Source organism: Solanum dulcamara, chromosome 1, assembly GCF_947179165.1.
Source record: "Solanum dulcamara chromosome 1, daSolDulc1.2, whole genome shotgun sequence".
Lineage (NCBI taxonomy): Eukaryota > Viridiplantae > Streptophyta > Magnoliopsida > Solanales > Solanaceae > Solanum > Solanum dulcamara.
Genome location: NC_077237.1, coordinates 60,975,430 through 61,047,518, shown reverse-complemented (window position 1 = coordinate 61,047,518; position 72,089 = coordinate 60,975,430).

Genomic DNA, 72,089 nt, shown 5'->3' with positions numbered 1-72,089 from the left:
GGTAAGATTCTAATGGTTCAAAGCATGTGAGAAGAAATTTCAAGAGTTGAAAGATCGACTTACTTTCACTCTGCTGTTGACCTTAAGAGAAAGGTTTGATGGATTCATTGTGTATTCTGATGCTTCAGAGATTGGGCTTGGTTGTGTTTTGATGAAAAGTGGTAAAGTAATAGCCTATGCTTCTAGGAAACTTAAGGTACATGAAAGAAATTATCCAATTCATGACTTGGAGTTAGCGGCGATTGTGTTTGCTTTGAAGATATGAAAACACTATCTTTATGGTGTTCATATTGATGTATTCACCGACCATAAGAGTGCTCAATATGTGTTTAAGCAAAAGAATTTAAACCTTCGATAAGGAAATGGCTTGAGTATTTGAAGGATTGTGACATAAGTGTGTTGTACCATCCTAGAAAGGCATATGTGGTTACCGATGCTCTAAGTAGGATGTCCATGAATAGTGTTTTCCATATTGAGAATAAAAAGGAGGTCATTCTGATGTTCATTGACTAGCTTGTTTGGGTGTTTGCTTGGTTGATTCCAAGGATGGTGGAGTGGTTGTGCAAAATGTTTTTAAATTATCCCTTGTGTCGGATGTGAAGGCAAAGCAAGATAATGATCCAACTTTGGTTGAGTTGAACAAAACAATTTCTAAAAAATCCATTGAGGATTTCTCCTAAGGGGGAGATGGTGTGCTTCGTTATCAAGGTTATTTGTGTGTTCCCAATGTTGATGGCTTGAGGGAATTGATATTTTCTAAAGCTCATAGTTTGGGTTTTACATTCATCCAGGATCCACAAAGACGTATCATGATTTGAGGGAAGTGTATTGGTGGAATGGCACGAAAAAGGATATTGCAAAATTTATGGCTAAGTAATCCAAATTATCAACAAGTGAAGATTGAGCATAGAAAACTGGGAGGTTTAACTCAAGATATTGAGATTCCTACTTGGAAGTGGGAAGATTTGAATTTGGACTTCATCACGGGTTTGCCTCATATTCATAGGCAACATTATTCGATTTGGGTTGTTGTGGACCGAATGACTTAATCTGTACATTTTCTTCCCGTTAAGATTTCTTATTCATCTGAGGATTATGATAGACTTTACATTCGAGAGTTGGTTAAACTTCATGGGGTTCTTTTGTGTATCACTTTAGACCAGGTATTCAGTTTACATCTCAGTTTCAGAGGTCTTTCCAAAAGGTCTGAGTAGTCTATTATCTATTTAAAGGTTCTTGAAATTCATGGTGGGTTGTTTAAAGCATAATTTTTAATTAATGGATTTCAAAGTATTTATGTATATTTATTTACATACATATTTGCAAGTTGAAGTGATTTGAACCGACCTAATTTTACTATGTTTTTAATAAAGTTTGACTCCAAATGAATGTTTATGAAAGCAATATCTATGATCAAAAGGGAGTCTTATGAAATGAAAGAATGATGAAATGATATGAATGATGGATTTTTTATGCAATAAGGACAATTCTTGCATATTTGAACTATCAAATATTTTAATGAGCTATTCTACCGAATATGATATTTGAATTCTCAAGTTATATGCTATGAATATTTTGAAGTATTAAACTATTCCGTGGGATTGACTTAGCACTGAATGGGGCATTGAGGTGGAATTCGGTAAGGGAATTCTAGTAGCAACCCCTTGTCTCATTAACTATGTTCCAACATAGGAGCCCTTGTAGGCTTAGCCTAATGGATCCATAAAAGCCCTTAAAGTTAAAGTTAAAGAAATGAATGAAGTTGACGGAGTTCTACCTGGCAAGTAGTCTCTCCAGCCAACGTAGGGGGTTATGTTGGATTCTATGTAATATCTCGCATGGTCTTAAATGTCGATTATGGTCATTTTGCCACAAAATGAATATTTTAAAGGATATTTATATGATTTATTATGCATGCATTACATTATGTTCCATATTACATAAATGTTATAATGTTTCCTCAATGTTTATGCATCCTTACATACTTAGTACATTCAAAGTACTAACACATACTATTTTGCCTACATGATATCACCATGTAGGGATCAGTGCTCCTCCTCGTTTTCCTCCACGTGGCTAGTTGAGACTTCATTTGAAGACTACTTTTGGTGAGTTCCTATGTTCCGGGAATAATACTCCTTTATATTTCTTGCTTATGATATGTTAAGATACTTTACTATGGTATTTCTTCTATTATGATTGAGGGTGAACTAGGGACTTGTCTTAGCCCCGTTAAATCTAACAGTTAGAGGTATTTTTGGACATATGTAAGTTAAAGATTTACTATTATGATTTTTTCTTATTTATTTATCATCATTACCTATGAAAGGCTAAAAGAATGCTAAGAGGCTAGTTTGAGGTACTTTCGAGTTCCTCATTCGCCACATCACGTCTAGACCCTAGGCTTGGGTCGTGACATAAGGTAGCCTTGATAGGGCCCGAGATGGTTTGTGAAGATATGGAAAAGGTTTGACTCATTAGGGAGAGGTTGAAGACTGCCCAAAGCCGACAAAAGTCATATTTAGATGTAAGAAGAAGAGCGCTTGAATTTGAGGTTGATGATGGGTTTACTTGAAATATCTCCTATGAAGGGTGTGATGCATTTTGGTAAGAAAGGAAATATTAGTACTTGTTAGGTAGGCTTATATCAAATTTTGAGGTGTTCTAGCTGGTAGCTTATGAGTTGGATTTGCCTTCGGAGTTGGCATTGGCTCATCCGGTGTTTCATGTCTCTTAATTGAATAAGTGTATTGGTTATCCTACTTCTATATTGCCATTGGACAATGCGTATGTGAAAGAGAGTCTATCTTATGAAGGGTTTTTTTTTGAGATTTTAGATCGTCAAGTTTCATGTCTCTTTTCTTTTGGGCATGTCTTAGATTTAAGTGACAAATGATATATGTATGAAGCCTGGGTTAATTATATTCATGAGCTCTGAACATGATTTATGATTCAAAATTCGTGTTCACTTCTGAATATTAAGACTCTTAAAGTAGTTAAGCTCCCATTCCTCAAGTCTTCTATCTGCTGAAAAGTAGTGTATGTAAAGTTTATTCCTTATCTTGGCATGTCTTAGTCTTAAGTATGATGTGGATATGAAATGTGGGGGTAATTCTATTTATAGAACCCCGAGTATGGTTCGTCAATCTTATTTACTTCTCGATATTAGAACTCCTGCGATAGTTGAGTTATGGACTTGTAAGTCTTCTACATGACGAAAAGTAGTACACGTGAAACCTATTCCTTCCTTCTTTTGAAACAGTTAAGGTAAGTGAAGTGATATATGATATGAGTTAGAGGTGATTCCATTATAGGTTTCGAGTATAACTCATGACTTGTACTCACTTCTTGAGGTTAGGCTTCTCAAAGTGGTTAAACTCCTATTCCTCGAGCCTTTTATATGATGAATAATGATTGGAGGCGTAAGCTCCTATACCTAGAGACTCTTTGACACATCTTATGATGATTTTTGGGAGATGTCTAACATATTACCAAGGTTTATGTGCACATATATGCATTATTATATTATATAGGGATTGAGCCGTACGTTCCTCGATACTAACGTATTATATGTATAGGGATCGAGCCGTACGTTTCTTGGCACTAACGTATTATATGTATAGGGATCGGGCCGTACATTTCTTGTCACTAACGTATTATATGTATAGGGATCGGGCCGTACGTTCCTCGCCACTGACATATTATATGTATGGATCGGTCCGAACGCTCCTCGACACTAACAATATGCATATGCCTATCATGATAAATAATGTATTTATAACATCGAGTTCCTGAGCGGGCCAGATATGATACATAATAATGGTATACATGACTTTATTTTATGAGGTGCAGGTATAGTACCCTACTAAATGCTATACTTGATTTCCTGCATCCCTATTTCAGTTATTATCTTAGTTATGTTTTACATACTCAGTACATATGTCGTACTAACCCCCTTTTCTCAAGGGGCTACGTTTCATGCATGCAGGTATAGATACAGGTGTTGGGAGTCCGTCAGCTTAGGATTCCATTCATCTCAGCTAGAAGAGGCTCCATTGTATCATAGCCTAGATTTTGCACTGACTGCTAATGTATATCATTGTTTTTGTTTATTTAGGGGTATGGCGGGGGCCCTGTCCCGCCATATGTTGTTGTTAATATTTTTAGAGGTCTGAAGACATGTATGTTGACACCCAATTTTGACCGACCTATAATTATTTTTTGAATCACTATCTTAATAGATAAACATTTTTTTTAAAATTATATATATATATATATATATATATATTTTAATTTTATTTTTACAAATAATAATAATAATAATAATGATAAAAATTATATATTTTGGCGTTCATAGCTCATAATATATTTTTTCTATTTGTTAATATTATTAACATCTTTTTTTTTCCTTACCGTTTATGAAAATAACAAGCTTTGTACATTCAAATATATATATTTTTTTCTCCTGCATTGTTTAGTATATATTATATGTGTGTGTATTTTCTTCATATAAAATATTACTGAACTAAGTATATTTTATCAATTTACTTATTCATATTTATTTGTGCATATCGCATACCTAATTTAATACGACTTATATACATATGCATATAAAGTTTACTTATTTAAGTTTATTGTAGATTTTAGTTAGTACGTATGTCATACATCTATTTTAGTGTGCATACGTTGCAATATATATATATATATATATTTGTATAGTATATACATGAGTATTTTCTTTATATAAAAAATATACTATTTACTAAGTTTATTTTATAATTTTATTCATATTAATATATACGTATTACATATCTATTTTAATATGTTTTATGTGTATATGTATATAAAAGGATTATTATTTAAGTTTATTATATATTCTTACTTGTTTATGTTAATATATATTACACATCTATTTTTAGTACATATTATATACATGTGGTATATATATATATATATATATACACGTTATTAATTAGATGACTATCTATTCAATTTTCCTCTATTTTATTTTAAGCATAGTCTTTTTTATCCAATTTAGTACATCTCTAATTAGTCCACTTCCAATTTATTTCAATTCTAGCCTAATCAAATTTAATGTAGTCTACTTTTATATTCAATTTTAATCTCAACCGTACATTACATTTTTGATCCATGGCCATAATTAATTCTATCATTTTTTATTATTATTACCCAAATCCTAAACCTAAACTAATTTTTCCTTTTCATTTTATTTTTTTGGGGGTTATCTTCTCCAAATGAGAAGAAGGAGAACACCGCCTCCCTCCCCCTGACTCTCTCTCTCCGCCGCTTCTCTCCGTCACTCTGTCTTCCCTCTTCTCCGTCACTCTGCTACACGTAGCCAGCGAATCTGCCAGCGACAACAACCATCGACGAACATCAACACTAGCAGCCATCGACGAACAACGGCAACAACGCAGCAGCGGCAATGACGTAGCAGCCATGGCGAGCTTCTGTCCAGCACCTCCAATGGCTGCAGCAGCTCCTCAACCTGCAGCAACAGTTGCAACGACGAGCAGCAACACGAGCAGAAGCACCACCTGCTACAACTCCTCTAGCTAGCCACCGACAACAACAACAACAATAAACAGCCACTGCGTCACCCAACTCCGGCGAGAGGAGTTGCTCCAGTGAACTCCGACGATGAAGACGAGATGCCGCAAAAATGAGAGATCAGATCGTTCTGTTGAAGACGGATCTTTACAGATCCTTTCCGGTATCATCGTTTTAAATTTTTTGTTTAAACTTTATTTATTGAAGATCGACTTGGCTACGGATCTAATATGATTTTTTACGATATTGATCGCTAAGTCAAGATAATGAGATGTTAAGTTTAATTTGCCTAAGAATTTGATATGAGATTTATGATGTTGTTTGTTATGTGGAAATCACAGATTGATAATTTTGTCTTAAGTGAGTTCAATAATTTTGTTTCAACTGTGGCGTAGATCTATTAGAATTCGATACTAATTCTGTTTTGAACGCCTATGTTGAAAGTTTAAATATTTTTGTTATATCTTTGTTCAGATCCATACATTGAATTTGTTTACATGTTGAAATCTGGAATATTATACACTGATGAAAGTTTAAATTTGTTTATAAATTTGATTGAATAATTTCTTTACAATTATTGTTAGTGGTCCCCTTGGCATGACCTTATTGACTTTTGAAATATGTTTTTGAATGAATTTCTGATCAAATTTTGAAAAAAAACAGATCTTGTTTGATTTTTGTTGACAACTTTAAAAATCTTGATATTCTTTGGAAATTAATGGTCTTTCATTGACTTGTCTGACAAAGTTTGAAATACAATCTTTTTCATTGAATTTTTGAACACTATCACTGTTTTCTTTCTTTTCTTCGGTATTATAAATTAAGAGCTCCATCTTCATTTTAAGAGGACAGACATAGACACAGACAGAGACAAGAGACATAAAAACAAAAAGAAACAAGAGCAAAAATAACAACAAAAAAAAAGGGATTGAAAGAGAAGGAAAATATCTTACTTCACATTCTTAACACTCAAACAAACAAAAAAAAAACACAAAAAGAAAGAGTTGTTTGCACACTTCAATATTTTATTTCTAGTGTTTAGTATTGAGGTTTAGATTTCTATTTACCTATCTAGCTGAAGTATCCGGGTTAGTCCATTTTCCTCAATATATTAGTTTATTATTTTGAAATATGTTCTTGCTTTGTTTGTTTGCTTTGTTGTAGTAAGATTGTATAATCATGATATATCGCTACATATTTGTATATTGCTTGTATTTTCCTTATGCTTTAGCAGGATTTGAACTTTAAAGTTCAAGACAAGAAGAGTTCGCCTGGACCGGGGATCCGAAATTTTATTATTCTACTTCGAATTTTTATTTGTAATTTATGTTACTTTATTTGTTTGTTTCTCTATGCGGTTTTTGTAATAATTTTGTAAGTAATTCTCTATATAAATAATGAAAATTGGGGAAAATATATAGGGAGGGGATATACTTGCTACTTGCTTTATTTATTTATTTTTTAGTTCATCATAAATTTATATGTGTTTGAATGCATGTGATCTAGTTATACTACTCATTTCCACATGTTTAGGTCCATTTATTCACGATGTAAAATTTTATATTTTTTTAAAGATGTTTACTTTATATATTAAAAATAATAATAAAAATGATCTAAGAGTAGTTCGTTAAATATCGTTTATCATCATGCATGTTAAGAAAAAAATAATTTATTTATTTTATGTGTTATTTTTGTTTATGAAAAATCTCATTTAATAATTACTTTGATGATATTTCCACATTATAACCTGTACTTTAAAACTAAAACCATGAATATAGTTTCAAATAATAGCTTTATCATATTAATTATCTAGACATTATATATGTAGGATTTACTAAATAATTTTGAATGTAGTAATAATCATATTTAGATTTAAATGCCATTTTGTGTAGACATCATGTTCATTGGATTTACAATTTTAATTATGTCATGTTTAAATATTTTAATTAATATTTTTAACATGCTAGTCATTTGGAAATCACGTGCATGAGATCTTATGTTGAATATCATATAGCAAATCATGTCTATAGGAGTTAATGAATATTTTAGTATTTTATAGAAATTAAATTATGCTTGTAAGATTATAAATATTTTCATCATATTGATTCATAAGGAAATTATACCTATAGGATTAAATAAATATTCCAGTGTATACTTTATCTAGAAATTATGGTTACGGGATTTTATAATTTTAATATATCATGCTTATATTATTGTTAATTAATATTTTTTAATATGTTAATCACTTAGATATCATGTTTATAAGATTTAATATTATTTCAAATATATAAAATCATGTCGGTAAGAATATTTCGAGCCTATTAGGTCAATGGGACCTAACAATATCTTTTAACATATTTTATCGTATAAAAAATCATTTATATATGTATTATAATTCTAACATACCAATTAAATAAATATCATGTTTGTAGGTTTTCATAAATATTTTTTATAATACTATGCGTAAAAGTCATGCCCATAGGCTTCTAATAAATGTTTTATCATGTTATTCCATTTTTTGAAATCATATCTATAGTATTTTAATAAATCTTCAACATGTTATTAACTAAAATCATATTATAGGATTTATAAATATTATTAGTTAATAATTAAAAAATTATCAAGAATGTCGTTATTTTATCATGTTTGAATTTTTGCATTAAATCTCGTATATTTGATTGTATGTACACACACATAATTATTTCAACTTTCACTATTTATCTGTGTTTTCAAGCATGCTAATTAATTAATCTAGAGGCTTATTTGAGATTTTATGTGCTAATTGCTCGTCCCATCAGTTTTGTTTGGCGATGTGTCTAATTAAGAAACCTACATTTTCTTTAGTCTAACACCTACCCTAATAGTACATCCAATGCCTCTTGGATATTAAGTTGGGACGTTAGACACCCTTAGGACGTTAGTTTTTATTATTTCTTTTAGATCGCTTTAGGATTATAATAATAAATAAACTTAAGAGGGGTAGGGGTAATTAGGCCCTTCGGAAATGATGAAAGTTGACCCGAGCAGAAAAATGACAAAAACTTTATATATTTTGTCTTCCGATTAATGAGCCGGCGCTGATCCGAAGAAAATAAGAACGTAGATAATTTTATTTCCTGTCGACCTTTAAATATTTTTGTTTGTATATATATTTGGGATAATTTAATATTTTAAAACTCAATGATTGTTGGCATCCTTAATCTTATTAGAGATTTCACCCAAATTAGATTTACAACATATTATATATCCATATATCTACACTTGTCTATTATCTTGTTCACTTTTTTATTTATTTTCTTTTATCATGATTACAAATAAAATAACTATTGCTAATATTAGACATTCATTTTAGTTATCATAAATTAGGTAAGTTTATTTATTTAAATGATTTTAAAGTATACATTTGCATTTTCATATATAAATTTTTTATATATTTTAAGTATATTATTTATTATTTATTTTTACTATTCAATAAAATATTTATTATTAAATTTGGTTCATTCATATATAAGACGTATATATATGACATACCTTATATTTTTACCTTTTTTCTCAAATTTAATGAAAACCCTTTTTCTTAATATTTCTAAAATAAACAAAAATGAATAAATATCCCTAATCATTTTTCTAAAACTAAATTTAAGGACTATTTTCGGATAGGCTCTGAAGGATGCCTAATACCTTCCCCTCGAGTAACTAAAACCCTTACTTAGAATCTCACAGGTTTCGCAAATCAAAACAGAGTTTACATTTACAATGGTTTTTCTAATATTTTCCTTAAAATTAGGTGACGACTCTAAACAAACAATTTCAAAAATTAGAGGCATAGCCATTTTTTTATGTTGTGAACTATTTCGATCCGTTCGAAAATAGGGTGCGACAATGTATATGTGGGTTAAGTATATAAGTTTGGTTTAGTTGGGTCTACATGATGTATGGTAGGTGTTATTATGTTATGGCAGCCTTTTCGGCTTGCATGCCCTTTCATGATGTGACACAAATGAAAGAGGCTACTAGTTTATGAAAATGTTATCACCCAATAGGGTTTTATTGCATGGTATTATGTTATTTATAGTTTGACTCGACCACAACTGATAGACATATATATGGGGGTTCAGATCAGACCCAGTCATGGCCTACGGGGTTGGATCGTGACAGAAGTGGTATCAGAGCAGTTCGTCCTTAGAGTGTCTATAGACCGTATCTAGTAGAGTCTTGATTATCAATGTGTTGCATGAAACATCTATAAACAGGAGGCTACAAGACATTTAGGATGCTACTTTTCTTTCACATCTGAGATTGTGCTATAAATCTGAGTCATAGGAAAAATTCCTTATACTAACCTTGGACTTTAGTATGAGGACGACATCAACAGGAGGAGGTAAGTGACGACATGGGGAGTTACAAAGTACGCAGGTAAGTAAAGGCACGAAAGAGATCTGTTGGGTAAGGTATTGATATGTGATTGAAAGGTAAAGTTAAAAATTGAAGGGAAAAGTAGACAGGAAAGTGCAACAGATGCGGTTCGAAGTTGGATATACGAGGTTAGTCCATTGTTTACACATTATTATGGTTGATATTGAAAGCCCTATATGGCTTTGATATGAGAGGATATTGAAAGCCCTGTGTGGCTGTGAGATGATATGAATATACATATATGTTGGCCCTGTGATGCATTGTTGGTATTTTCTGCGTGCAGGTTGTGGGATAGTAAAGGGTATAGGGGAAACTCTGCCAAAATTTTCCCAGAACTAGGAAAGGGAATGAAACATAGATTCCTAGTATGTCTTGGAAGTTGATACCGAGTACCCCTATTATGTTTAACTAAAGTTGTAGGAGGTACTCTCCATGTCGTCGATAAGGGGCACCCTTTTTACTTGGGGAATTTTATTTCAAAGAAACAAAAGCCTATCTGGGCAGTAAAGTTCAGACCACGGTATCTCCAACCGTATTTGCGCCGTAGGAAACAAAAAAAATGAAGAGGGGTTCAGGTTGAAGGGTAAGACGTCAAGCAATTAAGTTTCACTTTTCTTTAAAAGTGACAAGCCCCAACTCTTAGTTGTAAATTAGAAAAGTTGTTCATGACTCGAGGATAAACTCAGAGGAAGACCATGTGGGTCAAATGTTAAGAAGTACTGTGATGGCTTAAGGGATTCTAGTTTTTCTAACGGTGGTTGGAAAGTGCTCTAGGATAACAGTTTATTATTTCTCCACCAACTAATTGGAGAGAGAAATTCTCATAGAAGCACCCCAGAGAGATGTCATGAACTGAATATGAGTACGAACTAAAGGGGGGAAGTCAAGGAGAAAATTTCAAAGATAAGGTGAAGGCAATTGATAGGGTAAAATATTTGAGATGGACGTTTAAGTTTCAATAAGAATCCAGACTGAACCAAGTTAGGATGGTCTGGAAGACACCAATAATTAGATAGAAGTCAGAATGGTAAGTAAGGCAATGTTAAGAAGGTTTAACAAGACCTCAAATGACATAACGCTAGAAGGTAGGTGCGTATGAAAAGAAAGGGGTATAGCAATGAAAGGATATTGAATAACTCAAGAGATACTACGAAGGATAATGATATCAGGCTAGACCAAAAGCCAAAATGTTGGCTATGGAGTTGGTCGCAAAGGATGTAGCGATAGATAAATAACCAAGGAAAAGGAATAAAAAGCCTCCTTTGGTAGGAGATGAAAAGAACGAAAGATGAATAAGGGAAAAGAAAGAAGTGCGACAAGGTAGGACGAGCAAGTCTGAATGTGAAGAAGGTAAGTACAACAGAATAAATTAGGAGATGAAAGGATTACATCCACTTTATACAAGTTCTATCAGAATGGTTAGATAATCTATGATTGTATATGTTAAGTATAGGGCCAAGTAAGGAAGTATGTGGTAAAAGAAGTTAGGATATTTTGGATATGTGACATAAAGGTGCAAAGATGGGTTGAGTCAACTATCGAGATGGGATTAGTACTATGACAAAGTAAGACATGGCCATGGTTGGATCAAGGATCTATCCCGACATCGATTGTAGGATAAGAGAGAAAAAGGCAAGGTAAAATATGATAACTAGAGAGACAACGCTAAGATATTCCTGATACCCTCTTATATTCTTGTAAAGGTAAAGAATGACATAAAGTAATGTGTCTAGAGGGTTACAAGCAGGAGTAAGGAAAATTGTGAAATGGTTTAAGTAAGACGGGCAGAACTAGCTGGTTACTATAGGATGGCGAGTTTATGCACCAAACTCCTTCGGAATTATGCCATCTAATGATACACAAAACTCAAAGCGGCTATAAAGATGTGTCATGAGCTAGTGTTGTTAACTTCGAAGGTAGCTTGGATGATTATCTATCAGTTATCAAGTTGCCTAAAATAATAGCTACCACTCCAGTATCCCAATGACCCCGTACCATATTGGTAGGGTAGAACGCGTAAGTCCCTTATTGGTTGGGTCGATATTAAAAAGACTAAGCTAGTAGGCCCAGACATGATTAAGCAACTCGTTGACTAGCAGCCCAGAGTCGGCAGAAATAATATATGGATAATTAACATCAAATTCAGAGGTCAAATTGATGATTGGGTATTCGTAACAAGGTCACCCAGAAAGGGAGTAATAAGATTCGGTGAGGAAAGGAAACTTAGCCCAAGATACATTAGACCTTATCAAGTTGCTCGTAAGGTGGACAAAGTTGCCGGTAAGTTGAGTTTACCACCTGATTTGGAAACTATACACCCACTCCATCATATAGGGATGCTTCGCCAGGGTACTGATGAGACACCCAGAGTATGTCCCATAAATAATGTCCACGAAATGGAAGAGTGATCCTATAAAGAATAACCTATTGCCATCTTGGATCGGCACATTAGAATTTTGCGAACTAAAGACATGCCTTCCATCAAGATATTGTGGCAAAACCAAAATCGAAGAAGGAATGACCTGGGGCGCCAAAAGAGACGTAGAGAAAAGATATCGTACCTTCTCCCTATATATATAGAGATGATCTAAACCCCTAAATGGGTTGAGAAATGATATAAAGGGGGGAAGGATGTTATACCCCACACTCTTAAGCTCATAATGTATCTTAAGATTCTTAGAAGTTATGAAGTGAGCCGGATAATTTACTACGCGATCAAACAACTCTAAATAAAAAAGAATGTGATGCCCCATAGTAGGAAAAGTTGGAAAGAGGGTCATGAGAAGTAGGAAAGCATTGGAGGCCAAGTAAGGAGTCGTAGGACTTGACTTACCTATGTAAGCTACTAATTTAGAAGTCTTACATACCCAAGCCACTAGACTACATACCAAGCTTACATAGAAAGGATTACATGGATTCTTAAAATAAAACGAGATTACAAACCCACGCGGAGGAGGAGAGAACGACATGTGGAAGCACGAGGAGGCACCACTTGGAAGCCTAGGAAATTTCCACATGGCAGAAGGTGATCCACCTACTTGGGGTTAAGTAGGTGACCCACCTATTTGGGAGTGGACCCCACCAAGGACACGTGGCAGCCTAGGAGCCATGACATGGATACGTGGCCCAATTGGGGCTGGACATGTGGCACCCTATGGAGATAACATGTTTCACCTCCAAATCTGACATATATATGTATGTTAGGTGACTATTAACTTCATTTCTTATACAAACTTCAGCCAAAAGAAGAGAGAAACGTAGAGAAGAAAGGAGGGCAACCATGGTTTAAGAGGAAACTAAGGTAAGTTTCCAAGTTTATCTCTGTGAACTACTTAATTACGGTGTTCCTTAATCATGGGGAGATGTATATATGTATAATACGATGTCTACGGATTCATTTCTTCAGCCCTACACTTAGAAACTTGAAGAGAAAAATGTTGGAGGGCAAGAAAAGGGAGCTACGGGTTTGGTCTCCAAAAGGTGAGCCTCCAACTTTCATTCCATGAATTAATTATTTAAGGTGTACCAAGTTTATATAATGGTGTTTGAAAACATAAAATTCCATTTTGGGTCAGCAAGGAAGTGATACAAATAGTCCGCGCAATTTTAGCACATTTAGAGAAGTTCCGAGTCACAATTTGGCAGTTTTGGCCAATTTCGGGTAAGGTAAGGTTTCTCCTTTCAATTTGGAATTTATGGTATTGTTATGGAGTGTGTTACACACCCTATAGGTGGATGTAAACTTGAAAATGTCATATAAATGCTTGACATTGAAGACAATCTAAATTGGAGTTGTTATAGTTGAATTATCGTCGAAGTCAAGTGTTGTGCTTGTGGTGTGCTGCTGCAAGCGTGTGGTGGTGTGTTTTAGGGATGGAATATGGTCTGAATAGGTCATCGGTGCTTCTGGTTGTAGACACATGACCCCTCATGTCGTATAATTAAAGGTTTTAAAAAATAAAAACTAGATACCCTAATTTGGTATCGTAATTTTCAGCAAGTTAGTTTGAGTTGGTATTGTGTAATGTTGCCATGTTTTGTATGTATATGAGAAGCAGTTTATTATTGTTGGTTGACTGTAGTACTTAGGTATGTAATTGGAAATTCGTATAGGGCATGTTATAGGGGAGGTGCTGTCTAATTTCTGGTAATGCTTTAACTAATTAAAGAACTAGTCGAGGAGACGAACGAGGAAATAGGTTCCATAAATACTAAGGTGCAATTTAAGATGCTGGAAAGCCAAGAGTGGTTGATATTCGTATTACTTCCGTGTTGAATAGGTTCAAAGGACGACGAAGCGAACGTGACAAAGGGTAACCCGTACGAGGTATGTAAAGCCTATCTTTTTTTTAGGCATGTCTTAGATTTAAGTGACAAATGATATGTGTATGAAGCCTGGGGTAATTATATTCATGAGCTCTGAATATGATTTATGATTCATAATTCGTGTTCACTTCTGAATATTAAGACTCTTAAAGTAGTTAAGCTCCCATTCCTCAAGTCTTCCATATGCTGAAAAGTAGTATATGTAAAGTTTATTCCTTCTCTTGGCATGTCTTAGTCTTAAATATGATGTGGATATGAAATATGGGGGTAATTCCATTTATAGAACCCCCAGTATGATTCGTTAATCTTATTCACTTCTCGATATTAGAACTTCTGCGATAGTTGAGTTATGGACTTGTAAATCTTCTACATGATGAAAAGTAGTACACGTTAAAGCTATTCCTTCCTTCTCTTGAAATAGTTAAGGTAAGTAAAGCGATATATGATATGAGTTAGAGGTGATTTCATTATAGGTTTCGGGTATAAATCATGAATTGTACTCACTTCTGAGGTTAGGCTTCTCAAAGTGGTTCAACTCCTATTCCTCGAGCCTTCTATATGCTGAATAATAATTGGAGGAGTAAGCTCCTATACCTAAAGACTCTTTGACACATCTTATATGATATTCGGGAGATGTCTAATATATTACAAGGGTTTACGTGCACGTATATGCATTATTATATTATATAGGGATTGGGCCGTACATTCCTCGGCACTAACATATTATATGTATAGGTATTGGGCCATACGTTCCTCGGTATTAATGTATTATATGTATAGGGATAGTGCCATATATTCCTCAGCCCTAATATATTATATGTATGGATCGGGCCGAATTCTCCTCGGCACTAACTTGTTATATATATAGATCGAGTTGTATGTTCCACACCGCTAATAATATGCATATACCTATCATGATAAATAATGTATTTGTAACACCGAGTCCCTGAGAGGGCCGGATACGGTATGTGATAATGGTATACATTACTTTATTTTATGAGGTGAAGGTATAGTACCCTACTAAATGCTATACTTGATTTCTTGCATACCTGTTTTAGTTATTATCTCAGTTATGTTTTACATACTCAGTACATATGTCATATTGAACCCCTTTTCTTGGGAGGCTGCATTTCATGCCCGCATGTACAAATATAGGTGTTGGGAGTCTGTCAGCTTAGGATTCCATTCAGCTCATCTAGAAGAGGCTCCATTGTATCGTAGCCTAGCTTTCGCACTGACTGCTGATGTATATCATTATTTTTGTTTATTCAGGGGTACGGCGGGGGGCCTGTCCCGCCATATGCTGTCATTAATATATTTAGAGGTCTGCAAACATGTATATCTGGATTGTGTATGTTAGTTTGGTTCAGTTGGGTCTACATGATGTATGGTACGTGTTATTATATTATGACAGCCTTATCGGCTTGCGTGCACTTTTAATGATGCGACACAAATAAAAGAGGCTACTGGTTTATGAAAATGTTATCACCTAACAGGGTTCTGTTGCATGGTATTATGTTATTTGTAGTTTGACTCAACCACACCTGATAGACATGTATACGGGGGTTCAGGTCAGACCCCAGTCGCGGCCTACGGAGTTGGGTTGTGACAATAACTTAGCATCGAGAGGACTTTGGGGTAGAGGCTTTGTAAGGGAATTTCTAGTAGCATCTTTAGTCCCTAACTACGTTTCCCCTTGGAGGTTGTCGTAAATGGCTTAGCTAGTGTATCCACATATAGCTCATGATGTTATGATACAGAGTCTACCTTAGCAAGTAGACTCTCTTTTTTCAGTGTAGGAGTTACACCGGACACCATGTTATAGCTCACATGGTTTTAGTGTCGGGTACGACCCATTTTCCACAAAATGACTATGTTTTCTTACAATCTCTTAAATAATGTTTTATGATGCATTGACCTTATTATATGTTTTCATGTTTTACTTCACACTTTTCAAGTTAATTAGTCATGCATCACATGTTCATGTTTACTATGTATGTTTATTCATGTTATGCATATTTCTCACATACTTAGTACATTTCATGTACTAAAGCATAATTTTGCCTATATTGTCTCATAATATAGGTCATAACATTCCCCTTCCTCCATGTGCTAGTATCTGATCTTCTACTCGGAGTTAGTTTGCTTTGGTAAGTCCTCATGTTTCGAGGGCATTACCTCTATGTCTTTTCTTATGTTCAGACTATTTTACTTTCAAGATTTTGGTAAGATAGCACTTGTCGTATGCCTCATCTAATTTAGTAGAGAAATGTTTAGACTAGAATGGTATGTTTAAGTCATTCATCTATTATGTTTGAATTCTACTATATTCGAGATTCTATGTTTTGAGACTATTTTTTGCATTTATGTCTATTATTGATTTCATATTGATTATGTCATGCTATGTATGCTAAGAGACTTGATTGGAGTCCTTTGGGATTCTAATCACCGTGTCCCGTCTAGGGTCTAGCTTGGGTTGTCACAATATTGCCACTTATAAGTCATGAAGCCAAATAAAAAATGTACAAACCATGACAAGAGATTGCCTTTCAATTTGTTTTTCCCAAGAAAACTCATTAGAAATTTTTTACCTTTGTCAATTACAATTTTTTTTGGTGGTTCCTCATGTAAGAGGTATGACAAAAGACCCAATTAAACACTAAAACTTGATTTTTTCATAAAGCAAAACATCTCAAAATCTATCATTGGAAAGAACCAACCCGATTCGACACAAAAAGGAGTCAAGAAGGCAAAAGAAAATAAAAATAAAATTTTGCTTCTTAGGAAAGAACCCTGGTATAAAGAAAATCCTTGGAGTTTATTTGAGTGACTACTATTTACCGAGAAGATTTTGTATCATGCACCATAAATTTATTGTGAGAACAAGGTCTGTAAAAAGGAACTAAGCGCAAATCAATCACGGGGTATAAACTAATAGTACAATGTAGAACAAACCCAATTTCTAAACACAACCACATCTTCAAAAAATATTGAAATAACAACAAAATCTATACAACTTTAATACAAAAATATTTTTTGCCATAAAAAGAAAGCATAAACGCTTCTCAACCACTTGTAACAACTTTTCATAACATCTCGGTGACTACCTACCAATCATACCCATTGTGCACCCCAAACTTCAGCAAGGCATTTCACTCAATGCCATCAAAATTAAGAGGGGACAGAGTCACTTATGCCTCTTTTAGCACATTAGTTTTGACTCCACCATGGCATTGGTTAGTAGTAAATAAGGATTCATGCAATGGTTGCTGCACATTTTCCTTCTCTTTTTTCTGAATCTTCCTTAACTTCCCAATTCCTCATTTAGATTGATGCCCATTTTCTCTAGCATTTTGTCAATAGGACCTTTTTTGGGTGTTGAAATGCTGCACTGTCCTCCGTACAAGGTGCTTCTCAATATTGCCTAGTTGCTTTTACCTTCAACTTGCACATATCAACTTGAAGGTAGTGACTGTTCCTTCCATTACGTAAATTTATTTGCACAAGATGTCCAGCTTCTTATTCAGACCTTTCAAAGAACGCTCAACAATGTTCAGCATCATAGTAGGAAGGTTTTTGGCCAATTTATATATCTAGATTTCATTAGAGGATGTTCTTCTTCATAACATCTGACACTCGCTTAGTTTGAAGTCTCTTGTTAGAGGTTGCGGCCATGACCTGTCCTCTTCCTCTTACGTGGCTGGTTCTGTCTCTGCATGGAGTGGGGTACTTTATGCCTCAAAGGCCTGCATTCTTCTATTACTGATTTGAGGGGGCTCAGTGTCTTGCTTCCGACTGAGTTCAATCATACCAACAACTTTTATCAAAGCATTTGAGAAGAAATAAGGTTCATTTATTGCTTAACACAACTTACTTATCAACACAAGGAAAGGTATTGTGAGGTTGTTCTGGCGGGCTTTCCTTTACATCTGTGTTGCCACTATTTCATAATTAACATGAATTCCTGACATCAAACAAGTTATGAGAATTGCTGCTTCATAGACAACTCTTTTGTCATTTTTGGATGGCATGATTCGGGTATAAATAAAGTCCAACCATAGCTTTGCCTCGAAGTTTAGATGCTGACGGCTGATATCTCCCCCTATGGAGGCCTAAGAAGGATTGCCTAAAGTAATAATTTCACATATTCACTGCATTTGGCTATGTTTTGTTGCCAAATTTCTTGTGTATTAATCTCTATCTCCAATCTACTCGCTCCAAAAAAGAGAATTGATAGCAACTGGGGTTATGTCAATCTCGACACCTCTAACCATTAATGATGGCAAATTGGGAAATTTATCTATAGGGCTATTGTGATTCATAACATCTACCTATCTTGGTAGGAAGCATAGAATTGATTTACCAATCCTTTGAAATAAACCCTCGCACATCATCAAGAGGTAACCAAATCCCTAATAGTGAACTGGTGAACAATGTTTGGTAATTTGTTCTCCAATACTGCACAACAAGTGACTTATCTTTCGACTTTGCTAATGAAGCAACTTTGATTATCTATCTTAGTGGCTTCTTCGAGCAGACATTTCTTAAAGCAAGGTGTGTTAGGAAAATATCATCCCCAAAAAATTATGGGTTCTGAAATATGAGAAAAGGTAAATACAGTAGTCAAGGATACAAAAAGAAAAATATGGGAGAGGAACAGAGTTAAGTAGTTACAGCTCAAGTTAAGACAGCATTTGATGGGCGATTTGCATATGCAACATTTTCAGCCGTCGACTCAAGTGCCGCTTAAAAGCAAAAAAGTGGCAACATTTTAGGTGCAATGGTGTTGCACCGATATTTTGTCAATGGAAACCTGCATTTTACAAGTGTAATGCCTATGAAGTCTTGGGAACATGAATTCTTTTGTTTGACTGACGTTGCTAGTGAAGCTTAGGGCAACCATTCTGAAGTGCAAGGTGATTCACGGTCACCTTTTTTGACCTAAAATGGGCCAAATTTAGTTTAATACTATCATAAATCAACTCAATGGGTACTCACACTTTTCCAAAGGATTAACAATCTTCACATTTGTATGATTTCCCTTAAGAAAGGCATTAACCCATTCGTCATCGAGATTCAAGAATACACAAGCAAGTAATGAAGAAATTTGTGAGCATAATTCAAGAACAATCATTCGCAATTTCAATCTCACCATAGGTAAAAACTCTCTAATTTGTTCACAAATACATGGCATGGCCACTCTTTCACAAAAATTTTCCCAAAAATCAAAGAGTCAATTTTCCCTTAGGAATGACGTCACCCATTCCATCATAGAACACTTTCATGCATTACGTAAACACAATGGGTTATTAAGAAGTCACCCAAAAGTAAATATTTCAAGCGAGATACAACAACTCTTTCATGCTAAATAGGAAACCTAGATGAGAGGATTTCAGATTTAGAAATTTCAATCATAGAAAACCCTTTTCACACAAGATTTTTAAGTTTTAGCAAGTGGGTTTTGAAATATTCAAGAATCAAGCATGGAATTCTTACCATATGTAGAATATCAAGCTTAAAATCATAAAAGTAGAGTAACATACCAGATTTGCAGATGTGGAAGATGAAAAACAATAGCTTCAATGGAAGTGTTCTTTAATCTTCAACTCGTGAACTTTTTCACAATGGATTTTGTAAGACCCCAAAAGTCAAAAAGTTAGAACGAAGGAGAAGATCTCAAGAAAGGGAATACATTTTAGGTCTATAACCTACTCTACGAGTTGTATAAGGTCCTACGACTAGTACAAATAAGTCATAGAAGCGGTCCTTGGACTTGTTCAGGACAAGTATTTGAAGAAGGTTCTACGACTCGATAGGATGAGTCATAAGAAAGAATAGTTTTCAAGGATCAGAGAACATCAAGTATGCAAGTTTTAAGACCTGCAGGATGAATGCACATTACAACTCGTAGACCTAAATTCGAGTCATAGAAATGACTCATTTGCAAACTTCAGAGACCTATTTTTTAGGTCTTTTGTATGACTTGAACAACGATTCAATTGATGACTTGTAGAGGAGATGACGAGTTATAAACTTGACTCGTAAGGAAACTCCTAAGGCCTCATTTCCAGGTATTTTTAGGGACCTGTACTATGACTCAAGTCTACCAATCGTAGGCTTAAGGATGAGTCGATGCGTTGCCTCATAGGGTCAGATTCAAAGTTTTAATGATGAGTATTTGTGTCATTTCCCAAGTTTGGTTCAATAAACCTAGACACAATTATGGCTAAGTTCAAACCTATATCTACCCAATCCTTTGAAATTCCCTCATTCTCAATCACTTTTTAAAATTCTCTAAGGCAAGAACATAATTCTCTCGAGGATTCTCCTCCAACTTGCAAGCTAGCATTTTAGATTTTGCCAAGGTTCCTTCTTCGATTTTGATTAATTGCAACCGAAGTATGTGAGGATTGATCCATGAGTTCCTTTCACCCATGGAGTCCCAAAGTTTTCTCAAAGTATCCTTCAATTTTTAATAGTTTATGAACCCTAGTTTTGATGAATTGCATTGGGCTGTTTCAATTTTGCTTTGAATTATTATCGATTATTCTAAACATATTTCTACATGAATTGCATGATTTAAAGTTGAATTATGGATGACCATGCATAAAGCTATTTTCAAGTTATGATTATGAAGTTAAAGATGATTTTCATGAGTTGATTATGAGTTTAATGATTTTCAAGAAAAGTTCTATGATTTAAAGTTGTAATTATGATTTAATGATAAAGTTATGATGATGATCAAGTTATGATCAAAGAAATTTATTATGGTGTGATAAGTACTATTCTCATACTGTTATGTTAAAACATGTTGATAAGTAAAAATTCTCACCAAAGTTATGGATCCCTGTGAATCACTATAGTTAATGACCTACTCCTAATATGTTTTGTAAAAATAGTTTGATAGGTAATTACTATCTTTCCCTATAATATTTATGATCATGTTTCAATAAGTTCCGTTGGGATATTGACTAAGAATCTAGGTGGGGTTTGGTCTGATAACGCAGTTAGTTACCCAAAGAAATCCTAATAGTAACCTAAAGTCCCAATCTACGTTGCCCGCATAGGATTGCCTTCATGACCTAGATAGTGAATCCACATATAGCATAGTTGAATTGAGTTTAGTACTATGACGGAGTATGCCCTTGCAAGGTAGCCTCCCCCTTCTTGATGAGGGTTACATGAAATTTCATGTTATAGCTCGCTTGGTCATAAGATTTTAGTTAAAGGTATTATCCTACACAAGTAAAATGTCAAGTTATGAGTTTTATGATATGCATTGACCATGAATTTTCATATGTTCTCAAATGCTTTTAAGGCTTACTCATATTCATTATGATTGGTCATGCATCTCATGGCATATAGGCCACATTCTTTTACTTGTTCATGCATATCGCACATACTTAGTAACTTCTATATACTAACACATATTTTGCCTACATTGTCTCATAATATAGGGGCAGACGTCGATCATCCGATTTATGGCTAGAGTGCTTAGTTTTCTCTAAGAAGATGGTGAGTCCTTATATCATCGAGTACATGCCTTTTTTTCACATTGTTTCATTGACTTACTTATATTATTTCGGGTGAGCTAGGAGCTTCTCCTAAACTCCCAAACTAGAGGCATGTTTAGACACGATGTGATGTAGTCCGGTTGGACATCTATTGAGATTTCTATCCTTTAGACCCATTCCCTTGAGCTTTTACTTCCGTGTATATTACTATATTTCTTTACCTTATATATATGATGTACGCTAAGCTAGCTTGGTTGGGGTCTTTCATATCCTGATTGTCATGTCATGGCTTGGACTTAGTTCGAGTCCTGACAAACTTGGTATTAGAGCTTAAGGTTTAGAAGAGTACTAGGGAGTCTAACATGCCGTGTTAAGTAGAGTCTTATTCATTGGTGTGAAGCATGCACATCCATGAATAGGAGGCTACAAAACATTTTAGAAAAGTCTCACTTCTTTTATGATCTATGTTGTGCAGTAGAGTGGTCTCTAAGTCTTTCCCTCTAACACTTGTTCTTTGCAAATTTTAAAATACGTCTCCATGAAGATACCCCGCTAGAAGGAATATGGTTGAAGAGGAACAACAATCTCTGAATGATCCTTTGAACGATCAATTCTCCAATACTGAGTTCCGAGCAACCTTTTAAGTACTTGTACAAGCCATTACAACCTAAGTTAACCGTGAAGTGGTTGCTCCCATGAACCCAAATATGGGTACGAAGACAACAATAGTTCGTGATTTCATGAGGATGAATTCTCCTGAGTTTTGGGGTTCTAAGGTGGAAGGTGATCGATAAGAGTTTATTGATACCATTCACAAGATTGTGGATATCATGGGGGTTAGCTTGTTTGAGAGGGTGGAGTTGGCCAAGTATCAATTTAAGGGTGTTGCTCATATTTGGTATGATCAAAGGAAAAATAAGGCCTAGAGAGGCGGATCCTGTGACTTGGGATGAGTTCAAAGGGGATGTTTCTTGATCGCTTTCCCCATTAGAGTTATGGGATGGAAAAGTACAATAGTTCATAAACCTTAAATAAGGGGGTATGAGTGTGAGGGAGTATGCCCTCAAGTTTACTCAATTTTCAAGATATGCTCCATTCATTATTGCCGACTCAAGGGCTTATACGAGGAAGTTTGTGTTAGGTGTATTGGATATGGTTTCAAAGAAGTGTAAGATGGCTATGCTGATTTGGAAGATGGACATCTATAGACTTATGACCTATGCAGAGCAAACAAAAAGCGAGAAACTAAAGGAGAAAACTAGGTAGTCCAAGAGGCCAAGACTGATGGTGGTGATTTCTGTAATGCTAAGTTTGGAGATGGTGGACTTCTTCATTTTCATCAATGGCATTCTAGTCAAGGATCTTCAAATGGCAGTAATCCAAGGTTTGAAAATGATAGGGTACCCAACCCTAACCCTCAAGAAGGTGCTTCTATAAACCAAGTTACTCCCGCATGCAAGAAGTATGGCAAGAACCACAAGGGTGAGAGTTTGATGGGTTTGAATGTGTGCTACTGATGTGTTAAGCCAGGTCATCATGCTAAGGAATGTAAGGTCAAACATGGTTGTCCTCAAGGCCAAGTTGCTCATAGAGGCCAAGTTGCACAAGGTTCTCAAGTCCAACCAAAGGGTGGTTAACGCAACAATCGATTCTATGCTCTTCATGGTAGATAACAGGTGGAGGAGACTCCCGATATTATTACCTATATATTACGGGTCTTTCACTATGATGTTTATGCCTTACTTGATCCAGGTGCAAATTTGTCATTTGTTTTCCCTTATATGGCCATGAGATTTGATGTTAGCCCCAAAATTTTGCTAGAGCTTTTCTCTATTTATACTCCCATAGGTGAGTCAGTTGCGACTAAAAGAGTCTATAGAAGTTGTATGATTTTGGTTTTTAATAAAGTTACTCTATATGATCTATTTGATCTGGAGATGACCGCTTTTGATGTTATCCTTAGTATGGATTGGCTATATGCATGTTATTCTTCCATTGATTGTAGAACCCAAGTGGTTAAGTTCCAATTTCCAAATGAGCCGATCCTAGAATGGAAGGGTAGTAATTCCGTGTTTAAAGGTCAATTCATTTCATGCCTTAAAGCTCGAAGAATGATTTCCAAGGGTTTTTTCTATCATCTTGTGAGGGTTAAGGATAAAAATTCCGAAACCCCTACTCTAGAGTCGGTCCCCATTATTAATGAGTTTTTGGATGTGTTTCCCGATGATCTACCCTGTGTCCCTCTCGAAAGGGAGATTGATTTTGGTATAGACCTTTTTTTGGGTACTCAACCCATTTTTATTCCTCCTTACCGAATGGCTCCGAAGGAGTTAAAAGAGTTAAAGGATCAATTGAAAAACTTGTTAGAAAAGGGTTTTATTAGACCAGGTATATCCCCATGGGTGCTCCTATTTTGTTTTTTAGATAGAAGGATGGTTCACTACATATGTTCATTGACTACCGGTACTTGAACAAAGTAACCATCAAGAATAAATATCCAATTTGGAGGATAGATTATTTGTTTGACCTATTACAAGGGGAAAGTTACTTCTCTAAGATGATTTTCATTATTGTTATCACCAATTAAGGGTGAGGGAGAGTGATATTCCCAAAATGGCATTTCAAATAAGGTATGGCCATTATGAGTTCCTAGTTTTGTCGTTTAGTTTAACTAATGCCCCGCGGAGTTCATGTATTTAATGAATAGGGTGTTAAAATAATATTTGGACATATTTGTAATTGTGTTTATTGATGATATTTTGGTCTACTCTTGGAATGAGGAAGAAAATGCTAATCACTTGAGGATTGTGTTGCAAACTCTAAGGGACAAACAATTATTTACGAAGATCAATAAATATGAGTTTTCGCTAAGGGATGTAGCTTTTGTTGGTCACATTATGTCAGGTGAAGGGATTATGGTTGATCCTAAGAAAACCGAGGCAGTGAAGAATTGGCTTAGACTATTGTCCCCTTTAAATATTAGAAGTTTCTTGGGCCTAGCCAGATACTATAAGAGATTTGTAGAAGGGTTTTCATTGATCTCATCACCTTTGACTAAGTTTACTCAAATGAAAGTGAAGTTTCAGTGGTCGAAAGCTTGTGAGAAGAGTTTTCAAGAGTTGAAAGACCGTCTCACTACCGCTCCTATCTTGACCTTACCAGAAGGGTCCGATGGTTTTGTTGTATATTATGATGCTTTGAGTGTTGGTATTGGTTGTGTTTTGATGCAACTTGGTAAGGTGATAGCCTATTCTTCTAGGAAACTTAAGGTGCATGAACAAAAATCCAACCTATGATCTTGAGCGCTCAGTTGTGTTTGCTTTGAAGATTTGGAGACACTATCTCTATGGTGTCCATATGGATGTGTTCACTGACCAGAAGAATTTACAATATGTGTTTAAAAGAAAGGAATTGAACCTTTGGCAAAAGATATGTCTTGAATTATTGAAGGACTATGACATAAGTGTGTTATACCATTTGGACAAAGCTAATGTGGTTTCCGATGCACTAAGTAGATTGTTTATGAGTAGTGGTCCATATATTGAGGAAGGTAAGAAAGAATTGGTTAAGAATATTCATATGTTGGCAAATTTAGGTGTACGGTTGGTCAACTCCGATGATAAGGTATTCTTGTTCATAATGGTTTGAAATCGTCTCTTGTAGCAGATGTTAAGGCCAAACAAGACCATGATCCAGTATTGGTCGAGTTAAAGAAATTGGTTGCCGAAAAAGCTATAGAGGCTTTCTCCCAAGGGAGAGATGGTGTGCTTCAGTATCAAGGCCAATTATGTGTACCTAATTTTGATGGGTTAAGAGAGTTGATATTGAATGAGGCCCATAGTTCTCAATATTCGATCCATCTGGGTTCCAACAAGATGTATCGTGATTTGAGGGAAGTGTAATGGTAGAATGGCATGAAGAAGGACGTAGTGGAGTCCGAATTTCCAACAAGTTAAGTTAAGCATCAAAGACCAAGAGGTCTAACCCAAGATATTTAAATTCCTACTTGGAAGTGGGAAGATGTGAATATGAACTTTGTAATGGGTTTGCGTCATACCAAGAAGAAATATGATTCCATTTAGGTTGTTGTAAATTGAATGACTAAGTCGGCTCATTTTCTACCGATTAAGACTTCTTATGGTGCCAACAACTATGCTAAGCTATATGTTCATGAGTTCTAAGACTTCATGGTGTTTCTTTGTCCATCATATCGGATCGAGGTACATAATTCACTTCACACTTTTGGAAGTCATTTCAAAAGGGGCTAGGTATAAAGGTTAAGTTAAGTACCGATTTCCATCCTCAAACCGATGGTCAAGCTGAAAGAACATTCCAAACTTTAGAGGATATGTTGAGGGAATATGTGAGTGATTTTAAAGGAAGTTGGGATGAACATTTGCCATTGATTGAGTTTGCCTATAATAATAGTTATCACTCTAGCATCCAAATGGCTCATTTTAAAGCATTATATGGGAGAAGATGTATATCCCCGGGGTATGGTTTGAAGTAGGTAAGATGACCTTGATTGGTCCCATTTTTGTAATAGATGCTATGGAGAAGGTGAGGCTGGGAGAGGTTGTAGACAACTCAAAGTAGTCAAAAGTTCTATTCCGATGTTAGGAATAGAGAACTTAAATTTGAGGTGGCTGGTTGGTTCTATTTGAAGGTTTTAATCATGAAGGGAGTAATGCGTTTTGAAAAGAAATGGAAACTAATTCCTAGATATGTTGGGCCTTATAAGATATCAAGATGTGTTGGGAAGGTGGCTTATGAGTTAGATTTGCCTTTTAAATTAGCAATGGTTCACTCGGTGTATTATGTAACTATGTTGAGGAAGTTTGAGGGTGATCCAAATTCCATTATCCCATTGGAACATGTGAATGTAGAAGAGAACTTAATTTATGAGGAGGTTACGGTGGAAATCTTAGAACGGCAACAAGTAGAAAGTGCTACTTGGGAAGCGGAGGTGGATATGATGAAATGATACCCGTACTTCTTTACCTCTGATCAAGCCTAAAGTAGTAAGTTGTTCTTATTCAAGTTAATTGAACTCTTACGTATTTAGTTTCTCCTATGTCATTCATATGCATGCATGTTCATGTAAGTTGATTTTAAAGTCATGTTTTATATGAGTTGAAGTTTTCTTGTTCTATGCATTTTAAGGTGTCATTATTATCATGTTGGATTGCTAGTCTTCTTTCCGTGTCATTCCTATGATAAGTTAATTCGTTCGAGGATGAATGTTTCCAAGGGGGAGATATTGTAAGACCTAAAAGTCAAAAAATTAGAATGAAGGAGAAATCTCAAGAAAGAGAATACATTTCAGGTCTACGACCTATTCTATAATTTGTAGAGGGTCCTACAACTCATAGAAATGAGTCATAGAGGTTGTCCTTGGACTATTTCAAGACAAGTCTCTGAAGGAGGTTCTATGAATCAATAAGACGATTCATCATCTTGTTGACAATACTCTTTTTCAAAGATCAGATACCATCAAGTCTGTAGGTTTCGAGACCTGCAAGACGAATACACATTACGAATCATAGACCTAAAGATAAGTTGTAGAAATGATTTATCTGCAAACTTCAGAGGCCTATTTTTTTAGGTCTTTTCTAAGACCTACTGGAAGAGTCAGTTTATGACACATAGAGGAGATGATGAGTTATAAACTTGACTCGTAAGGAAGCTCCTGAGGCCTAATTTCCAGGTGTTCTCAGGGACTTGCACTACGACTCAAGTCTATGAATCATAGACTTGAGGATGAGTCATAGTGTTGCCTAGGGTCAGATTCAAAGTTTTAATGAAAGGTATTTGTGTCATTTCCCAAGTACAGTTCAATGAACCATAGACACAATTATGATCAAACCAATATCTACCTAATCTTTTGAAATTCTCTCATTCTAAATCACTTTTTAAAATTCTCTAAGGCAAGAACATAATTTTATCAAGGATTCTTCTCCAAGTTTCAATCTAAGGTTTCAGATTTTGCGAAGGTTCCTTCTTAAATTTTGAGCAATTGCAACTAAGCTATGTGGAGATTGTTATATGGGTTCCTTTAACCCATGTAATCCCAAAGTTTTCTCAATGTGTCCTTCAATTTTCAGTAGTTTATGAACCCTAATTTTGATGAATTGCATTGGGCTATTTCAATTCATTTTGAATTGTTATCGATGATTATTCTAAGCATGTTTATACATGAATTGCATGATTTTAAGTTGAATTATGGATTCCCATGCATAAAGCTATTTTCAAGTTATGATTATGAAGTTAAAGATGATTTTCATGAGTTGATTATGAGTTTAATGATTTTCAAGAAAAGTTCTATAATTTAAAGTTGAGATTATGATTTAATGATAAATTTATGATGATGATCAAGTTATGATAAATAAAGTTATTATGGTGTGATAAGTACAATTCTCACACAATCATATTTAAAGATGGTGATAAAGATAAATTCTCACCGAAGTTATGGATTCATATGAATCACTAAAGTTAATGAGTTACTCCTAATATGTTTTGTAAAAATGGATTGATAGGTAGTTACTATATTTACCTATAATGTTTATGATCATGTTTAAATAAGTGCCATTGGGGTACTGACTAAGCACCGAGTGGGATTCTAGGTGGGGTTCAGTTCGGTAACGCAGTTAGTTACCCAAGAAAATCCTAATAGCAACCTAATGTCCCAAACCACGTTGCCTGTATAGGATTGCCTTCATGGCCTAGATAGTGGATCTACATATAACATAATTGAGTTAATTTAAGTACCATGACGGAGTATGGCCTAGCAAGGTAGCCTTCCCCTTCTCAATGAGGGTTAGATCGGCTTCCATGTTATAGCTAGCATGGTCTTAAGATGTCAGTTAAAGGTCTTATTCCACACAAGTCAATTGTCAAGTTATGAGTTTTATGATATGCATTGACCATGAGTTTTTATATGTTTTTAAATGATTTTAAGCCTTACTCATGTTCATTATGATTGGTCATGCATCTTATGGCATATGGCCTATGTTTCTTTACTTTTTTATGCATATGTCACATACTTAGTACCTTCTTACATTTTCTCATAATATAGGGACGGACGTGGATCATCCAATTCGTGGCTAGAGTGCTTAGTTTTCTCCAAAAAGTTGGTGAGTCCTCATATCATTGAGGACATGACTTTATTTTCACATTGTTTCATTGACTTACTTCTATTGTTTTGAGTAATGTAGGAGCTTTTCCTAAGCCCCCATCGAAGACTAAGCTAGTGGTATGTTTAGACTTGATGTGCTGTAGTCCGGTTGGACATCTATTGAGATTTATATCCCTTAAACCCATTTTTTGAGATTTTAGTTCTGCTTATATTACTATGTTTCTTTACCTTATGTATGTGATGTATGCGAAGATGGATTGATTGGGGTCCCTCGCATCCCGATCGTCGTGTTACGACTTGGCCCTAGTTCGGGTCGTAATTAGTTTTTAGATTTGTGGGTGAATGGTTTTGCTGGGGAAAGGAAAGAGGTATCTATTTAGTAGATGAGATTGGGGGGGGTGAGTGGTTGATACAAGGGTTGAGAGATTTTAAAGGGAGGAAATGGAGTTGAGAGAAAGAGAATAAGGAAGAAGATGAATATGAAGGGTTTTGAGTTTAAGGGTTTTGGAAAAGGAGTTGGTCAAATTTGGTCTTGTAGTTCTTCAAGAGTCAAAATTAAACCTCTCTTACTTTCCCGCTTGTGTAAGGTTGACAAGATGCCAGACGTAGTTGGTAAAATGCCACTTGGAACACATAAAACTATGTTTGTGCCAGTGCACTGACTTGCACCAGTGCTTTAATTTGTGCTATATAATTTTTATCCGATATTTCATCGGTCAAACGCAGTTCCCAAATTTGTTTCCAGTAATCTAGAGAGAATCAGTGGTTGAATGGAAGCATGTAAGATCTGGCCGATGTTATGCATGTCTGACAATCACCCGATGTCAGCTGTTATTTTCTTTTTTTATGGATTTTCTACCTGCTCATTCATAGAATCATTCACTAATACCACTCTACATTCATCTAGAGTCTTTGTAGGTATACCGACCTTGAATTTGACATATTCATCACCAACACAGAATTGAAGTTCTCCTAGATCCACATCTACTAATGCTCTTCCCATAGCAAGGAATGGAAGGCCTAAGATGATAGGCACCTCTACATCCATTTCATAATTTAACACCACAAAATCAATAGGTAAAATAAACTTCTCTTCTTTGACTAGTATGTCAAATAGGATACCTACCGGTCTTTTGATAGAATGATCCACAATCAATAGCCTCATTGGAGTAGCTTTGGGATTACCAAGACCCAACTTCTTGAATATTATTAATGGAATCAAATTGATGCTTTTCCTTAAATCACACAAGGCCTTATGAAACTTGTACACCCCGATAGTGCACAGATTAGTGAAAGCTCCTGCATCTTCTTTCTTTGTGGTGAATGTAGTACATCATTACATAATTGAGATACTTTAACATATCTCACATTTACCACTCTTTTCTTTTACAACAACTCTTTCATGAACTTTGAATACCTTGATATTTGTAATAAATCATCAATCAAAGAGATATTTACAGATAACTTGCTCAGCTAATCTACAAATATTTGGAAGTGCTCGTCTTCCTTATTCTTAATCACTCTTTGACAGTATGAAGGGGGAAACTTAGGCTCATTGCTCTTAATAGCTTTATTCCCAATTTTCCCTTCACCATGAATGAATGTTGTAGGAGGGTCATCCCTCTGTTCTTCATCCACACACAACTTTCCCTCATTAGCCACTTCCTTATCACACCCACTATGGATTGGCGTATTTGGTTTCACCACCTCATTTCCTTCTTTGTCAACTGCTTCTCTTGGTGAACCCTTAGCCTCTTTAAGAACCCTACCACTCATTTTGACTATTTCCATACAATGGTGATCATTCTTAGAGTTTGGAATAGTATCACTTGGGAGTGTGCCCTTGGATCTTAGATCTATTTGAGTCGACAAGTGGTTCATTTGAGTCTCTAAATACTTGATTGAAGCAGAGTGAGAGATAACAATTTGAGTCAAATTTGATACGTTACCTTTGAGATCCTTGAATCTATTATCCGTGGACTCAACTCTATTAAGGAAATGATTAAGCATCTCTTCAATTTTAGAGCAGGCTGGGTCACTCATGCTAGCTTGTCCATGGGGAGAATAAGAATTTTGTGGTGGTACATAGGGATTTGAATTCTGATGGTTGTACCAATCATTACCTCTAACTCAGTCTTACTCGCACCATTGTCTATCACGGTCTCTCTATTGACCTTCATGATCTTTGCAATCTAGATTCTCATCCCTAGGAAACCAATGACCTTGCTTAGTCACTTGGTACCCCGAGTGAGAACCCAATCCTTTGTTTACCAAGAACCTCACATATTTATCAAAGGTGGCATAAGTTGCTTCTTCATCTCTCAAAGTTGAAGTGTCTTCCCCAATGCCATTCACATTATTCATTCTGACACTCATCACATTATTTGCTAGGAGGCCAATTCTTGTCATCATATTTGATATTTGTTCATCAAGATCTTCGTCCTTTCCTCATTTCATTAGTTACCATTGATGTAGATATTTATCCACCACTCGGTTTCACTCTATCTCGGGTTTGCCATGCAATATTAATCTTGGCCATTTAATTCAAGGGAGAAGATACTTGAGGTAAGTAAGATTCATCATTGAATCTCCTGCCAAGTTATTTACTATTGCTTGGTTGACTTCATCCAATGAGCGATAGAAAATTTTAAGTAGCACTTGGTTCAGATAAATTATGATTTAAGCACTCGGTCACTTTCTTATTTAACCTTAGTCATACTTTATGTATAGCTTCCCCCTAGCATTTTCTCAAAATTATTAATCTCATCCCTCAGTTTCAGTTTTTATGAGGATGGGAAAAATCTTTCGAGGAAAACTCTATTTTGCTAATCTCAAGTAGTGATTGACCCTTGGGATAACTCTTCAAGCCATGTGTGTCTTCATCAGTGACTGAAAATGGGAATAGTCGTAGATGAATTGACTCTTAACTAATATTATGTATCTCGAAAGAAAGACACACTTCTATGAAATTGCACAAGTGCTTGTTTGCATCTTCAACTGCCTTGACTCCAAATAAGCCTTTCTTTGTAGAAGATGTTGCATAGGCTTGGTGATTTGAAACACCACATTCCCTACCTCCAGGGTAAGAGAATTGCTCTGGCTACAACTATTTCTGGGGTGCTTTGTTTGTGGCAAACTCATTCGCAAAGTTGGCATCTCCTTCACTTTCTTCATCAACCACTTGCTCTATGATACCCTATTTTTAGAAAGCAACAACACAAAACCTCACGTAACATGAACACAAATCACACACAAGTTTGAATATAAAAATAAATCAAACATGATCGTTAACCAATCCTTGGCAATAAAACTATTTTTGATGAACACTCAACTATGTCTCATATTACAGAGCATAAGCGGTGGTTTGCAAAACTATACCCAACTGATTAGGTTGGCGTCGAACCTCAATGACCAGCATATGGGACTCTTCTTGAATTGATTGGAAAATTCAAACAAGATAGCAATTATAGTTCTCAACAAATAACAATATATAAAATTGGGGATTTTAGCTAACAACTACTATTTATCACTATTTTTTTTTATGGGAACAGACCCTACACGAGGCTCCCACCTCTCGTGCACAGTCAGGGGTTGAGCAACACCCCCAAGCCTTAACATAAATAATAAAAGTAAAAATACAAGGAGGGGGACATAAAACCTTACCTCCAATCCTATGTTGGTTCATAAGTCGGCTAACCTACTAAGGTCGGCTAACTCATCCCCGAAACAAAAAAGGGGGCTATCTATAACTAGAAAGCAGTAAACCTATGAGAGGACTCCTCCCGGTACAAATCGACTAATAAAGCATAAATGAGGGAGACTCTCCCCTTCCATGAGAAAATAAGAAAGTAGCCTACACTAGTCCTATTCAAATATGCTACGACTCAGGCATAGCTACATTGAGGAAGAACAAGTATACGAACCTTCTATCTCGCATGGGTTGGGGAAATTCTTTTCATCTTTGCTCTTTTTAGACATGTCGTACCAAGTAGGTCCAAGGAAATTTGCAGCAACAACAATCGCAGCTAAGGGGGATGAAATGATAGGAAGTAGATGTAGCCATAGCAGCCAGCTTGCTTGGGAAGAGTTCCAAGGCTGCAGCCCTGGCTTAAATGTTTGACTGAAGGTGCCTTGCACTTTGTAAGGGTCCATTGTTGCTGTTTTATATGCCTGCACATCAGCAAGTAAACAAGCAAAGAGTTCCAGGTGGATGTTGTATAATCAGCATTGTGTTTGTTGGAGCTCCGTCTTCTTGTCTTCTCATCAATGAAAACAGTCAAGGAGTTCCAAAGGACTTGTATGGAAGGGGGCTGCTGCAGTTGTTTAATGAATGCAACAGGTATGCATGGAGAGTTGATGGGAATATGTGAGGCCCTTGCAAATGTGGTTGTTATGTCCCTTTGTCTGTGACTTTGTTTACCTGAGATTGTGCTTTGGAGACTGTTAGCTTTGTCCAAGTCGCTCGACTAACGTCTCCAATTATCCGTTTGAGTTGAAACTTCATGAGGTCTGCACTTATAGCCTTTTCTTTACACCTGAAAAATTTGAAGGCTTTTTGCCCAAGTTGGAAGTTCCAAACATCAAAATGCTTTCTCTTTATGCTTAAGGCAGCTGATTTTTCCAAGGTCGCTCGCCTAACGTCTCGAATTATCCGTTTGGGCTGAAACTTCTTGGACCTTGTGAAAATAGTATGTGCTGCAATCCTGCAAAGTTTTGAGGCCATGGTGCAGGTCCACATGCTGCAACTCACCCTGCACATCTTACCCTGCTGAAGCTTAGGTACAGATGTTGTAGGGAGGGTGTTGGCCTGAATGAGAGGCTGACTATTTGGTGAAGTCCTAGCATGCCAGGTTGTTGCTTCTCTTTTGTTGAGATAACTTGAACCTGTAGAGACAAGTGACAAGAAGACAAACAAGGAGGATAGATGCACAGGCTGCTGCAGGTTCTTTTGTAGCTCCAAATTACTTCCATAGTAAAGGAGGTTAAGATGCATGTTGTTGCAAGTTACTTCCAAGGGGGGACCCTTAGTTGTGATCAGGATCAGCTCCTTAAGGTACCTGCACCCACCAACAGAAATAGAAAAACACACATACAAACAATTCTACAAGTTATAGTAACTACTACTAATGACTTGTTGGTGTTCCCTTAGTGTTGCAAGTTGGTGGATCTGTTGCTGGAGGGTGTTGTTGTTGAGGAAGGTAAGAGGCAAGCTGAATTTGCAGTACAAAGGATTCCCTATGCCGGATCCTGTTGCTGCTGTAGTGTAGCATATGCAAGTGATGTTGCTGAGATGCTGCAGGTCTATGGTAGGTTGTTGGTCCAGGAATTCCAATCTCAGCTGCTGAAACTCCAATACCAGGCTCAAAGCTTCATTATACCTGCACCAGATAAACAAACAATAGAAAACTTCCCTTTGCTGATTCCTGTGCTGCATCTCTACAGCATTCTTGCAGCTCCAAGGCCATCTCCAAGTTATCCATTGGTTCATTTTGCAGCTGCTGTGCCCAGAAGCAAACCTCACCTGGCTTGCAGTTGTTTGTTCCCTTTTTCCAAATCTGCTGGTACCTACACAATCAAGCATGAAAAGAAAAAAGAAACTATCTACTCTAATCCTTACCTCTAGGGGTAGGTTGATTGCTTTAGGAAGGCAATAAACAAGGTAGACTCTCCCCTTTACAAAACTCCTAACTATGAATTTATACATAGGGAGTTCTTTACTACTATTAATGGTATACAATTCAAGGAGGTTGTTTGATCCTCTTCAGTTTTGTCCTCCTAAAATTTGGCATCCCCATTTTGTCTAGGATGTAGTATCCTCTTGTTTCCTTAGGAAGCTGTTGAGCACTGTAGAATTGAACCATGCTGTCTACACTGTGGCTATGCTTGGAAAGTGTATCTGCAACAAAATTAGCTTCCCTATAGATGTGCTTGCATTGAAAGAAATCCAGCATTATGATCAGCTCCTGCAGGTCTGTGATGTAATTCCTGATAGTCCAGGGTGGTGTAATCTCTTGTTTTAGCCATTTCACAAGTAATTCAGAGTCAACCTCCAGTAGGACCCTGCTGTAGCCATGTTGAATGCACCAAGTGATGCCCAGAAGTGCAGCCTGTACCTCAGCTTGGTTGTTAGAACCAACTCCAAGTGGTGCAGCAAATGCATAAAGGAGGTTTCCTTTGTGGTCTCTTAGGATGCCCCCAACTCCAATTTTCCCAGGATTATTCAAAGCACTTCCATCAGTGTTAAATTTAACCACATTGTAAGTTGGTTTGTGCCAACTAACTTGGGTGATTTTCAGCTCCTGACTGCAGCTTTCCACCATAATTATTAGCTCCTTCCAGTCACTTGGCCAGCTAAGGTAAGGGAAAGCTGTGAAGATCAGCATGTAAAGTTCTTTGATAACTGAGAACTTCACTCTAGTACTGCTTGACTTTTTTCCTCCATATTTGCTAGCACATCTGTTCTTCCATAGATTCCAACAGATAAATATGGGGGTAGCTTGCATTAATAGTTTATGGACTTCATTATTTGGTTTAACCAACCACCATTTCATCAGAGTGTTCCTCATGGGGCTGCTGCTGTGATGTATAACCCAACAATCAGAGAAATAATTCCATATATGTCTAGCCATGTGTCCTGAGATGAATATATGATCTATATTATCCCATCCTGACCTATAGCAACAAGAGCACTGAACAGGTGTATGACCAAATTTCTCAATACTTTCATTAGTGGGCAACTTGCTTCTGAGAGTTCTCCAAACTAGAAAGGATATCTTAAAAGGTATATTCTTATGCCATACATAAGTGTCAGTCATGGTTTTGTTCCTTTTTGGCCTGATCTTGTTCCAAGCTGAAGCACAAGTGAAGTTTCCATCTCAGGTCAGCTTCCAGTAGGCTGTATCTGGGATGTTAGGTTGATACTTGAAGGAAAAACTAAGAATCTTCTGTATCAGATGCTGTGGTGCATGTTGCCTCACATTCTCTTCATCCCATTCTCCATTCTTCAGGAACTTGGAGACAGTGGTATTGTTAAGTCTAGGTAGACAGTCTTTGTGATAAGCTAGGGGGCCAATTCCTAGCCAATCATCCCACCAAAAACTGCAAGAGCCTGAGTTAAGGTGCCACTGTATATGAGGCTCAATCTCAGCTTTGTTTGTCATCATGTGTTTCCACATAATTGATTGACCAGTGTCCCATTTCTTGATTACTGGATTTGCCCTTTGGCAATACTTGGCCCTCAGAAAGCTCCCCCATAGAGTCTTCTTAGACCTGAAAATCCACCATTGTTTATATTGCATTGCTAGGCAGACATCTTTCAGATTTTTCATGCCAACACCTCCTTCATCTGTTGGGTAGCTGAGGGTCTCCCATGATGCCCAATGGTATTTTATTTTTTCTTTGTCCCATCCCCAAAAGAAGTCTGCTATTAGGGACTTTATTTGTTTGAGTGTAGTGGAAGTTGGAATCACAGCAGATAAGAGATGAATTGGGAGGGACTGCAACACATACTTCACAAGAGCAGCTCTCCCCCCATAACTGAGAATTTTGGTATGCCATCCTCTAATTCTGGATGTTACTTTGGACACCATACTAGTAAAGTATATGATCCTTTGACCTCCAATATATAAGGGGCAACCCAAGTAAGTAATAGGGCCATGAGTTGTTTTGAAACCAGTGGTAGAAGTGACCCTTTCAGTGATCTCAGGATCAGCATTCAGAGGGATCATGCACTGACTCTTTTGTGTGTTAATAAGCTGGCCTGAAGTCTGCTCATACACTTCCAGTGTCTTCATGATCAGCTTGAGAGAGTAACTACATGTTGAAGTGAAAATGATTATATCATCAGCAAAGCTTAAATGATTAATCAATGGACCTTTCTTCTCCATGTGGAAACCTTTGTACAAATAGTGTTGATGAAGATTATTGAGCATTCTTGATAGTACCTCAGCACCTAAAATAAATAGAGCTGGGGATAGTGGATCTCCCTGTTTGAGGCCTCTTGTAGAGTGGAAGAAACCATGCCTACCTCCATTCACAATAACTGAATACCAGTTATTAGCCATAAGTCTCCAAACCATGTCAATAAATCCTTCTCCAAATCCAAACCTTCTCATGACTAGACATATAAATGCCCAGGACACCCTGTCATAGGCTTTGGCCATGTCTAATTTGATCACAACATTATCTCCAAGCTTTGGTTTTTTAATTATTGAAAACTGGGATTTAATGACAATGTTGAAAACTAGGATTGGCAAAGACTAGGGGTGTGTGCATAGCTATCGGTGTTTGAGCTCGAATAGGCTAAGATTAACCTAAAAAAAAGAGATTGTTACATGCATAGAATTTTCTCTAGGCTACACTTTGATATTTTCCTGAAATATCAAGCGCGTGTTCCTCGGTTTCATTCGAACACCAAGACCCTTTCAAGAAAAATACCAAACATTGATTGAGTAGATGCACTATCCCTAGATCACATCATTAAATAAGACATTACTCCGATTATCCCATCCCTGACTTAAATCCATAGAGTATTTTAAAAAGTCCTCATTATTGAGTTTTACCCAACTCTATTTTACTTTTGGCAGGCCAAAATGAGTTGAAGAGCTCAATCAATATTTGCAACCACTGATCTTTAATTTAAAACATCAAGACAACAGTAGATCCATGTCATACAATTAATTTTAGAAAGATTAATCAAAACCTATTCGGTGTTTTGCACCCCTTCAAGAACACATACCATAACTATGTATTTATCTACACATAAAATAGGGAGTAAGACAATATCCATAAAGGAAATATTCATTCCAAGCTAAAATGATGAATAAAATCTGAATCCACGTCTTGAAGTATACAAAATTGTAGGTTTCTTTCTTCCTAATCTAAGTGTTCTTGAGTATGAACATGAGTGTTCTATTTCTCACTCTAGAAACTTCTCTCTACTCCCTTCTTTCTAAAATTTTATATGAAAATAATGAGAGTAATAGTACATAATTGTACAAATCTCTATTTGGTCCTTGGATTTTTTTAAAGGAAGCACTAATTTCTATAAATATGTTTTTGGTCCATTAGCTTCTGCATTAAAACTTGTGCTAGACCAGTGAACCACTGATCCATCATTATGAGATGCCAATTACTGCCTAACTTCAACCTTTAGTGCTTCCAAGAGATTTTACACTGGGACCCGCAAAATACCAATCGTCTAGTGTGCTGTGCCAATCATAGCGCAGACGTCATGTCAGTTTGCTCCAGTCCAGCCGATATGTAGCTTGTGAGACTCCAATCAAATTTTGTGAGGCACCAGTTCCTTAACCGGTGCACTTTAATGGTTTTTAGTTCCAATTCCCTTAAACTTGCTTTTTCGAAGGAATGTCTACACATAAGAGAACAAGGCCTAAAACCCTTTTAATTAGTATTAAAACATGGCAATAATTCATGAATTTGAGTCTAATGAGTTGGTAAAACCCTATTGTTCATTATCAATGAATATTTTAGGAGGGTGAACACCCTATTGTTCATCAATATTAACTTTGTCCTTATTGGACACTTCCTTATCAGTCACAATGCAGATGGGTGTACTAGGTTATATCCCATCAACATTCTCTCATCAACTATCTTCTTGGCATAACTTTGGCATTTTTAAGCACCTTACCGCTCTTTGTGACTATTATCATATAATGGCCTTCATTCTTTGGGTTTGGGAGAGTGTAACTTTAGAGTTTTCCCTTGGATCTTGGGTTCATTTGAGCTAACAAATTATTCATTTGAGTTTGTACGTGCTTGATTGAAGTGGAGTTGGAGCTAACTGTTTCAATCAAATTGGATACATCGCTTTTGAGCTCCTTAACTTCATTGTCTGTAGACTCATCCTTTTTAAGGACACAATCATGCATATCTTCAATTTAAGAACTAGTTGGCAACTCACACTTACTTTGCCTTAGGGAGCATCAGCTTTTTTAGGGAGGTACATACGGATTTGAACTCTGATGGTTATACCTATCATCTCCTCATACTCTATCTTTCTCATGGTATTGTCTCTCTTTGTCTCTCTATTGAACTTGTCGATCTCTCCAACCTCGATTCTCCTCTCAAGGATGCCAAGGACCTTGTTCAGTCTATTGGTACCCCGGGCGAGAACTCATCCCATGGTTTGTCAAATGCCTAACATCTTTATCAAATGCTTCATAGATTATTTCTACTTCAAACAAAGGTAAATTATTTCCTCCAATGGCATTCACACTCTTTGTTTGGGTATCCAACATATGCTAAGATAGGAGGCCGATGCTCGTCATCATATTTGCTTTTTGTTCATCATGCTCCTCCTCTTTCCTTCTTATTTCATTAGTTATCATTGATATAGATACTGATCCACTACTAGACTTGGCTCTATTCTGAGTATGCCATGCCATATTAATCTTGGTCATTTGGTTAATAAAAGTGGATGAATGAAGGTAAGTGAGAATCATAAATGAACCTCCCATTAAATTAATCACCACAACTTGATTCACCTTATCTAACGAGCGGTAGAAAAATTGGAGTAGAACTTGGTCGGATAACCTGTGGTTTAGAAATTTCACCACCTTCTTCCAGAACCTAAGCCACACTTCATGTATAACTTCTCCCAATATTTGATCAAAGTTTTTTATTTCATCCCTCGATATCAACATTTGTGAGGGTGGAAATGTTTTTTCAAGGAAATATTTCTTTAACTCATTTCAAGTCATAATTAACCCTTGGGGCAAATCCAAAAGGCATATTATAGCTACTTAGGTGAGAGAAATAGGGAACAACCTCAGCCAAATTGACACTTGGCTGATATTAACCATCTTGAATTGGAGACAAACATCCAAAAATTCATGTCAGTGTGCACCCTCAACCTCTTGTCCTCCAAATAGTCCTTTCATTTGTAGAAGATGAAGAATTGGCCCGGTAATTTGGAACATGACATTTCCTACCTTGGGAGGATAAGAGAATGGCTCCAGCTACACCCATTTTTGTAGATTATTTATCAGTAGAAAAATCATTGGCAAAGCCCGCGACACCACATTTTGTTCATCACCCGCTTAGTCCATCTTGCCTTATTTTTTGCAAGCAATAAAAAGAAACACCACATAACAAGAACACAAATCTCACACAAGTTTAAATCTATAATCCAATCAAAGACGATCTTTAACCAATCCCCAACAACTATGCCATTTTTGTTGAACGATCAACTACACTTCTATTTTAGGAAGGTAGGCAATCATTTGAAAAACAAGACCCAACTTATGATGTCGGAGTTGAACCACAAGAATTGGAAGATGGGACTCTTTTTCAATTGAATTTACAATTTAAATGAATTAGCAATTTTAGTTCTCAACAAGCATGTATGTATATAATAGTTGGGGGAGGGGGTTAGCTAACAACTACGATTTGTCAGCATTAAGTAATAAAAAAGGGATTTAACAAAAGATTGTAATACAAGTTTGGAAAATACTAGGGGTGTAGGCATAAAAATTGGAGTTTCAACTCAAATAAGCTAAAATTAATCGAAACAAAAGAGATTGAATCATGAATAACATTTGGTCTAGGCTACATTTTGATATTTTTCCGAACTACCAAACGCATGTCCCTTGATTTCTTCTGAACACAAAGACCCTTTCAAATAAAATACCAAATATTGCTTGAGTAGATGGACTATCCCTAGATCACATCATTAAATGGGAAATTATTTAGATTATCCCATCCGCTGGCTCAAACCAATAGAGTAAATTTCAACAAGTCCTCACTATTGAGTCTTACCCAACTTCATTTTGCTTTCCCAAGCCAAATTGGGTTAGAGAGCTCAATCAATGTTTGTAACCACAGATCTTTTAGATTAAAACTTCAAGACTATAATAGTTCCATATCATACAATCCATTTTAAAATCGATTAATTAAAACTCATTTGGGATTTTACACCCTAATCTAGAGTACATATCCCTAGACAATGATTTAGCTACTCATAAAAGGGAAAATAGAGACAATACACATAAATGAAATCTTCATCTTCAGCTAATTTGATTCACAAAATCTGAATTCCAAGCTATGAGTGTTACAAATATGGAGTTTCTACCTCTAAAAGCTAAGAAATTCTTTACTATTCTCTATGAAGATATTTTTACTAAAAGATATGTCTCCATAAAAAGGTTCTCTCTGTTCTATCTCTAATTAGAAAGATGATAATGGTACATAATTACACAAACACTTGTTTTTGTCCTTCAAACTTCCCAAAGAGAGCACTAATTTACATAACTGCATTTTTCCCATCAGCTTCTACTTTGAGACGTGCGCTTAATTGACGAACTACAGATCAAGAATTATGAAATTCTAATATCTTTCTCATGTCAACCATCAGTTCCAAGCAGGAGCTACTGTGTTGGGACTGGCAAACCACCGGTCAGTCATTGTCCATGCTGATTCTAATGACAATACTAAGGAATCCCCTTTCCATCCTAGACGATATTTAGCCAGCGATATGCCTGTTGGCTTTTATGGGATGCGATAACGCTCAATTATACCTCTCAAAAGAAATATAGATGATCGTTAGAAATTTATTTTATCCAATTAAGAGTCGGGGTTGAACCCACAGGGAATAAATTAAAGCAAATCTATTAGCTATCCCTAGTCAATTGTAGTTGCTATGTCTCGAAAAATAAAGATGCATAAAGTAAAAATGGGGGTTTTAGTTATGATTTAAGAACAAACGACAATGTAATAACAAGTAAACAAGATTAAGGTTGTTAACAATATGAAGACTAGACTAGTTTTGTGATCCCCACGACATATAACTTAATAGACAACCTACATTCGTGATATCTATTCAATGTATTGCATGCAAAATCTTGTGAGTTAGATAACATCTAATTCACCTCCTGATCTTTCTTAGACATATCTCATTCATCTCCTCCCGATCTCATAATATGTACTTTAATAACCCTCACATTAGATCCCAGAGTACTATCTCCTCCTGGTCTCAAGTAATTTAGAGGAAGTTTATCCCTTCTTTTGAAGCCAGACTCTCTGAATTTCTGTTGTGATGTTCTTTTCATAATAACTACCTCCCTCCTGGGAAAACAATGAATATGGGCAAGTTCTGAATGTATGCACTAACAAAAAATGACTTTTGACTGGAGAAATCACAATACATGCAAAAATAAATCAGGAATATCAATTCTATGTTTGCCTACCTAGTTAAGTTGTCATGGTGCCCACAACCCTAGTTGTGGGATTAGACTTGAATAATTATGATGAATAACTCAATAAAAGATTAAAAATCATGTATAATAAGGCTTACAAATAAATGAATCAACTCATAATTGAGGAAGAAGACTTAGATTCAAATCACAAAAACTAGAACTCAAAAGAAACCAAGTTTGTGTTCTTGATCCCAAATCTGTCCTGTTTCTTCAAAGAATCAATTCTCAAAAATAAAGTTTAAATGTGTTATGTAGACTCTAAAGAGTAGGAATAATGTAGAAAAAATTTACTTTAAAAATATAACAGAGGTGGGTATTTATAGAAGTCTAAAACTAGTCCTAAACCAACTGGAAAACAAGTCTTGATTGGTTGCGAATTGCACTGGACAGGCACCACCAAGGCAAGTGGTGAGCACCATGGCTCATAGTTGTTCTTCTTGTCTTTTACTTGGATTTTGATAGCAGGCCATAACACCACGGTACCCACCACTGCTCCTGGTAGTACTTCCTTGGTGATCTCCTTGGCTAATTTATTGCTTGCCATGGATGGAAGGCTCTCTTCACCACTAGCTGGCCCTCTCCACGGGCAGTGGTATGCACCATGGACATTGAAGGGTCTCGTGGTATGCACCCTTGGTCCAAAAATAGTGCTTTAGTATCCAAGCATCTAGGCTAAGGACCTTCAATGCATGATGAAGTCCGTTCTTTGATTTATCCTTGCAAGTTGTCTCAAAACCTCATCAAGATCAAGTCAAGTTAGCACTTCTTGAATATTTTTCTTTCCTTGTGCTCTATTGTCAATACCAACATACCACCTTAAGCTAAAATCAATCAAATTTCCACTTAAACCAATCCAAATTTTATCAACTCAAGTGCACTTTAATTTCCCTGAAAACTAAATAAAAACGTATATCAAACTAACAAAATGCGCTTGAGAGCTTTCACTAATTCCATGTTTTGGGCGTTGTGAATGTCATTTTTTGGCGACACATCAACACCTTTATCTTAGAATTGTTGCTTGTCCTCATGCAATAACATAACATAAAACCAAATGATGCGCAAATACAAGCAACTCATAGGAAACATATAGCAATCCTACACATGAACCACATGTCCAACTTTACTTATGCAATGCACTCATGCTTTGACCAACTCTCAAGGATTACTTCATAATATTTTACTAATCTTAGCTAAGCAAATCAATGCAAATAGTGATATACTAGTCAATGTAGCTACCAAACAACACAATCACAGTTCCCTTAGCACAAAGAAGTCTTTCACATAGTGTATAAAGGATAAACACAGACGGGAACAAAACTACTTGCATTCTCAAAAGAAGTTCAAAAAATGCAAAAGTAAAGACCATAGGCTTGCTCTTATTTTCAACACTTCAACTCTTGAACTACATTTTTAGGATCATAATAGGACTTTTTAGGCTTGTAACATAGACTCGGTCTTAGATAGGATACATTTAGGATAAAAGTGACTACTCTGCCCCTCCAAATGCTACTTTGGTTTAGATACTTATTTTCAACTCCAGATTCTTGTTGTTCCCTTATTTTCTCATTCTTTGTTTTCTCTCAGGTGTGGTTTTCGCTTTTATTCAATCTTACTCTTTCTTTATGACTTATTTTTACACTTATTTTCTTTTTCACTTGCGGCCATAACCTATGATTTTATTTTCTTCTCATCCCACCATTCTTTTCATACCTTAACTTGTCTGCTTTTCCTTATAGTGGCCACCCTCAACTTAGGCTTTTGGCAAGTACAAATATCCTAAGAGGGACCAGTGCCAATATAAAGGTTCACAAACTGATTCTCCTTATAGTGGCCATCCTCAACTTAGTCTTTAAGCCTAAGTTGAGGTACACATTGTCTTTGAAGAGACCAAGGCCAAAATCAGGATTAACAGACAGAAAGGGAAGGTAAATTTTCTATATTCAAAGAAAAGGTTTGTTAAAGCTCAAACTTTTGGTTCAAAGGGTACAATTTTATTTGGTTGGTTAAATTTAGGCTAACTGACTTATTATCAACAAGGGCCTATGATGCTGTCCTAATCCAGCTATCTAATTATTTTAGTGAGACTAACTAGGCAAGTTCTAGCTTACAAATGCCTCAGTCAAACTATACAAATTTAGATCACACACACATGGCACTGATCTTATGCTATTTAGTACTAATCAACACAGTTATAACCAACATTTGACCAGTAAATCACTATGTACAATTGTTACACCCCTCCCTTTTTAAACTCGGAATATCTCATAAGTTCCTTGGACATTATCATGTGAGCCGGATTTGCTATGACACTATCAAATGACTCTAAAGAAGGGATAATGTGATACCCCATAGTATAGAAGGTTGGAGATGAAGTCATAAGAATTCAAAAGGAATTGGAGGCCAAGTAATGAGTCGTAGGACTCGATTTACCTTCGTAATCTACTAACTTGGAGGTCTTACATACTTAAGCTATTGGAGTACGTACCAAGCTTACGTAGCACGGATTACATAGGATCTTAAAATGAGACAAGATTATAAACCTAAGAGAGGGAGCAAAAACTAGTTTCCGAGCTTACGAAAGAGAAGCAAGCAGGTGACAAGCAAGCACCTCAAGCAAGCAGGTGATAAGCAAGAACCTCAAGCAAGTAGGTGACAAGCAAGAAGGTGAATCACCTATCTGCTTGGGGGGGGGGTGGACCCTGCTGCCACGTGGCGGCGTGTGATAGGCTGCATGAACCTAGGTGGCGTCCTAGGGGGCTGCCATGTGTCACCCCTAAGGGTCTGCCACGTGGCACCTTTTAAAGAAGTGTATATATGTGGATTTGGATGAATACTAAGTCATTCTCATTCTATTTGGAGCTGAAACTCCAGCAACCAAAAGAAGAGGAACAACGTGAGAAACAAAGCACAAGGCAGCCTAGGTTTTTAAGGATCAAAGGTAATTTCTTAAATTGTTCTCCTTGAATTATTTATATATGGTGTTCCTTAAGTACGTGGATATGTATATATGCATTTTATTATGTCTACGGAACCAAAACTTCAGCTTTACAATTGGAAACTTAGAAGAAAGAAGAAGAGAAAAACGTTGGAGACAAGCGAGAGGGGCTACGGGTTAGGCCTATTGGAGGTAAGCCTCCGAGTTTCATTCCGTGAATTAATTAATTATAGTATATCGTGGTTATATATCAATGTTTAATAACGAGAAAATGCAATTTGGGGCAGCAAGGAAGTCATACAAACAGCCCGCTCAATTTCAGCGCGCTTGAAGAAGTTCCGAGTTGCAATTTGACAATTTTGGCCAATTTCGGATAAGGTAAGGTTTCTTCTTTTAATTTGGACTTTATGGTGTTGTTATGGAGTGTGTTAAACTCCCTATAGGTGGCTGTAAATGTGAAAATGGCATAGAAACACATGACGTTCGGAATAAACTAAATTGGAGTCGCTATAGATGAATTATCGTCAAAATAAAGTGTTGCTCTTGTGAGGTGCTGCTGCAGGGGTGTGGATTGTAGTTGCAGTGTATAAATATGTTCTAAATGATGTGGGGGAGCTTATGGTTGCATCCACACGACCCCCCTGCTTCGTACGGTTAAAGGTTTTGCAAAATAGAAACTAAAAACCCTAGTTTGATATCATATTTTTGAGCGAGTCGTTTGGAGTTTATGTTGTATATTGTTGATGTGAATTGCGTAAACATATGTTGCAGGTTGTTGTTTTTGGTTGTCTGTAGTGTTTAGGGATCTAATTGGAAATTTTGATAGGGCACATTATAGGGAAGGTGCTGCCCAATTTTTGTTAACACCTTAACTAATTAAAGAATTATTCGAGGAAACGAACAAGGAAATAGATTCCATGAATACTAAGGTACAACCTAAGATGATGGAAAGCTAAGGGTAGTTGATATTCGTATTACTTTCATGATTGAATAGGTTCAGAGGACGATGAGACGAATGGGACAAAGAGTAACTCACAAGAGGTATGTGGAACTTTCTTTTGGCATGTTTTTGGTATAAGTGCGTACAACTATTTTTCTTTCCTTTTGGCAATGTTTAGCCTTAAGTGAATTGTATATGAAGTGCGGGGATAATTCCATTCCCAGAATTCCAAGTATGCCTCATAACCCCTATCCACTGTTCAGTATTAGAGTTCCTGCAAAGATTAAGTATTGCCTAGTAGGGCTTCTATGTGTTAGAATGTAGTGTGTGAGAAGCTATCTGTTATACCCCACACTTTTAAACCTTGACACATGTCCCTAATCATCTTGAAAGTATCCATGATACCCTTACTGTCCACACACACCAAACAACTCTAAGAAAAGAAGATTGTGATACCTCGCGAGAAGGAAGGTTGGAAATAGAGTAATAAGAATCTGGAAAGAGTTGGAGGCTAAGAAATGAGTCGTAGGACTTGATTTACCTACGTAATCCACCTAGTTAAGAGTCTTATACATTTACGTTGCTTAAGGATATATCAAGCTTACATAGTGCGGATTACATCGGCTCTTAAGACAAGACGAGATTACGAACCCACGGAGAGAGGAGAAGGCGACACGTGGCAGCAAAAGGAGATGCCACGTGGCAGCCTAGGGAAGTGCCATGTGGAAGAAGCTGACCCACCTTCTTGGGGTCAAGTAGGTGACCCACCTACTTGGGGGTGGGCCCCACCAAGGATACGTGGCAGCCTTGGAGGCTAAGGGTGGATCCGTGGCCCAATAAGGGATTGACACGTGTCACCCTTAGGGGATGACACCTGTCATTTCCTAAGGGATCATATATATGTATTTTAATGACTCTTAAGTCATTTGAAGTCCAAAATTCAGCCAAAGTATAGAGAGAAACGTGAGAGAAACAGAGTACCCAACGGCAGCCACAAATTGGTAGAAATTAAGGTACGTTCTTCACTTTTCTTCCGTGAATTAATTATCCACGATGTTCCCTAAGTACGTGGATATGTATATATGTGTTTTATGATGTTTATGAAACCAAAACTTCAGCTTTACAATTGGAAATTTGGAAGAAAAAGAAGAGAAAAACGTTAAAGGGGCAAGGAAGGAGGGCTACGGGTTTGGCCCTTTTGGGGTAAGCTTACGGGTTTTGTTCCATGAATTAACTATTTGAAGTGTCCCTAAGTTGTATAATGGTTTTTAATAACATAAATTTTCAATTTGGGGCAGCGAAGAAGTAACACAAACAGCCCGTTCAATTTTAGCGCGTTTGGAGAAGTTCCGAGTTGCGCTTTGACAATTTTTGCTAAATTCGGGTAAGGTAAGGTTTCTCCTTTCAATTTGGAATTTATGGTGTTGTTATGGAGTGTATTATATACCTTGTGTGTGGCTGGAAACGTGAAAACAGTATAAAAATGCTTGGCGTTGAAGACAATCCAAATTGTAGTCGTTATACTCAAATTGTCGTCGAAGTAAGGCATTGTTCTTGTGAGTTGTTGCTTTGGGGGTGTGATGTATTGTTGCATGGAATAAATATGTTCTAATGTGTGTTAGGGTGCTTCTGTTTGAATCCACATGACCCCTCGTTTCGTATAAGTTAAAGGCGTTACAAAATAAAGGCCAGACGCCCTATTGTGATATCGTATTTTTGAATAAGTCATTTGGAGTTTATGTTGTATATTGTTGGTGTGAATTGCTGCAGGTTGTTGTTGTTGGTTGGATGTATGTATCAGGGACCTAATGGTAAATTTGGATAGGGCACATTATAAGGGAGGTGCTGCCCAATTTTCGTCGAAGCCTTAGCGAATAACAGAACTAGTCGGGGAAACGACTAAGGAAATAGATACCATTAATACAAAGATGTCACCTAGGGTGATGGAAAGTAAAAGGGGTTGATATTCATATTAGTTTCATGTTGAATAGGTTCTAAGGACGGCGAGGCAAACAGGATAAGGAATAATTCAGACAAGGTATGTGAAGCTTTGTTTTGGCGTGTTTTTGGAATAAGTATGTAGAGCTATTCTTCTTTTCTTTTGGCATGTCTTAGATGTAAGTTATGAATGATATGTATATGATATATGGGATTCAATCCATTCGTAAAGTACTGAATATGAGTCGGGACTCTTGTTTACTTCTTGATATTAGAACTCCTACAATAGCTGAGTCATTGCCTTTAAGTCTTCCATGTGATGAAAACTAGTACATATAAATCCTATATCTTCTTTCCTTTGGAATGGATTAATTTTAAGTGAAATGATATATGATATAGGTTTAGAGGAAGTTCCAATTATGAGCTCTGAGTATAACTCGTAACTTGTAGTCACTTATGACCATTAAAAGTCTGAAAGTAGTTAGACTATTATTCTTACGCCTCCTATATAGTGAATATTAAGTGGAGATACAAGCTCTATTTATTGAAGGCTCTGAAACGATCAATTTCTCTAATTGCATAACTGTGTCTCTGATTGCATAACTATGTCTTTGATTGCATAAACCATGTTTCTGATTGCATAAGCTATGTGGAATTGTCTTGATGCATGTCTGTGATTCTTGAGGCCCCAATTGATGTAACCCCTAAAGACATCTAAAGGGAATTTCGGATAAGTACCTTCCTGGTTTTCAGGTGACGGTTCACTTGACTATTTCATTGAGTCTTAAATAATGACTTAGTTGCATATAGTTTCTCATTACTCTACTCGTGCATGCTGTAACCCTTCTTTTTTCGCGTCCCACGATGGGCCAGATATTATGTCAGCGCAGCTTTACTATTTCTTTCACCGCATCCCAAGCCGAATGTGTATAGTTCCACATACGAGGAGACGATTCCGTATGTGAGGTATGATATATGTTATATGTTATGACGATATGATTATTCACCGAGTCCCGGGCTGGCTGTAATATGATAGTATATGTGGCGAAATAAGGAAGGAACATCGAGTCCCTCCTTAGAGGTCTGGGTATGGTATGTATATTATGATGGTACACTATAGACGTACACCACTCTATTCACCGTGTCCCTCACAAAAGGGATGGATACTTTATGTAGGCATGTATATGAGATTAGAGTGATACATTGTGACCCCGAGCCCCGTAGTGAACCGGGTGTAATACGATGACATACTTGATAAGATTATATCGTATACGATGATATGATACCGTATACGATTATATGATGAAATGAAATGCATGATGATACAATGACATGTGAATATGAGGAAATGATTATGACACCGAGTTCACTAGAGGGCTGGGCATAACATATGATGAGGTGTATAATTTATGTGTCCTAGGATGCAGGTATAGTAATTTGTTAAGTTTTTATACTTGTCCCCTGCATCCCTATTTAAGTTATGGTCTCAGTTATGTGTTGTTATGATTTATATACTCATTATATATATCGTACTGACCCCCATACTCCGAGGGGTTGCGTTTCATGCCCACAGGTACAGATGTTCATTCTAGAGATCTGTCAGCGTAGGAGTTCCTCTCAGCTGAGTCGGAAGTGCTTCACTGTTCTGGAGCCTAAATTTTGATGTTGGTCACTTAATGTATATATTTGTACATTCAGGGGTACGGCGGGGGCCCTATCCCACCATATGTTGCTGTTACTATTCCTAGAGGTCTGTAGACATATGGATGTAGGATGTTTGTGAGTTTGTTTCGATTGTGCCTATACGACATTTTGTGAGTATTTTTATGTTACACCAGCCTTGTCGGCTTGCATGCTTTTAGGTGTTATGAGACGAGTGAAAGAGGCCATACGTACACGAAAAAGTTTTAACTCATTGGAGTTTTTTTGTGAGTAGTATCACCTTGTTCATAGTTCAATATGACTACAACTGATAGGTAGGTATATGGGGGGTCCAGGTTGGACCCCAGTCATGGCCTATAGGGTTGGGTCGTGACACTATCTCTCCTTTCCATTGAGATATATTTGATATGAAAATGAGATTACGACGCCATAGTGGTTCACCAAGCCCCATGATGGGCCGGGTACAAAATATGTATATGCAGATCATCTGAGGGAAAGTACACACTATATAGAGCTTATTCTCTTTCTTCTTTTGGGCATGTCCTTGTCTTAGTTGTAAGTTGAATATGATCTGAGCTCCGGGGTAACTCCATCCTTAGCATCTCCTGTTTACTTTTGAATATCAATCTCTGATAGTAATTGAACTATTTTCCTAGAAACTTCTATACGTTAAAGAGGTACCAAATATACAAGCTCCGAGTCATAAAGACTACACGAGACTATGTGTTTGATTCCATAAATGATTTGGCCCAATGTTAATACATGTCTAGGGACCTCGATATTACTTTTGAGATAGCCCATAATGGCATTTAAAGAATGCTCGAGATGACTACTTCGTTACTCGGGTCCTCAAAAAAAGCTCAACTTTCTTATTCTGTCGAGTCTCTGATAATGATTTGAATTGCATATAGTTACTCACTACTCTACTCGTGTATACTGTAACACTTCTTTCACCCAGTCTCGGGCCGGTTCCGTTCGTGCACAGCTCACTGCATTGTCCATCGAGCCCCTTCACTAGAAGGTTGGGTACGTATGTATATATATATGATGATGATGTGTTGAAATAAGGTGGTGATGGCGCTGGGCCTATGATGATCCTACGGATATGATTCACCAGACCCCTGAAAGGGCCGGCTATATTATATAATTTGAGCATGCATACTTTCATGATTCATAGAGTACAGGTACAGGTTTCCAATTTTGATATTTTATCCCCTGCTTCTCTACTTCATATATGCTTCCAGTTGTATTATGTTATGTTTTACATACTCAGTACATATGTCATACTAACCCCCTTTCTTCGGGGGGTTGCATTTTATGCCCGCAAGTATAGGTACAGGTTTTGGGAGTCCGTCAGCTTAGGATTCTGCTTAGCTCAGCTGGAAGAGGCTCCATTGTATTGGAGCCTAGATTTGGCACTAGCCACTGATGTGTATCATCATTTTATTTATTCAGGGGTACGGCAGGGGCCCTATCCCGCCATATGTTATCGTTATTATTTTTAGAGGTCTGCAGATATGTATATATGGGTTGTGTATGTTAGTTTGATTCAGCTGGGTCTACCTAGTATATGATATATGCTATTATGTTATGAAATCCTTGTCGTCTTGCGTGTCCTGTCATATTATGATATGAATAAAAAGGGCTACATGTATATGTAAATGTTATCTCCCAGTGGGGATCTATTACATGATATTGTCTTATTTACAGTTCAATATGACCACGGCTAATAGATATGTGTACGGGGGGTCCAGGTCGGATCCTAGTCGCGGCCTACGGGGTTGGGTCGTGATAATAATATTACAAAGATCCCATAAAATTAGTTATCACATTTAAGATGCAATCATACAATTATTTAGAAATTTTTGAATAAGGGCAATTTGTTTTTTCATTTTCCCACTTTCCCAGGCCACTACAAACTCTTATAGGCACTTGTATTCACACAAACAACCTAAATATGGAAATTCTACTAGATAATACACCCTCAGAGAAAAGAAACATGGCAAGAAAAACTCCAAATGGTTTCAGATGCCCCACTCTCCACCAAAATTTCTGAAATTTCCCTAATGTACTTAAAGATTCAAAAATTTAAAATAAAGGAAGTGCTCATACCTGTGATGCGGTAGATATCAGTAGTAGGTTACTTGACTATTTAGACTTCATCAAAATCACCTCATTTAATGTCGCAACATGACATCCTCAAACTGTACTATTTCTCCATTCTTGGATTTTGAACAATGTCACTGGCAGTGCATCATTCTTCCTTTGATTTATCGTGGCTGACAATTGCCCCATCTGCTGCTCCAACTGCTTGATATAGGTTGAGTATGACTCTACAACTTGGGTCATTTTGGACATGTCTCCCTTTAGCTCTTTGACACCAACTTCAGTAGATTCAGTTTTCTACAGCACTTTGGTCATTATCTCTTCCATCCTTGAGTTGCTTGCTCTAGCTCTACCTCTATCTCTATTTCCAGGATGCACATAAATACCACTCCAATCATTTATGTAGTGGTCTTTTTTATGCTAGTTACCTTGATCACAGTGTTTTTCTCTATCATACTATCTATCCCTTTGAAAGTTCTGACCTTGGTTTCTATAGTTGTTAGTCCGAAAACCCCCATGGTTATTCATATACTTAACTTCTTTATCACTAATTAGGTCATCATAGAGACATACAAAATCCATAGCATTTACCTTTTCCAACCCTCTAGCCAGCAGTCGTTTGGTTAGCAAGTCCATCTGAGTCTGCATGTGAGACATATCTTGATCACGTTCCTTTTTTCTTCTTTTCTACTCTGCTGACATTTCCATTGGAAAGACAAAACCTCTCATATCATTGTCTCTAGTGTACTAGGCTTTGTTATTCTTTGCGAGATGATCCAGGATGGTACTGGCTTCCTAAAATGTCTTGGCCATAAATGAACCACCACAAGCCGCATCTATGAATGGCTTGTTCACAAAGTTGCAAGGCTTGTAGAATACCTCTTTCAAGTGCTCATCAGTAAGGTTGCGATTTGAACACTGCTTTAACTTTTCCCTGAATCTCTCCCAAGTCTCATGCATGACTTTAGTGGGTAGCTGCTTATGAGAGACAATCTCATCCTTAATTTGCAGCTTCTTAGATAATGGGAAAAACCTCTATAGAAATGCTTCCTCTCAACTCCCTCCAGTTAGTGATAAATTAATATGGAAGCTTATTCAACCATTTTAATGTCCCCCTAGACAGAGATGATGGAAACATATATAGTTGTATGGATGATTAGCTAACCCCAGGGATGCTTCATACGGGTATTAGTAATACACTAAGAGTATATCCCATAAATGATGTCAACTTCATAAAAGAGTTAACCTACAATGAATAACCTATCGCCATCCGAGATCGATAGATTAGAAGATTGCAGACTAAGGACATAGCTTCTGCCGAAGTGTTGTGGAGAAATAGGAATCGCAAAGACATGACCTGGGAAGTTGAATAGGACATGAAACAAAAGTGTTCGTACCTATTCCCTATGTCTACAAGTAACCCCAACTCCTGATACTCGTATATGAATCACTTGGATGAAAGTATGTGTGATCGAAATGGAAAAAAATCTCTCTTTAATCTGTATAACGTCTTGAAGGAAGTTTTGTTTAACATTCAGGGATGAATGTTGTTACATACCACACTCATGAGCTCGGAATGTCTTTTAAGTTTCTTAGAAGTTATCAAGTGAGTCGAATAATCTACTACGCTGTCAAACAACTCTAAGGAAAGAAGAATGCGACACCCCATGAGACAGAAGGTTGGAAATAGGGCTAGGAGAGCCCGGAAGGAGTTTGAGGCCAAGTAATGAGTCGTAGGACTTGATTTACCTACACAAGCTACTAACTTAGGGGTCTTACATACTTAAGTTACTTGAGTACACACTGAGCTTACATAGCAAGGATTACATAGGTCCTTAAAGTAAGACGAGATTATGAACCCATGAAGAAGAAGTAAGCAAGTGACGCACCTACTTGGACTAAGTAGGTGATGCACTTACTTGACATATGGCATCACGTGAGAGGTACACATGGCAGCATATGAGAGTGACACAAGGCAGCGAGAGGCGGTGACATGTGGCAGCAAGAGAAGGTGCCATGTGGCAGCCTAAGAAGGTGACACATGGAAGTAGGTGACCCACATACTTAAGGTAAAGTAGGTGACCCACTTACTTGGCGGTGTGCCCCACCAAGGACACGTGGCAGCCTAAGAGCCATAGTATGGATACATGGCCCAGTAGGGGCTAGACCCGTGTCACCTATGGGGATGACACGTGTTACCTCCTACTGAGGTGTATATATATCTGTTTTGATGACTACTAAGTCATTTTCCAGCCAAATAATTGAACAAACAAAGAAAAGAAAGCTTAGAGTCTAAGAGAGAGCACCTACAACAACAAGGAAAAAACAAGGGTACGTCCAATTTTCCTCCATGAATTAATTATCTAAGATGTTCCCCGATCATGTGGAGATGTATATATGTATCTTATAATGACTATGGAGTCATTTTTTAGCCCTACACTTAGAAACTTGAAGAGCAAAACCTAGAGAGCCAAAGAGAGAGTGCTACGGGTTTGAGGCCAAGAAAGGTAAGCCTCTAATTTTGTTCCATGAATTAATTAGTTAGGGTATCCCAAGGTTATATTAAGTTGCTTAATAACAAGAAATTTCAATTTGGGACAGCGAAGAAGTGATATAAATAGTCAGCTAAAGTTTCAGCATGACAAGGATCTTCCGAGGCTAGTTTGGTGAGTTTTGGACAATTTCGGGTAAGGTAAGACCTTTCCCTTAAATTTAGAGTTTATGATATTGTTATGAAGTGTATTACACGTTGTGTAAGTGCCTTGAAATATGAAAATTCCATAAATATTCTTGATGATTCGAAACAAACTAAATTGGAGTCGCTATAGTTAAATTATAGTCGAAGCAAGGTGTTGTGCTTGTGGTGTGCCACTGCAGGTGTGTGGTGGTGTGTTGCAGGGACTATAAGTCTTCTAAAAGAGGTGTGGTTTCTGCTGGTTGCAGTCACACGACCCCTCGTTTCATATAATTAAAGGTTTTGTGAAATAAAGACTAGAAACCGTATTTTGATATCGTAATTTTTAACAAGTTGTTTGGTGGTTATGTTGTGTGATGTTGCCATGTTTTATTTGTATATGAGCTGCAGGTTGTTGTTTTTTGTTGGCTGTAGTGATTAGAGATCTAATTGGATAATTGGACTGGGCATGTTATAGGGGAGGTGCTGCCCCGATTTTCGTTAACTCCTTAACTAGCTAAAGAACTAGTCAAGAAGACGATTGAGGAAATGATTTCTATGAATACTCGTGTGCAACTTAAGATGCTAAAAAGTCAAGGATGGTTGATATTCGTATTGCTTCCATGTTGAATAGGTTCAAAGAATGACGAGGCAAATGTGATAAAGAGTAACTCGTAAGAGGTATGTAAAGCTATCTCTCTTTCCTTTTGGCATGCCTTAGTCGTAAGTGAATTGTTTGTGAAATATGGGCATAATTCCATTTGCAGAACTCCAAGTATGCCTCATAATCCCTATCCACTGCTTGGTATTGGAACTCCTACAAGAAGTGAGTATTGCCCTATTAAGGCTTCTACGTGTTAAAAAGTAGTGTGTGGAAAGTTATCTCTCCTTTCTCTTGATATATACTTGGTATGAAAATGATAACATGATGCCATATTTGTTCACCGAGCCCCAGGATGGGTTGGGTATGAAATATGTACATAATGACCACCTGAAGGAAAATATAGACTATATAAAGCTTATTTTCTTTCTTCCTTTGGCATGTCTTATTTGTAAGATAAATATGATACGAGCTTTGGGGTAATTCCATTCTTAAGAATCTCCTATTTACTGCTGAATATCGAACTTCTATAATAGTTGGCCTATTTCTCTGAAAACTTCTATATGTTAAGAGGTACCAAATGTGCAGGCTCCAAGTCTTAAAGACTATATGATAACAAGTATTTCTGATTCCATAAGCGACTTGGCCTTACGTTGGTACATGTATAGGTTCCCTGAGGTTACAAATGGCATTTAAAGGGTTCTCGAGATGACTACACTACTACTCGGGTCCTCAGGCAAAAGCTTAACTTTCTTATTCTATCGAGTCTCTGATAATGATTTAAATTACATATAGTTACTAACTAATCTACTTATGAATATTGTAATTCTTCTATCACTTGATCTCGGGCTAGGGTACGTTCTTGTGTATAGTTCACTGCATTATCCACCGAGTCCCTCACTAAAGGAATGGGTACACAATATAAGGACATGATAATGCAATGACATGAAAAAATCACCGAGTCCCTCACTAGAGGGCCAGGTACGTATGTATATATATATGATGATGTGTTGTAATAAGGTGGTGATAGCATCGATCCTATGATGGTCCTACATATATGATTCATCGGATCCCTAAAAGGGCCGGCTATATTGTATGATTTGAGCATGTATGACTTTATGATTTACTGAGTACAGGTACAGGTTTCTGATTTGAGATTTTACCCCTACTTCTCAGTTTCAGATATACTTCTAGTTGTATTATATTATGTTTTAATTACTTAGTACATATGTCGTACTGACCCCTCTTTCCTCTATGGGAGTTGTGTTTCATGTCCACAGGTATAGATATAAGTTTTGAGAGTTCGTCAGCTTAGGATTTCTCTCAGCTCAGCTGGAAGAGTCTCCCTTGTATCGGAGTCTAATTGTAGTACTGGCCGTTGATGTATAAAACTGCTTTTGTTTATTTAGGGGTACGACGGGGGCCCTATCACGCCATGTGTTGTCATTAACATTTTTAGAGGTCTGTAGACATGTATATGTGGGTTGTGTATGTCAGTTTGGTTCAGCTGGGTCTATATGATGTATTGCACATGTTATTATGCTGTGGTAGCCTTGTTGGCTTGCGTGCCCTTTCATGTTATGATACAAATGAAAGAGGCTACAGATATATGAAATGCTATGACCCATGGGGGTTCTTATTTACATATCATGTTGGTTATAGTCCGGTTTGACTTCACTTGATTTATATGTATTACGTATCTATAATTCGACTTGACCACAACTAATAAATATATATTCGGGGGTCCAAGTCGGACCCCAGTCGTGGCCTACAGGGTTGGGTCATGACAGAAGTGGTATCAAAGCAGTTCATCCTTTGATTGTCTACAGACCATGTCTTGTAGAGTCTTGAATATCAATGTGTTGCGCGCTACATCTATAAGTAGGAGGTTACAGGACATTTAGGATGTTACTTTTCTTTTATATCTGAGATCGTGCTATAGATCTGAGTTATAGGAAAATCTTTTATATTAATCTTGGATTCTAACAGAAGGAAGACATCAACAGAAGGAAGTAATTGACGACATGGGAAGTTACGAAGCATGCAGGTAAGTAAAGTAAAGGAATGAAAGATATCTGTGGGGTAAGTTATTGAAGTAAAATTAAAATGTAAAGTCGAAAATTGAAGGGAAAAGTAGACAAGAAGTGAAACAGTTGAAGTTCGAAGTTGTACATATGAGGTAAATCCATTATTTTCATACTATTGTTGATATTGAAAGCTGTGTATGGCTGCTATATGAGATGATATTGAAAGCCGTATGCGGCTGTGATATGATATGAATATATATGTTGGCCCTATGAGGCAATATTGATATTTTCTGCGTGCAGGTGGTGGGATAGTAAGGAGTATAGAGGAAACTCTGCCGAAATTTTCCTAGAACAAGGAAAGGGAATAAAACATAGATTCTTAATATATCTTGGAAGTTGATATCGAGTACCCCTATTATGTTTAACTAAATCGGTAGGAAGTACTCTCCATATCATTGATAAGGGGCACCCTTTTTACTTGAGGAATTTTATCTTGGAGAAACAAAAGCTTATCTGAGTAGTAAAGTTCAGACTACGGCATCTCCAACTGTATTTATGTCGTAGAAAGAAGAAAAATAAAACTCAGGATGAAGGGTAAAATGTCTAGCAATTGAGTTCACTTTTCTTGAAAAGTACCAAGCCCCAACTGCTAGTTGTAAATTAGATAAGTTGGTCATAACTCGAGGATAAACTCAGAGAAAGACCATGTAGGTCAATTGTTAAGAAGTAATGTGATGTTTAAGGGATTCTAGTTTTTCTCTAACGATGGTTGGAAAGGGCTCTATGAAAACAGTTTATCAGTTCTCTACCAACTAATGGAGAAAGAACTCCTAACAGAAGCACCCCAGAAAGATGTCATGAACTGAATATGAGTTAGAACAAAAAGGGGGATACGTAAATATGAATTTAAAGGTATGGTACTACAATACAATGGTAAAGTAAGACCGCTGGTAAGGCGCACTTAGTATGTGTTAACTAAGTTAAAATCCTATGTTGGAAACACAAGTAAGGGCAAGGGGCATAAGGTATAAAGAAATGACGTGTGTACACAACGTCGCCCTGAAAATAATGGAACCCTTAGGAGACAAAGACAGCAAACTTAAGGAATAAATAGCGCAACTTCCATTCACCCCAAGAAACAAAGGATATAGGTTGGGATAAAGCTACTATTCCGAGAGAACCTTGGACAATCTTCGTTGGAATACAAGTGTTGCCTAGTTAAAATTTTAGATGACTACTAGTGTGTATTAGCCTTTCATAAAGATAAGTAGAAGGTGGCCTTGGATAAGTTGTTTCCTGGGTCACATTAGTCAAGTATAGATTAGTAGATAAGATAACACATTAGGTATGGAAAGGTTCTCGTTGCATAGTGATTTAGCCAAGGTTCCGTACATGGATAATTAGGTTATAAAATATGCAGAGAGATGGAGACATGAGACAGTACCTAGTAGATTAGGGAAGGATGTTGAATGAAATTGAGACTGGACATAGAGACGTAGAATAAGGTATCAGCAGATAAAGGTGTAAGTACCCTCTAAAGGGTGGAAGTTAGTGAGAAAATTGCAAGGGTAAGGTAGAGGCAATTGATGTGGCAACATATTTAAGATGGATTCTTAAACTTCAATAAGATCCCTTACTGAACCAAGTTAGGAAGGTCTGGAAGTCACCAATAATTGGGTGGAAGCCGGAATGCTATGTATGGCAGTGTTAAGAAGTTTTTAACAAGACATTGAATGACATCAAGCTACACCAAAAGCCAAAATGTGGGCTATAGAGTTGGTTGCAAATGGTATTGCGATGGATAAATGACCAAGGAAAAGGAATAACAAACCTCATATGGTAGGGAAGGAGAAGTTCAAAGAGTAACTAAAGGAAAAGAAAGAAGTATAACAAGATGGGACAAGTAAGTCCCAATGTGAGTGAGATGTGTATAGTAGAGTGAACCAGGAAACGGAAAGACTACGTCTACCTCCTACAAGATACCTCAGAATGGTTGTGCAACCTATGGGTATGTATATATAAGCATCAAGCTAAGTGAGTAAGTACATGATAAAAAGAATATGGGTTCAATAATGGCAATGCAGTTATGATATTTTGAATACTCTACTGAGAGATGCGAAGATAGGTTAAGCCAAACTACCAAGATGGAATTAGTACTACGGGCAAAGTAAGACATGGCCACGGTTGGACCAAATATCTACCCCGACATCAATTGTAGGATAAGGGAGGAAACGGCAAGGTAACACATGAGAACTAGCAACACAATGCTAAGGTATTTCTTGCACCCTCGCATATCCTCGTAAAGGTAAAGGATGACATGAGATAACGATTCTAAAGTGTTACAAGTTGGGGTGATTAAGTAAGATGAGCAAAACTAGCCGGTTACGAAAAGATGGCAAATGTATATGCCAAATTCTATCGGGAGTATACTAAGTAATGATAGACAGAGCATAAAATGACTAGGAAATCCATTATATGAGGGGGACTTCAATATTATTCAGCAGCCAACCCTATAGATTCAGAAAAAAAAGAAAGAAGAAACCCAAAGGATAAAGTACCAGTTAAAGTGTTCTAAAGAAGTTGAGGAGTAATCATAAGATCCCCACAGCTACTGCCTTGAATAGAGAGGCTTAAAGTACAACTAGTGCTTGAATATCAGTCTAAGAAGAAATAGGGAACACAGGTAGGTTTTAGTACCACCTTTCACCCTCACAACAGATAAATAGTATAAGCGTACCACTTTAACGCTAGCATATATGTCGCGAGCTGGTGTTGTTAACCTCGAAAGTAGCTGGGGTAATCATCTGTCACTTATCAAGTTGCTTACAATAATAACTACCACTCCAGTATCCCAATGACCCCATATAAGACTGGTAGGGCAGGATGTGTAAGTCCCCTATTATTTGGGTCAATGTTAAAAAGACGAAGCTAGTAGGCCCAGACATGATTGAGCAAGCTATGGACTAGTAGTCAAGAGTCGGCAGAAATGATATGTAGATAATCGACATCGATATTCAGAGTTCAAATTTATGATTGGGTGTTCATAATAGGGTCACCCAGGAAAGGAGTAATAAGATTCGGCGAGAAAGGGAAACTTAGCCCAGAATACATTAGACCTTATCAAGTTGATCGTAAGGTGGACAAATTTTCATGTAAGTTAAACTTACCACCTGATTTGGGAACTATACTGTTACACCCTACACTTTTAAACTCGGAAATGTCTTATAAGTTCCTTAGACAGTATCATGTGAGCCGGATACGCTACGATACTTTCAAATGACTTTAAGGAAGGGAGAATGTGATACCCCATAGTAGAGAAGGTTGGAAATGGATTCATAAGAATTCGGAAGGAATTGGAGGCCAAGTAACGGGTCGTAAGACTTGATTTACCTACGTAAGATACTAACTTGGAAGTCTTACATACTTAAGCTATTAGAGTACGTACCAAGCTTGCATAGCATGGATTACATAGGCTCTTAAAATAAGATGAGATTATGAATCCACGAGGGAGAAAAAAAAAGTGACATATGGCAGCCAATGGAGGAGTGCCACATGGTAGCACCTCAAGCAAGTAGGTGACCCACCTGCTTGGGGTCAAGTAGATGACCCACCTACCACGTGGCAGTCCATAATTGGAGACATATATGTGGTGGCCCAATAAGGGCTGGACACATGTCACCCTTAGGGGCTGACATGTGTCACCTCCTAAGGACACCTACATATATGTATATTGTGACTAAGGGGCTGCTTCTTATCTCAAAATTCCATCCAAAACTATAGCAGCAAATAAAGGAAAGCAAACCCTAAAGTTGAGAGAAAATAGTGACGGCTTGGAGGAAACAAATAAGGTAAGTCCCGATTTCATTCCGTAAATTAATTATATAGCATATACCACGATGATATGGAAGTATTAGTAGTATAAAAGTAGGGTTTTGTGCAGCAAAAATCGGATAGCAAGCTCCCACGATGTTACAGCGCGCTAAAAACAGTTCTGAGGCACAATTTCGGCGAGTTCTAGCCAATTTCGGGAAAGGTAAGGTTTTCCCCTATAATTTGAAGTTTATGATGTTATTATAGGTTGTATTACACACCTTGTTGGCTGCTGTAATTTGGGTAAAAGTCGTAAAAAGTTCGACGTTAGAAATAAATGAAATTGAAATCGTTATAGTTGAATTGTCGTCGAAGTAAAGTATTGTTCTTGTGAGTTGTTGCTGCAGGGGTGTGGTGTGTGGTTGAAGGGTCTAAATATGTTCTAAATAGGGTTAAATTTCTTCTGGTGGCAACCACATGACTCCTCATTTAGTATAATTAAAGGTATTACAAAATAAAGGCTAGACACCCTATTTTGGATATCGTATTTGTGAGCAAGTCGTTTGGAGTTTGTATTGTGTAATGTTGGTGTGAGTTGCTTGTATACATGTTTCAGGTTGTTGTTGTTGGTTGGCTGTAAGTATTAGGAGTGGAATTGGAATTTCGGATAGGGCATATTATAGGAGAGGTGCTGCCCAATTTTTGTTAACGCCTTAACTAGTTAAAGAACTAATCAAGAAGGCAAGCGAATGGATGAATGCTATGAATACTCATGGGTAGTATAAGTTTATGAAAGAGTCCATAAGAGGTATATGAAGCTTCTTTTGGTATGTTTTTGGTATAGGTATGTAAAACCTATCTTTTCTCTTTTGGCATGTCTTAGATGTAAGCAGGATATGATATGAGCTTTGGGGGTAATTCCATTTCCAGGTTCTGAATATGACTTTAGGACCCTCACTCACTTTTGAATGATTAAACTTTAAAGTAGTAAGCTGCTATCTTCGAGTCTTCTATATGACTGTATAACAATTGATTCGACTAAGCTCTTGTTTGTAAAAAAAGAAAGGCTCTGAGATAACCAATTTTCAGACTTCTATAAGATATTTTACATTGGTATATGTCTAAGATTTCCAAAAACTCCTGTGTACATAGTCCTTAGTGATAGTTAGAGAGTATACATAAGATACCTTCTGCCCTGATCCCCAGGTGATGGTTCACTTGATTACTTCACTGAGTCTCAGTTAATGATTTAAACTGTGTTTTATTTCTCACTACTCTACTCGTGTATACTGTAACACTTCTTTCACCGAGTCCCAGGCCAGGTACGTTATCGTGCACAATTTACTGCATTGTTCATCGAGCCCATCATTAGAGAGCCGGGTACGTATGCATATATATGATGATGTGTTGTAATAAGGTGGTGATGGCGTCGGGCCTATGATGGTCCTACAAATATGATTCACCAGCCTTTGAAAGGTCCGGCTATATTGTATAAATTGAGCATGCATGCTTTTGTAATTCATAGAGTACAGGTACATGTCTTCGATTTGATAATATTTCCCCCTACTTCTCTACTTCAGATATGCTTCCAGTTGTATCATGTTATGTTTTACATACTCAGTACATATGTCGTACTGACCCCCTTTCTTCAGAGTGTTGCGTTTCATGCTTGCATCCATAGGTACAGGTTTTGGGAGTCCGTCGGCTTAAGATTCTATGCAGCTCAGCTGGAAGAGGCTCTATTATATTGGGGCCTAATTTTTGATACTGTCCACTGACATATAAAATTGTCTTGTCCATTCGGGGGTACGATGGGGTCCCTGTCCCGCCATATGTTGTCATTTATATTTTTAGAGGTCTGCAGACATATATATGTGGGTTGTGTATGTCAGTTTGATTCAGCTGGGTTTACATATATATGATATATGTTATTATGTTATGGCAGCCTTGTCGGCTTGCGTGCCCTATCATGTTGTGATACAAACGAAAAGGGCTATAGGTTTATGAAAATATTATCGCCCAGTAGGGCTCTGTTATATTATAGTATTTTATTTACAGTTCAATGTGACCATAGCTGATAGATTTGTATACCTAAGGTCTAGGTCAGACCCCAGTCGCGGCCTACGGGGATTGGGTCGCGACAAAAGTGGTATCAGAGCAGTTCATCCTTGGATTGTCGGCAGACTGTGTCTAGTAGAGTCTTGATTATCGATGTGTTGCGTGCCACATCCATAAATAGGAAGCTATAGGACATTTAAGATGTTGCCTTTTTTTCATATTTGAGATCGTGCTTTCAATCCGAGTCATAGGAAAATTCCTTATACTAACCTTGGAGCTTAACAAAAGGAGGACACCAATAGAAGGAAGTAATTGATGACATGGAAAGTTACGAAGCATGCAGGTAAGTAAAGTAAAGCCACGGAAGATATCCATCGGGTAAGGTATTGAAGTACTATTGAAATGTAAAGTTGAAACTTAAAAGAAAAACAGATAGGAAGTGCAACAGATGTAGTTTGAAGTTGGACATATAAGGTAAGTCCAATATTTTTATATTATTATTGACGTTGAAAGCCCTGTGTGGCTGCCATATGCGATGACATTTGGAAGCCCTATGCTGTTGTGATATGATATATATATATATATATATCGGCCTTGTGCGGCATTGTTGGTATTTTTCTGCGTGCAGGTTTTGGGATAGTAAGAAGTGTAGAGAAAACTTTGCCGAAATTTTCCCAATACAAGAAAGAGGGAATAAAACATAGTTTATAACCTATCTTGGAAGTTGATACCAAGTACCCCTATTATGGTTAACTAAAGCCGTAAGAGGTACCCTTCAGGTCATCTATAAGGGGTACCCTTTTCACTCAGGAAAGTTTATTACGGAGAAACCAAAGTCTGTCTGAGCAGTACAGTTCAGACTATAGTATCTCCAGCTGCAACTATGCTGTAGAAAAAAAGAGAAGCTCAGGTTGAAGGGTAAGGTGTTTAGTAATTGAGATTCACTCTTTTTGAAAGCCCCAAGCCCTCAATTCCTATCGTAAATTAGACGAGTTATTCATAACTCGAGGTTAAACTCGGAAGGGGACCAGGTAGGGCAAGTATTAACAGGGAAGTACTGTGATGTTTAAGAGGTTTTGGTTTCTTCCAACAATGGTTCGAAAATAGTTCATGATAACAGTTTATAGTTCTCCACCAACTAATTGGGAAAAGAACTTCCAACAGAAGCACCTCAAGTAGATGTCAGGAACTGAACACAAATACAAATTAAAAGGGGGATATGTAAGTATGAATTGAACAGTGTGATACGAGTATGCAGGGATAAAGTGGAACCACTAGTAAGATGCACTTAGTACGCATTGACTAAGTTAAAGGCCTACGTTGAGAATGCAGTAAGAGCATGGGGCTTAAGATACAAAAACAAATGACGTGTGTACACAACGTCGCCCCAAAAATAGTGGAACCCTTAAGGGACGAGGATGGAAAGCTTAAGGAGGAAATGGCGCAACTTCTATTCGCCCCAAGAAGCAAAGGATATAGGTTGGGATAAAGCTACTACTTCAAGAAAACCTTAAATAGTTATCGTCTGAATACTAGCACTGTCTAATTTGAATTAGAACGACTACAGGTGCGAAGTAATTCTGAGAAAAGGAAAAGTAGAAGGTGGCCTTGGATGAGTTGTTCCTTGGGTCACATTATTCAAGTACCGATTAGTAGATAGGACATCACATTAAATATGGAAAGGTTCTCATCGCTACGTAATTTAGCCAAGGCTCCGTATGCGGATAGTCCGATTATAACATATGAAGATAGACGGATACATGATGCAGTACCAAGTAGATTGGAGGAAGAGATTGGGAAAAATTGAGACTGGCCAGAGAGACATAGAGCAAGGTACAAGCAGATGAAACTATGAGTACCCTCTAAAGGGGGGAGGTTAATGAGAAAATGGCAAAGGTAGGAGGAGGCAATTGATATAGCAATATATGTGAGATAGACGTCTATACTTCAATAAGATATCTTGTTGAACCAAGTTAGAAAGGTCCGAAAGCTACCAATAATTAGATGGAAGCCAGAATGCTACATAAGGCAGCGTTAAGAAGTTTGTGATGAGACCCTAAATGACATAACATTAGAAGGCGGCTGTATATAAAAATAAAAAAGTATAACCATAAAAGGATATCAACCAACTTAAGAGACATTACGAAGGATAATGACAGCATGCTAGACCAAAAGCCAAAACGTTGGTTATAGAGTTAGTCGCAAATGATGTTGCGATAGATAAATAACCAAAGAAAAAGGAATAGAAAGCCTCATGTGGTAGAAAATGAGGAAAATATTGTAAAAAAGATTTAAGCAAGACAAGAAGGATTAGCTAACTTCTAACTGACGATGCACTCAAATGCCACTGCTCTTCAACATAGAACCAGTTAATGAGAGAAAAACCACAGAATGACTCTATGGGCTAGTGGGCGAGGGAATTTCGACACCACTTGGCAGCCAAATCTTAGTGCGAAAAAGCAAAACCCAAAAGGTAAGGGTACTAGCTGATGTAATTTACAAATGACAAGAAGCAATACCTAAGGTCGAAAATTCTACAATATGACCAGGACTACCAGACTCACTTGCACTCCAGCGCCAGATGAATCTGGAGGGAATGTTAATTGTGGATTAATAATATTAGTCCTTGCTCCTTCGATCAAAGGTTACCTACTCCGCTGAGAAGGTGTAAAATTATAGAGTAAAAGAGTGGTAGGACCTTACGGAGTCCCCACAGCTATTGTCCTAGGCAAGGGAGCCCAAGTTGAAATTAAATATCGAGAGATATAAAGATAGGTTAAGCCAAATTATCGAGACAGAATTAGTGCTATGGGTGGAGTAAGACATGACCACGAGTGGACAAAAGATCTACCCCGACATCGAGTGTAGGATAAGAGAGAAAAAGGTAGGGTAAAACATGAGGACTAGCGAGGTAATGCTAGGATACTTCTTGTACCATCTCATATTCTTGTAAAGGTAAAGAATGATACAAGATAATGTGCCTAGAAGATTACAAGTGGGGGTAAGGGAAACTGTGAAAGGGTCTAAGTAAAACTGGCAGAACTAACTAGTTACTACAGGTTGACGAGCTTATATGCCAAAATTCCTTTGGAATTATACCATATCATGTTAGACAAAGCATAGAACGACTACGAGAGCCACTATATGAGGGGATTGCAACATTATTCGGTAGCCAACCCTAAGGATTGGAAAAAAAAGAGGGGAAGAAGGACCCAAAATATCGAATGGCAGTTAAAGTTCTGAAAAGAGTCGAGAAGAACTATACGAGGCTAACGGTTCCCAAATTATCAACGTCATTATGAACCTATTTTATACTCTATAAGATTAGGGTGCTATACGGGTTATTGCGAGTAGGCTAACAAATCAGCTCATTTGCTTTCAAACAAAACCACCTATGCAGTTGGAACTAGGTGAAGTTATAGGACAAGGAGGTAATAAAGTTCCGTAAGGTTTCCCCTGCTAATATCTCAGATAGAGGGACTTCAATTATGATTAACGTTTAGATATCAGTCCAAGAAAAGCTTGAGAGCACAAATAGGTCTTCGTACCACATTTTTCCTTGAGCACCTGAATCGACTGAGCATACTATTATATAGTTGTATTTAAGAGTAACTAAGATGATCATCCACCACTTATTGAGTTTAACTACCATAATGGCTACCACTCTGGTATCACAATGACTCCGTACAAGACTGGTAGAGTAAGACATGTAAGTCCCTTATAGGATAGGTAGATATTAAAAAGACTAAGATAAAAAGGCCCCAACATGATTAAGCAAACTATTGACTAAAAGCCCAGAGTCGGCAGGAATGGTATACAGATAATCGACATCGACATATAAAGTTCAAACTGATGATTAGATGTTCATAGCAGGGTCACCTAGAAAAGGAAACTTAACCCATAATATGTTAGACTGTATCAAGTTGCTCATAAGGTGGGCAACATGGATGGTAAGTTGAGCTTACCACCGTATTTGGAAACTATGAGCCCAGTCAACCAGATAGGAATGCTTCGCAAGGGTACTGACGAGTCACGCAAGGTATATTCCATTGCTAATGTCCAGGAGATGGAATCCTGTGAAAAAAAAACCTATCGCCATCTTAGATCGACAAACTGGAAGATTGTAGACTAAAGACGTGCCTTCTGTCAAGATATGGTGGAAAAACCAAAACTAGAAATAGAATGACCGGGGAAACTGTAAGGAATATAAAACACAAGTATTCGCACCTGTAATCAATATCTACAGGTAACCCCAACTCCTGAAATACGTATATTAAGTACTTGTATGGAAGTATGTGTTAGGGAAATAGGAAAGAATCTCCTTACGGTCTGTATAAAATTCTAATGGAAGTTTTGTTTAACATTCAGAGACGAATGTTCTAAAGGGGGAAAGGATGTTACACCCCACACTTTTAAACTCAGAAATGTCTTATAAGTTCCTTAGACAGTATCATGTGACCTGGATATGCTATGACACTATCAAACGAATCTAAGGAAGGGAGAATGTGATACCCCATAGTAGAGAAGGTTGGAAATGGATTCATAAGAATCCAGAAGGAATTGGAGGCCAAGTAACGGGTCGTAAGACTCGATTTACCTACGTAAGCTACTAACTTAGAAGTCTTACATACTTAAGCTATTGGAGTACGTACCAAGCTTGCATACGATGGATTACATAGGCTCTTAAAATAAGACGAGATTACGAATCCATGAGGGAGAAAAAAAGTGACACATGGTAGCCAATGGAGGAGTGCCACGTGGAAGCACCTCAAGCAAGCAGGTGACCCACCTGCTTGGGGGAGGTGGGCCCCACTTCCACTTGGCAGCCCCTAATTGGAGGCATATATGTGGTGGCCTAATAAGGGCTGGACACGTGTCACCCTTAGGGGCTGACACGTGTCACCTCCTAAGGACACCTACATATATGTATATTTTGACTAAGGGGATGCTTCTTATCTCAAAATTCCATCCAAAACTGCAGTAGCAAATAAAGGAAAGCAAACCCTAAAGTTGAGAGAAAATAGTGACGGCTTGGAGGAAAAAAATAAGGTAAGTCCCGATTTCGTTCCGTAAATTAATTATCTAGCATATACCACAATAATATGGAAGTATTAGTAGTATACAAGTAGGGTTTTGTGGAGCAAGAATTGGACAGCAAGCTGCCACAACGTTACAGCGTGCTAAAAAAAGTTCTGAGGCACAATTTCGGCGAGTTCTAGCCAATTCCGGGAAAGGTAAGGTCTTACCCTATAATTTGAAGTTTATGATATTATTATAGGGTGTATTACACACATTTTGGGCTTCTAGAAGTTGGGGAAAAGTCATAAAAAGTTCAACGTTAGAAATAAATGAAATTGAAATCGTTATAGTTGAATTGTCGTTGAAGTAAAGTGTTGTTCTTGTGAGTTGTTGCTGCAGGGGGGTGGTGTGTGGTTTCAGGGCCTAAATATGTTCTAAATAGGGTTAAATTTCTTCTGGTGGCAACCACATGACCCCTTTTTTAGTATAATGAAAGGTGTTACAAAATAAATGCTAGACACCCTATTTTGGATATCGTATTTGTGAGCAAGTCGTTTGGAGTTTTTATTGTGTAATGTTGGTGTGAGTTGCTTGTATACATGTTGCAGGTTGTTGTTATTGGTTGGCTGTAGGTATTAGGAGTGGAATTGGAAATTCGTATAAGGCACATTATAGGGGAGGTGCTGCCCAATTTTCGTCAACGCCTTAACTAGTTAAGGAACTAGTCGAGAAGGCAAGCGAAGGGATGAATGCTATGAATACTCGTGGGTAGTCTAAGTTGCTGAAAAGTCTAAGATTGTTAACACTTGCATTAATTCCATGTTAAATAGGTTTCGAGGACAATGACGTGAGCACGATTAAGGGGAGTCCATAAGAGGTATGTGAAGCTTCTTTTGGTATGTTTTTGGTATAGGTATGTAAAGCCTATCTTTTCTCTTTTGGCATGTCTTAGATGTAAGCAGGATATGATATGAGCTTTGGGGATAATTCCATTTCCAGGTTCTGAATATGACTTCAGTACCCTCACTAACTTTTGAATGATTAAACTTTAAAGTAGTAAGCTGTTACCTTTGAGTCTTATATATGACTGTATAACAATTGATTCGACTAAGCTCTTGTTTGTAAAAAAAGAAAGGCTCTGAGATAACCAATGCTCGAACTGCTATAAGATATTTCACATTGGTATATGTCTAAGATTTCCAAAACCTCCTGTGTACATAGTCCTTAGTAACAGTTAGAGAGTATACGTCAAATACCTTCTGCCTTGATCCCCAGGTGATGGTTCACTTGATGACTTCATTGAGTCTCAGATAATGATTTAAACTGTGGTTTATTTCTCAATACACTACTCGTGTATACTGTAACACTTTTTTTACCGAGTCCCAGGCAAGGTACGTTATCGTGCACAATTTACTGTATTGTTCACCGAGCCCCTCACTAGAGGGCCGGGTACATATGTATATATATGATGATGTGTTGTAATAAGGTGGTGATAGCACCGGGCCTATGATGGTCCTACAGATATGATTCACCGAACCCCTGAAAGGGCCAACCATATTGTATAAATTGAGCATGCATGCTTTTGTGATTCATAGAGTACAGGTACATGTCTTTGATTTGATAATTTTCCCCTCTGCTTCTCTACTTTAGATATGCTTCCAATTGTATCATGTTATGTTTTACATACTCAGTACATATGTTGTACTGACCATCTTTCTTTGGGGGGCTGCATTTCATGGCCACAAGCACAGGTACAGGTTTTGCGAGTCCATCAGCTTAGGATTCCATGCAGCTCAGCTGGAAGAGGCTCCATTGTATCGGATCCTAGTTTTTGATACTGTCCACTCACGTATAAAATTGTCTTATCCATTCGGTGGTACGACAAGGTCCCTGTCCCACCATATGTTGTCATTTATATTTTTAGAGGTCTGCAGACATATATATATGGGTTGTGTATGTCAGTTAGATTCAACTGGGTCTACATGATATATGATATATATTATTATGTTATGGCATCCTTGTCGACTTGCGTGCCCTGTCATATTGTGATACAAATGAAAAGAGCTATAGGTTTATGAAAATATTATCGCCTAGTGGGGCTCTGTTACATAATAGTGTTTTATTTACAGTTCAATGTGACCACAGCTGATAGATATGTATAGGGGGGTCCAGGTCGGACCCCAGTTGCGGCCTATGGGGATTGGGTCGTGACATATACGCCTAGTCCATCAGGTCTAAATGCTTCGCAAAGGTACTAGTGATCTACCCAGAGTATTTCCCATAGATGATGTATACGAAATAGAATCCTACGAGAATCAACCTATCGTCATCCGATATCGACATATTAGAAAACTGCAAATTAAGGACATAGCTTCTGTATAAGTGTTGTGGCGAAATAGGAATCGTGAAGACATGACCTGAGAAGCTTAACAAGGACACAAAAAACAAGTATTCGTACCTATTACCGATGTCTACAAGTAACCCCAACTCCTGAAACTCGTATATTAATCACATGGATGAAAGTATGTGTAATCGCAATAGAAAGGAATCTCCCTACAATTTATATAACATCTTGAAGGAAGTTTTGTTTAACATTCAGGGACAAATGTTCTAAAGGGGGGAAGGATGTTACACCCCACAGTCTTGAGCTCGGAATGTCTCTTAAGCTTCTTAGAAGTTATCAAGTGAGTTAGATAATCTACTACGCTATCAAACAACTCTAAAGAAAGAAGAATGCGACACCCCATGAGAAAGAAGGTTGGAAATAGGGTAGGAGAGCCCGGAAGGAGTTGTAGGACAAGTAATGAATCATAGGACTCGATTTACCTATGTAAGCTACTAACTTAGGAGTCTGACATACTTAAGTTACTTGCATACACGCTGAGCTTACATAATAAGGATTACATAGGTCCTTAAAGTAAGAAGAGATTACGAACCCACGAAGAAGAAGTAAGCAAGTGATGCAACTACTTGGACTAAGTAGGTGATTCACCTACTTGACATAGGGAAGTATGTGAGAGCTACACATGGCAGCATATGAGAGTGACACAAGGCAGCGAGAGGCGGCGACACATGGCAGCAAAAAAAGGCACCACGTGGCAGCCTAGGAAGGTGATACATAGAAGCAGGTGACCCACCTTCTAAGGTTCAAGTAGGTGACCCACCTACTAGTGGGTGGTCCCTACCAAGGACACGTGGCAGCCTAGGAGTCATAGCATGGATACGTGGCTCAATAGGGGCTGGACATGTGTCACCTATGGGGATGACACGTGTTACCTCCTAATGAGGTGTATATATATGTGTTTGGATGACTACTAAGTCATTTTCCATCCAAATAATTTAACAAACAAAGAAAAGGAAGCTTAAAGTCTAAGAGAGAGCACCTACGACAACAAGAAAAAAACAAGGGTACGTTCCAATTTTCCTCCGTGAATTAATTATCTAAGATATTCACTGATCATGTGGAGATGTATATATGTATATTATGACAGCTACGGAGTCAGTTCTTCAGCCCTACACTTAGAAACTTTAAGAGCAAAACCTAGAGAGCCAAAGAGAGAGGGCTACGGTTTTGAGGCCAAGAAAGGTAAGCCTCCGATTTCATTCCGTGAATTAATTATTTAGGGTATACCAAAGTGATATTAAGGTTCTTAGTAACAACAAATTTCAAATCTTTACAGTGAAGAAGCGATATAAAAAGTCCGCTAAAGTTTCAGCATTACAAGGAACTTCTGAGGCTAGTTTGGGAGTTTTGGCCAATTTCGGGTAAGGTAAAACCTTTCCCTTCAATTTTGAGTTTATGGTATTGTTATGAAGTGTATTAGACATTTTTTTAGTGTCTGTAAATATGAAAATTCCATAAATATTCTTAACGATTCAAAATAAACTAAATTGGAGTCGCTATAGTTAAATTATAGTCGAAGCAAGGTGTTGTGCTTCTGGTGTGCTGCTGAAGGTGTGTGGTGGTATGTTGCAGGGCATCAAAGTATTCTAAAAGAGGTGTGGTTGATTTTGGTATCAGCCACACGACCCCTCGTTTCATATAATTAAAGGTTTTGTGAAATAAAGACTAGAAACCCTATTTTGGTATCGTAATTTTTCAGCAAGTTGTTTAGAGCTTATGTTGTGTGATGTTGCCATGTT